Source organism: Oryx dammah, unplaced genomic scaffold (genome assembly GCF_014754425.2).
Source record: "Oryx dammah isolate SB20612 unplaced genomic scaffold, SCBI_Odam_1.1 HiC_scaffold_24, whole genome shotgun sequence".
Lineage (NCBI taxonomy): Eukaryota > Metazoa > Chordata > Mammalia > Artiodactyla > Bovidae > Oryx > Oryx dammah.
The window spans coordinates 31,941,842-32,012,443 of NW_024070208.1; the positions used below are offsets into that span (position 1 = coordinate 31,941,842).

Sequence of the window (70,602 nt, forward strand, 5' to 3'; positions counted from 1 at the left end):
GAGCCCGTGCTCTGCAACAAGAGACGCCACGGCAAGAAGCCCATGCACCGCGACTGGACAGAGGGCCCCGCTCGCTGAAACTAGAGAAAAGCCTGCTCAACAACCAAGATCCAGCACGGCCAAAAATAAATAATAAAATAAATAAATTTTAAATTATCTTAAAAAAGACCACAATGAGATATGATTTTATACCCACCGGATGGTTGGAAACAAATTGTCATTTTGCGTGGATCAACACCGTAGGGATCAGAAGTTGCACTCCGAGGTCTATTGTTAAAGGAGTGTACACACCTGCCTTGGTAGAAATGCACAGGATATTCATAGCACCACTGTTGGTGATTCAAACTACAAGAAACACCCAAATGTCCCCTACAAGAAAATGGAACAGTAGACTGTGATACATCCACCAGTGGAACACAGGTAGTGGTAGCAAGGTGAATGAAGCAACAGTTCAGTTCAGTTCAGTCACTCAGTCGTGTCTGATTCTGTGACCCCATGGACTGCAGCACTCCAGGCCTCCTGTCCATCCCCAACTCCCGTAGCTTGCTCAAACTCATGTCCATTGAGTCCGTGATGCCATCCAGCCATCTCATCCTCCGTCGTCCCCTTCTCCTCTCACCTTCAGTTTTTCCCAGCATCAGGGTCTTTTCAAATGAGTCAATTCTTTGTATCAGGTGGCCAAAGTATTGGAGTTTCAGCTTCAGCATCAGTCCTTCCAATGAACACTCAGGACTGATCTCCTTTAGGATGGACTGGTTGGATCTCCTTGCAGTCCAAGGGACGGTCAAGAGTCTTCTCCAACACCACAGTTCAAAAGCATCAATTCTTTGGCGCTCAGCTTTCTTTATAGTCCAGCTCTCACATCCATACATGACTACTGGAAAAACCATAGCTTTGACTAGTGGACCTTTGTTGGCAAAGTAATGTCTCTGCTTTTGAATATGCTATCTAGGTTGGTCATAGCTTTTCTTCCAAGGAGCAAGCATCTTTGAATTTCATGGTTGCAGTCACCATCTGCAGTGATTTTGGAGCCCCCCCAAATAAAGTCTGTCACTGTTTCCACTGTTTTCCCATCCATTTGTCATGAAGTGATGGGACCAGATTCCATGATCTTAGTTTTCTGAATGTTGAGTTTTAAGCCAACTTTTTCACTCTCCTCTTTCCCTTTCATCAAGAGTTTTAAATTAAGGGTAGCTACATGCATGCAAAACCATGGATGAGTCTTGAAAATAAGGTTGGATAAATAACTGAAATTGTGAAGGACTGCATATTGAGTGATTGCACATGTTGAAGCCCAGAAACAAGCAAACAAACCAATATATTGTTTGGGGCCACCCGTCTATGTGATACAGACATTTTTTAAAGTTTGAGAATGACAAACACAAAATTCAGGATAAAGTTAACCTAGGGTCGAGACATGGAGAGAAACACAAAAGTAGATTCAAAGGTATTTATGATTATTCCAGTTATCAAGTAGAGCATGGGTCCATGGATCTTCATTTTTATTTATTATGCTTCAAAATTTACTCTTTGTATATCTTTGGTGTATATATATCCATATATATATATGAAGTATTACAGTATTTTAAAAGAATTGGTTATAAGGGAGAAGATTGAAATTTAGCATTCTTTAAAAAAAAAAAGGTTCCAAACTGGAAGGATCTACTCTGGGAGGTCATGAACTCCTGTCGCTAAGGGTTCCAAGCAGAAGTAAAGATGATATGATAAGCACCATGGGGAGGGGGAGGGGAAGATAGGAGGAAGGAGGCGGGGGGGAGGTTCAATGTGAATAAGAGGCTAAAATAAACCTCTTAATTCTGTTTCAATTCTATCTTCCTTCGACTATATTTCTGTCTAGTTCTAGATAAAATTGTGGGCAGAAAGTTTTAGTTGCTCAGTTGTGTCCGACTCTTTGCAACCCCATGGACTGTAGCCCACCAGGTTCCTCTGTCCATGGGGATTCTCCAGGCAAGAATACTGGAGTGGGTTGCCATGCCCTTCTCCATGTGGGCAGAAAGCTGAGCCTCAAAACTAGAGAAGTATGTGTTATAAACTTTATGTTATTTCTGCTCTTCTTTTTCCCACGCATATTGATATTTGTTTTTTTACCTGGCTTCCCTCCACTAAACTTTAGTTGTCTTTGGATTCATGAAATAGCCAAAGACATTAGCTAAGAGAATAAATGCCAGTCAGCATTTCAGCCTGAGTTGAGTTTAATATATTGGTGAGGAGGGGCTATGTTATTGTATATATTTGGAGTGGAGTGGAAGATACTGCTAGAGTATAAGAGATTAACTTTTCTTGATGTAGAATTCTTTTGAGGAGACTTAAGTAATTATTTTTTTAATGTTTTTCATCTGAAACATTTTTAATATTAAAACATAAATAATTTATAATGCTTTAGATACACTGCTTTACACATTAAGAAAACCTTACTTTAGAAAAATGGAAAATCAGGACGCCTTGGTCTGCATCTCAGAGAGTGTTCCAGAACCGACGGTGGAATGGGTGTTCTGCGATTCACAGAGTGACAGGTATGACGTGAGAACAGCTCTTGTGACTTTCTTTAATATAGTTGACATCATACTGTATGTACAAGTTATCACCATGTTAACAAGAAACACGGCCTTTTAAAGCATGATTGGTGTGGACTTCCCAGGGGGAGAGTGGGGGGGCGTGTCTTAGTGAGGGGGCCTTTGGAGCCCCTCACTGGTCATGTCACTGACCTGTAGGACACTCCCCGCATATCACAAGACATGAATAAACGCCCTTTAAGTTACAGGGTTGTTGAGTCTCTAACTTAAAGTTACAGGGTTATTGACTCTGTTGGGGGAAAAAGAAAGGTCCAGGGCTTCCCTGGTGGCTCAGTAGTAAAGAACCATCTGCCAGTGCGGAAGAAACGGGTTCGATCCCTGATCAAGCACCTAAGCCCAGGCGCCACAATATTGAACCTGTGCTCTAGAGCTTGGGCGCCACAACTACTGAGCCCACGTGCAGCAACCGGCAGAAGCCCGCATGCCCTAGAACCCGTGCTCGGCAAGAGAAGCCACCGCAATGAGAAGCTGGGGTACCCTCACTAGAGAGTAGCCCCCACTCACCACAACTACAGAGAACGCCCACACCGCAGCACAGATCCAGCACAGCCAAATAAATAAATAAAGTCATAAATGGTTGTTTAACTGTTGTTGTTTTTTAAAGCTCCAGACTTTTGAATTTTTTTACTTTTTACTTTTATCTTATTTGGCTGCACTGGGTCTTAGTCGTGGCATTCAGGACCTAGTTCCCTGACCAGGGAAGGATCCCTGGCCCCCTGCATTGGATGCATGGAGTCTTAGTCACTGGGTCCCCAGGGAAGTCCCAGGTCCAGGTTTTAGTGAATAATCCCCTATAGGTAAAAAAATCCCCTGTGAATGAATGTTTAATTTGTGCTTATTCCATGTATTCTGGAAGAGCAGATATGATTGTTTGAAGATGTAGAATCTGCCTGGGTCTGAACCCTTCTGTACTTATACCTGTGTGGCCTTGAACGAGTTACTTAACCCCTTCCCACCTCATTAGAAGCGTGGGGCTGGTAGTGGTCTGTACCTTATATGATCACTCTGATGAGGAAATGAATCGGTACACGTGAAACGCACAGAACAATGCCTGGTAGATACTAAGTACCTTATAAATGTGTTATACCTAAGTGTTCACAAAGTAAGGATTCATGCTGTTTGAACTAATAAAATGTACTAAACAACTTTAATTTAAAAATGGGACTAAAGAGAAGGGGAAAAAAAAAAAACAGGTTGCCAAATGAGAAAACTGGGATCCCACATTTTGAAGGAAAAAGAGATTACCTATAGATATAAATGTGTGAACAGGGAAGAAAAAGATTAGAAAGCTACACACAGCAAAATAGTAACAGTTGGTCATCTCATGGCGGTGGGAATATGGGCAAATTAAAATTCTTTTCTATGGGTTTTTCTGGATTTTCCAAAATTTCTATAATAAGCAATTATTGTTGTCTTAAAGATTAATTATTATTGGGACTTCCCTGACAGTCCAGTGGTTTAGACTCTGATCTTCCAATGCAGGGGACTCAGGTTACATCCTGGTCAGGGGTCTAAGATTTCCCTTACCACTTGGCCAAAAAAAAAAAAAAAATTATTCTTGTAATTTAAAAAGAATTATTGTTATCATTTTTAAAACTCAAGGAATAATGTGCAAACAAAGAATTTATGTGACTGAAGTGATAAAGAGGAGAAAAGTGACTATACACAGAAGATGTGTGTAGTCTGTGTATAGTCACAGAAAGCTGTGACTATTCCAAAAGCTGTACCTGCTTTGGGAAAGGTGATAGTTAGGAAGGTGGGAGAGGGCTTCTGTTGTGACTCTTTGCAACCCCATGGACTGTAGCCCGACAGGCTCCTCTGTCCTTGGGGATTCTCCAGGCAAGGATACTGGAGTGGGTTCCTGTGCCCTCCAGGGGATTTTATCAAACCTGAGTCACCTGCACTGCAGGCAGATTCTTTAGCACTGAGCCACTGGGGAAGCCCAAATCCCCAGGTGGGGCGGCTCCTCCCAGGTGACAGCACCCTCTCCTCTGTGAGCTGTGGGGACCCTGGGCACTTCTGCAACCCTGGCCTCTCTCCCTCTCACTGCTCATCCTCTTCAGAGCTTCAAAGACCCTACACCTTGTTGCTGTATTAAAACCTAATTGTGCTTTTCCTTTTCTCCACTTTCTTCCCCACCCCTTTTCTGTCTTTTCTCAATTCTTCCATTCGTTTCCTCTGTTTAACAACAACCAAGAGGTCACCAGACACGAAATCTTTTTTAAAATAAATTTTTATTGTAGTATAGTTGCATTACTGTGTTGTATTAGTTTCTAAAGCGCAGCAAAATGAATCTGACCTACATGTACAAGTACCCCCTCACTTTTGGATTTCCTCGCCGTTCAGGTCACCTCAGAGCTTAAGCAGAGCTCCCTGAGCTATACAATATGTTCTCATTTGTTGTTGTTTAGTCGCTAAGTTGTGTTCAACTCTTTTGGGATCCCATGGACTGTACCCCGCCCGGCTCTTCTGTCCATGGGATTTCCTGGGCAAGAATACTGGAGTGGGAAGCCATTCCCTTCTCCAGGGGATCTTCCCGAGCCAGAGACTGAACCCTTGTCTCCTGCATTTTCAGGCGGATTCTTTACCTCTAAGCCTCCAGGGAAGCCCGTGTTCTCATTAGTTTTCTGTTTTATACATGCTGTTACCTATTTTACCATGCTGTTTTCTATTTTATACATACTATCAATAGTGTATATATGTCAATCCCAGTTTTCCAGTCCCCCCCCCCCCCCCCCCCCCGGCTTTTCCCCTTTAGTATCCATACTTTTCTCAAAACCTTTTGAACTCTTTTATTATGTGATTCCTTCCAGCGTTATTCTAATTAGGTGAGGTGATGAATAACTAACTAGTTCCCTTAAGAATTCCGTGGGTGGTGCGGGCACCTTCAGTATGAATTGGTTTGCCTTGTGACCTGCTCCTATCTTTATTTTCTTATCAGGCTCTTAAACTCTACAACCTTTTATCTGGTTCTTCTCCTAAATACTCGCTTGTCATTTTAAAAGGTGTTTAAGTCAACTGACATTTCTTTTTTAATTGCAGCTGTAAAGGGGAGAGTCCAGCTGTCGTCACAAAGGAGGAGAGCGTCCTCCATGAGTTATTTGGAACAGATATCAGGTGCTGTGCAAGAAATGAGCTGGGCAGGGAATGTACCAAGCTCTTCACTATAGGTAAGACCGTCATATCGTGTCCATTTTCTGTGACTGTTCCTTGGAGACAGTCTGGGACTAATCATCACCCCTTAGGTCCTCATGCAATTTCAAAAATGCTATAGTTCCTTCAGGCCATTTTCAGTATAATATTATGGATTCTTTCTGTGCTCATTTCTTCATAAGAGACTACTTAATCTCTAAAAGATCCTTTTATTCTGGATAGTTTGTAATATTTAAGATGCCATTAAAATCTTTTTTTAAAATTTTATTTATTTTATTTTTGGCTGTGCTGGGTCTTTGTTGGTGCACAGGCTTTTCTCTAGTTGCGGCAGATGGGGGGCTACTCTCTAGTTGGGGTGCACGAACCCCTCACTGTGGCAGCTTCTGCTGTTACAGAGCACAGGCTCTAGGGCGTGTGGCTTCAGTACTTGCTGCACATGGGCTTAGTAGTTGCGGCTCCCAGGCTCTAGAGCAGAAGCTCAGTAGTTGTGACCCATGGACTTGGTTGCTCCACGGCATGTGGGATCTTCCCGTGTCTCAGGCAGATTCTTTACCACTGAGCCCCCAGGGAAGCCCTGAGATACCATTAAAACCTTTATTCTGCAGAATGTTCAGGATATATTGTGTGGGGCAGGGGGGAATCACTTTTCTTCTTACCTGGGATTTTTTCATCTTCTAGATTTAAACCAGACTCCTCAGACCACACCGCCACAATTATTTCTTAAAGTAGGGGAACCTTTATGGATAAGGTGCAAAGCCATTCACGTAAACCATGGATTTGGGCTCAGCTGGGAATTAGAGAATAAAGCACTGGAAGAGGTGAGAAGATGAGCTTGTATTCTGAAATGCAGAAAAATGAACCAAGAATCCAGGTGGAAATCACTCCATTCAAACTCTGTTTTATATTAAAATCTAGGGCAGCTACTTTGAGATGAGTACCTATTCCACAAACAGAACTATGATACGGATTCTGTTTGCTTTTGTATCATCAGTGGGAAGAAACGACACTGGCTATTACACTTGTTCCTCTTCAGAGCATCCCAGTAAATCAGCTTTGGTCACCATCCTAGGTAATGCAGCTGCGCACATAATCTGTACTCGTGTTTTTATTTGTTTTAGTGTGGAGTGTAAGGTAGGTGCTGCAAATTCTGCTTTCAGTATAAGGTTAGTATCAAAAAGATGAGAGAGAAATTGAATTAGGATAGCTTTGTGAAATCAATACAAGCTGCCCCCTCCCTTCCTTTTCCGGTTAAACCGAGCCTGAGCCTGCTTGAATGCCACTGTTTTTGCACTCATCACATTGTAATGTGACCCTCTGTTTGTGGATTTTTGTCTTCCAATAGGATGGAAGGTTCCTAAGGACAGGAATAATTCCGTCTATCCTTGTAGTCCCAGACGTGGCTGAGAGCCAGACTTAGAATGCACCATTAATAAGCACTTGTTCTAAGAACTACCTGAGAACTGCCCCTCAAGGGCAGAGAGCAGTGGCTGAGAAAACCCAACAAATACTTGTTTGGTCACTTGGTTGTGTCCAGCTCTTTTGGGACCCCATGGATTGTAGTCTGCCAGGCTCTTCTGTCCAGGAGAGTCTCCAGGCAAGAATACTGGAGTGGGCAGCCACTTCCTTTTCCAGGGGATATTCCTGACCCAGGGATTGAACCCGTGTCTCCTGCATTGGCAGGTGGGTTCTTTACCACTGAACCTTGAGGAAATGGAAATTTGGGTGGGCTGTGTAGGATCTGACAATAACCCTGCTGTAAGTAATCTCAGAGACAGCAATAAATTTTTTTTTTTTAAGTGATCTCAGAGTAGGTGGCAGCCTTTAGCCACTTACTTTGAAAATGCTGAGAAATAAAAAGATTCTCTTATCAAACTAACAAGGAAGTATTCCCCAGGGAAACTTTGTGAGTGTCACTGGCTAGACTGTTCTTTTATTTGTGACCTGAAATTATTTTATGTAGGATAAGTCACGAGGAGGCCGTTCTGACTGAGGGATTGTAGGTGGGTCCCTCTGTGTCCATGGTTCACCAGGTCTGGGGGAGTCCTCCAACCCCTTGAAGTTGTATGCAAAATCAATAGATGTCTTTATACATTTCTCTGGGAAAAGCATCAATTATTCACATCTAATTCCGAGCGGAATCAGAAGGTGATGTGCTCAGGCTTCTAACTGGGGACAGGACTCATGTGTTTCTTGTTGGGCTATCAAATCTCAGTTTTCTTGCTTAAAACTGATGAATAAAAATTTATCTTCTCAATATATTTCCATATGAATCTTATTATCTAATTTAGAAATGCATTCTTTTTTTTTTTTTTTTTTACAGAAAAGGGATTTATAAACGTTTCCAAATCAAATGAAGATTATGAAATTGACCAGTATGAAGAGTTTTGTTTTTCTGTCAGGTTTAAAGCATACCCACAAATCAGATGTACGTGGACCTTCTCTCGAAAATCATTTCCTTGTGAGCAAAGTGGCCTGGATGATGGGTACAGGTGAGTCCAGGAGGCGTTGTCATTCTTCGCCAGACCCTTCTGGTTACCCTGGAGTTAATGTGCTATCATGGTGATATGGAAGACAAGCAAAGCAGCGGACTTGAGGGCACAATGACAGCTCTTTAATCAGTTCAAAGAGTGTAACCTACTCACGAAAAACAGAAAGAACCATTATCAGTTTGAGTCCGGCATTTTCTGAGTCACCCGATAGTTACTTCCTATTTGAGGCTATGTGCTACTGGTACACCAAGTCTCTCTCAGCCCCTTGGCAGACGGCTGAGGAAGTAAAACCCCTGAAAAACTGAAAACACTACCTATATGTATATTGATTTGAGTTTTCAAAAAACAAACACAGACATAGCCCAAGGATAAACGCTGAAGGAAAATCTCATTTTTCCTAAGGGTTTGTCCAGCGGCACTCAAGTTTCTCTTAGGGGAGAAATTCTTTAGTCCCTCTTTGGAAAATAAAAATCAACATGTTTTTGATTGATAGTTGAAGGATAGTTAATTTGCAATGTTATGTTAGTTTCAGGTGTACAGCACAATGATTCATTTATACACATTTTTTTGTTGTTGTATAGTCACTATAGTCATGTCTGACTCTTTTGCAACCCATAGACTGTAACCCGCCAGGCTCCTCTGCCCATGGGGTTCTCCAGGCAAGAATACTGGAGTGGGTTGCCATTTCCTTCTCCAGGGGCTCTTACCGACCCAGGGACTGAACCTGAGTCTCCTTCAATAGCAGGCGGATTCTTTACCACTGGGGAGCCACCAGGGAAGCCTCTTATACATACATATATATTCTGTTTCAGCTTCTTTCCCCTTATAGATTATTACAAGATATTGAGTGCAGTTCCCCGTGCTATACAGTAGGTCCTGTTGTTAACCTATTTTACATATAGTAGTGGGTATATGTTAATCTCAAACTCCGAATTTATCTTTCTCCCTCAAAAAAACAGCTCTTCCTTGTATATCCTATGGGCTCTAATGCTTCTTATCTCTTAAAACTAATTCCTAGTAACAATGGTTTCAGGATAGACTATGAGCTGAGAGGCACCTGTCATGTCTTTAGCAAGTCGATGGGCTTATGGTAAACCACTGATTCTCAACATGAGTCCTTAAACCAACTGTATAGTAATCATCTGGGTGGATACTAAAACATGTGGATTCCTTGCTCCCATTTCAGACACGATGAACCAAAATTGGGGCACAGTGCCCCAAGGCTACATTTTTCAAAATACTGCACAGTTGATTCTTGGTCCAATTTTTATCACAATATACTGATTCTGCAGTGGTTTTCACCTTCAAAATATATTTTTCTTGACATTACAGCTGACTTGCAGGACACTTGGAGCACAGCTGAACATTGTTTCAAGGTGCCATGTCAGGGCTTGGATTAATCTCCTTTGCTAGTTGCTAGCTGTTGAGTTTAGATGCTGAAAGTTCAGTCACAAAAGAAACTATGGTCAGAAGTTGGTTCTCTGGGGTGCACCTGTTACCTTTGCTCTTTAATAACTATACTTGAGTAATCGCAGAGGCATATTGCACCCAGAGTCCATGTGTTTAATGAGAACCTCTGGTGATTCTGTCACAGGTCTGGTCCTGGACTGTGCAGTTCGGATCTATCAGCCACACGTGGCTGTTGGGAGCTTGACATTTGGTGCCAGTGGGGATGCACTGTGACTGGACTGTAACATGCACAGCAGGTTTTGAGGACTTAGTATGAGAAATAGGCTGTGAAATAGCTCAATAATTTTTATCTTGATTATATGTTAAGATGCTAGTATTTTAGATATACTAAGTTTAATAAATCCATCATTACTGTTTACTCCTTTTCATTTTTTTAAGTAGCTAACTGGAAACTTTAAAATTATGCATGTGGCTTGCATTATATTCCTGTTGGATGACACAGGTCTAGGAGATGAGTCAGAGCTAAGCTCTTTTCATCTTTTTAAAAAGTGTTTTATTTATTTAATTTTGGTTGTGCTGGGTCTTTGTTGCTGTGCACAGGCTTTCTCTAGTTGCAGAGAGTAGTGGCTACTCTTGGTTGAGATGCTCAGGCTTCCTATTGAGGTGGCGTCTCTTGTTGAAGAGCCGTGGGCTCTAGGGCATGCCACATCAGTTGCCCCATGGCATGTGGAATCTTTCCCAGACGAGGGATTGAACCCATGTCCTCTTCATTGGCAGGAGGATTCTTAACCACTAGACCACCAGGGAAATACAAGCTCTTTTCATCTTGATTCTTCTCTGTTTCCTGATAACCATGCTATTCCATACCCCAAAGTGATTTGTAGCTGATCCTTGTTTGATTTTTTATTTTTTAAAAATAACTTTTGGTTTAGAAATCAGTTAATTTTTTAAAATTTCTTACTTATTTCTTTATTCAGCTGTGCCAGGTGTTAGCTGAGGCATGTTCCATGACCAGGGATTGAACCCAGGCCCCCTGCCTTGGAGTCTTAGCCACTGGACTACCAGGAAATTCCCTTGTGTACATTTTAAAAAGCACTCTATAATGCAGAGTTGCATGGAACTGTCTATCTTGCCCAAACCTCCTAATGTTCAAAGCATTCATTTTTAAAGTAATTAAGAAGGCAGCCTTTGGATGGACTCACAGTCCCTTAACTCAGGGCTTCTCAACAACAGACTGTTGACATCTTGGGCTGGGTAATTCGCCACTCGGTGCTGGGGGCGGTGGTGGTGGAGTCTTTCTTCTGTGTGGTGGGATATTCTGCCGAGTCCCAGGTCTCCACCCCATGGATGTCAGTAGCACCACTAACTCCACTTGTGACAGCCTAAAATATCTGCGGACATTGCTGGATGTCTCCTGGTGAGGAAAAGCTCCTGTGGTTGAGAACCACTGCCTTGGAGGGGGGCATCACCCCATTGTCATACGCCCTTATTCTCAACCATCAAACTTCTGAAAGTAGAAGGCAAAGGGCCAGTCCTTCTCCTGCTAGTTGAGTTGACTACTTGTGTTTAGGATGTCCGTGCTATCCCTTTCACTGTTCTTTGTGATGTCACCCGGTGTCAGAGAAGCTCTTAGTTCTACAGGATTCTCTTGCAACCTTGATTCAAAGAGACAGATGATCAGTTCAATTTAGTTCAACAAATATTCCTTTAATACCTTCTCAGTGGGCTCGGTGCCTTCAGGGCCTACAAGTGTGAACAAGGTGATGTCTTCCCCTCAACTCCCTCAAGTTATGCAGGCACATTTAAGTGCCAGGGGCCACCTGGGAGGTCTGTTGCTATTTGTGCTGGTGACACCTGGCACCATTCTTAAGATCTGACAGACTCACTGATTAGAGGACCGTGTCTCTGATATATATGGGTCTTAGGCCAATCTAGTTAATCTGGTTTCATTCCATGATCACAGCCTGGATCCCTGACCCCAAGCAGTTATCTTCAAGAGGCAGCTAAATGGATAAATTAGGGAAGATCCTGATGCCTAGAGTGATTGTACCTCTCACCCCTAGTTACCGGGTGATACAGTTAGCCTCTTGTGTGTTGAATCCCACTGTTGATAGGTGCTGTCATTTTTCTGTCTTTTTAGAAAGGCATTGTACAATGCCTTGTGCTATTGTACAAGGCAACAGCTATTTAGTAAATAGTCAACAGCTATTTAGTAAATGGATGAATTCATCATCATCTCCCAGAAATCAACTCAAAATGTGCACTCACCACTACACTTAACACTCAGTATTTATTTTATTTAAAAAGTTCTTGAAGAGCTACAATATTAATTGATGAAAATGATAATGTGAGTGTGATGGCCCACTTGATTCACAATGCCAGGTGAGACAGAGCCTCCTTCATCATGAAAAAGACACTCAAAATGTTGAATAAAAGATGAACGACCAAAAAAATTGAACACAAGTGCTCTCAATATCTTCTGCTCTGTGCATGAGGCTCTGTGTTGTAATCAGGGGTGCAGGCTAAATTCTGAGTTCTTTTCCATTTTTTATTATAAAAAGTTCCCAATTTACTAGTGAACTCAGGGTATAATAGAGTCAGCATCCTTTACCCACCACTCAGTTTCAACTATTTAGTCAAACTGAATTTTGTTGATGAAGTACAGAATTTTCATCTTGTGGCAGGAGAGGACTTTAGAAGCAAAGTGCCACCAGTTTTTCTGTGTAACCGAAAGGTCTCGTAATAACAGTACTCCTGAAAAAGCTTTGGTGTGGTCGTGTGTGTGCCAGAAATCTAGCAGCTTCCCCCACCTTCACAGCTTCGTTTCTCCAATTTACTTCCTCAAATATTGCACAGAGTTTATTAGGGTTTGCCTTTATGTTTACGTTTTATGAAATTGTAACTTTCCAGCAGCCCTGATAACCAGGTCTTGGGAAAAGGTTCTAGGATATTTCGTCTGTTCGTTTGCTTAATTTCCTATCTCTGTAGACTTATAAACAAATCTGCCTTAGATTTTCCTAATTTTGCAGTTAAATACACACACACACACACACACACACACCCCACCCAAAACAACTTATTAGGATGTTATAATTATTTAAATAGTCTCTTCTGAGAGACTCTCCTTAGGCATGCCAGATTCTTGTATTTTCTTTTTTCCTGAAATATATAATTTTCCAATTCTACCAGTCTGAGTTCTGCCCACAACAGGCATTAACTGAGCGCTTCCTGGTACCAGCGGTATGGTAGAGTGTGGGTTCTGAGTGGTGAGCCACGGTCCTTCTCGGGACAAACAGAAAAGCCAGCTCTCAAGTCAATAGATGATATGTGATTGCAGGACTGCACTGAGCTTCTTTGGAAGGACTGTTTTGGTTCCCTGAAGGAGATGAGCCCTGAGTGTAACAAACACAAGAAGATGTTTGCTTGTAGTGAACAGTGGGAATTTCCAAGTCCTGCCCACTCAGTTGTAAGGTATTGACCAGGTCATGAAGCCTCACTGAGAACAAAAGAAACTTCTTTGAGCCCTTGCGATGTGCCGGTGTGCAAAATCCTTTATACAGATCATCTCATTTGATCCTCATCATTCCATTTTACAAAATATGGAAACAGGCTATGTTACTTACCCCAGACCTAGGGCAAAGTCATCCCTTATTTTCTGAAATTGCCTTAAAAAGAAAAAAGATATAACACCCGCAATTCCACCACCAGGGTTTATATTTCAGACTTTGTCTATGTAACTGCCATGATAGAAACAGAAGTATAGGTGTTTGTATAAACATGAAATTAATTGTGCCATTTGTCACCCGATTTTTCCGTTTAAAATACCATCTCTTGCTATGTTAATAAGTGTATTATTATTTACATGATCATTTTTATGGCTACACGGTATTCCACTTTTCAGAAGATTTTATTTTGACTAACAACTCCCTGATGGGCATTTACTTAAGTTTTTCTTTTTTTAATTTGTGTCTTTGTTTTAATGTGACTTTCTGACAAGGTATACCCCGGAGTAAAGCTTCTAAATGTCTTTTTTTATTCAAAATGATTCCCAGACTTAATAACCCTCATAGTAATGATGATCTAATGCGTTTATCACGTTTACTATGTGCTAAGCACAATCATTGGAGAAGGAAATGGTAACCCACTCCAGTACTCTTGCCTGGGAAATCCCACGGACAGAGGAGCCTGGTGGACTGCAGTCCATGAGGTCGCAAAGAGGCAGATACAACTTAGCGACTGAACAACAACTAGACACTATTATAAGCAGTTTATGCAAAACTGTTTTAATAAAAATTTAACAAAAGCTACTCTAACAACCATATAAGGTAGATACTATCTTCACTTTGCAGATAAGGAAATCAGAACAGAGAGTTTCAGTGACTTGTCCAAGGTCACACCACTGGATGATAGCGGTGGGCATTAGTCTCTCAGTCATGCCCGACTCTTTGTGGCCCCATGGATTAGAGCCCACCAGCCTCCTCTGTCCATGGAAATACCTGTGCCTTCTCAAGTCCTCCCCTCTGGCCGCTAAATGAAAACTGAAAATCACCGGCATTTTGCTAGTAACAGAGGAGAAATCCCTTCTCATTTGTACTGAGAATACATCTTAGTCACCAAAGGTGTTTCACCGTGAACTCGTTTCCTGATCTCCCATCTCCTGCCTGCTGGCCATTTTCAGATAAGTCCCAGGGAAAGAGGAAGTTTTGAAACTCCCTGGTCCTAACTGGTTAGTCCTCCTGGAGTTTCCAGGGGAGGGTCAGCACTGCAGTCATTGCCCTTGAAGGGGTCAACTGCCATAAATAGGACAACTGGACAAGTGGTTGAGGAGGACTTGAATATGCAATTTTTTGTCCGGGCTCTTTCTGTGACCAGTTTCCTACCTGGAAGAGCGAGAACGTTTCAGATCCTATCTCATCTATCCATGGCAAGTCAGGCTCCATTCAGACAGCACAAGAGACTTAGGAGGGAAACCGTTCAAAAAAAGATTTCTGGGACTTCCCTGGCAGTCCAGTGGTTAAGACTCTGCACTTCCAATGTTTGATCCCTGGTTGGGGAACTAGGATCCCACATGCCAAATGGTGCAGCCAAAAAAAAAATAAAAACAATGCAGTCACCACTTAAAAAAAAAAAAAAAAAAAAGACAAACCAGATTGCTTTGGTCTACGCAATTATCAATTGTTGTATTGGTCATTTCTTTATCAAATTGAATGATGCTTTTAGCATGGTCCCTGGCCAGCCAGACTGGCTTCTTTTTTAATCTCTTGTTCCTTTGCAGAGTCTTTGGCTGTTGTCCAGTGAGAGTTACATTTTCCCTTGTGGACGCTCACATCTTTCTCTTCTCGGACCACTTAAACCCTGCCTTCGTAAAGTCTGGGAGTCGCGTGTAGTGTTGCTTACTTTTCTCCCTAAAGTTATAATTTGGCTTTCCCCTCACCTTTCTATCATGTCCCACTGCAGCAACCATTTCCTTCTTGTTGTCCCGAAGTAGGTCAAGATAAGAAAGTCCCCTTTCTGCCTCTTCAGCCTTCTTATTAACGAGGCAAACAAAAAGCCTGTTAGATGCTCGCTCACTTGGTAGGAAATGGAATCTCCCATCACTGTCCACAGTCAGAATTACCTTTGAGCTTCCAAGTTAAGGTTGCAGAACTTTGGCGTCGGGTAAACCAGTACCCAGAAGCTGCTCTGGCGGTTGCTAGGCGGATGGTCCGACTCGGGAATCAGCTGGGATTCTGGTCTCGCCTTCATCTTCACATCTGGTCCAGCACGTGGTTCTGTTTCTGCTCCCTCCCCGTTTTCCCTGCTTTCGACAACACTCATCTTTTCACACTCTGAGCTCTCAAGTCTGACCTTTTACTTCTCTCCTACGACTTCCCACATTGCACCGTAGCTGCATATTTACTTGTCTGCCTTTGAACCCTTCAAAAAATCAGAAAATCTGATTTTTCTGACTGATTGTTGTATTCTGAATTCCTCCCACAAACAGGCTGTGCCATTGATGGGAGAATAAATGAGTGAATCCATGAATGAATGAAGGACTTGCTGGGTTACTTGAACAACTACTTCCAGACTTCCCTCCCATACACTTTCCTGCTGCATTTCACTCTCAACTGAAATACTGTTCATCACTTTCCTGTCCTGCTTAGGAGTCCACGGCATCCCCTCCCTGCTTTCTCCATCAGGTCTAAATAATTAGGTTGTTTTCCAGGGTCCTTGATCAGTTGGCCCAACTTGATCCCCTGTATGATGTACCTGGTAGGTATGACGGGTAATCCCCAATACCAGATACCTGGTAGCTATGATGGATGAGCACTCCAAGTAGATACTAGAGCCTGCTGATACCACCCAGAGATTTCTGGACAAACTCAGTGGATCTGAGCCCTCGTTGCTGTTAATTACTATGGGAGTCAAGGGCTGGTCATAGGTCCTGCCTTGGACCAACTTCAGACAGCTGTCCTTTCAGGAGATTGAGGGGTCATGGGCTCTGCCACCCGCCAAGGTTTTTCCATGTTTCTGGGAAGTCAGACTAGTCTGGAATGGATGTAACCATAGTGGCTGGAACTTTCTTGTCTCTCTTAGGAGCCCCAGCCTGGATCAGGGGCTTCTCAACCTTTAATGTGCATGTGAGTCACAAGGACACCTTAAAACGTAGACTCTCAGTCAGTAGGTGCGGGGGGGGCGGGGGGGCAGAGTTGGGACTTTGTATTTCTAACAAATTCCCAGATAATACCGAGGCTGATGCTGCCTGTTTGTAGACCACAGTTTGAGTAGCAAGTGAAGACACCACCTCCACTGAGCTTGAGAGACTGAAGTGTCTCCAGGGAGACTCTTCCCAAGCACACCATCACTCATTTCAGCATCTCCTCAAAGAATCTGGCTAAGTCTGTCTTTAACTCTTTTTCCAACAGCATATCTAAGTTTTGCAACCATAAACACCAGCCAGGACAGTATATCTTCCATGCAGAAAATGATGACGCCCAGTTCACAAAAGAGTTCACACTGAATATAAGAAGTAAGTGAAGAGGGTGGGATGAATGGAGAGAGTAGCATGGAGACATATATTACCATATTAAATTAGATGGCCGGGGGTGGGGGGGGTTGCTATATAAGGCAGGGAGCTCAAACCTGGGCTCTGTGACAATCTACAGGGGTGGGTTGGGTTGGGAGGTGCGAGGAGGTTCAAGAGGGAAGAGACGTACGTATACCTACAGCTGATTCATGCTGATGTATGGCAGAAACCAACGCAATATTGTGAAGCAGTTATCCTCCAGTTAAAAATAAATAAATCGAAATTAAAAAAAAAAACCAGAAGTGAAGTAGTCAAGAAATTTTATTTCACTCTTGTGACTCCTTAATGATGTATGAACTCAGACCAGAAAGAGCTAAGCAATGGCTTAGGGAAGGAGTGTGATGAAACTGTTTTGACCTGTGGAAGTGTTCTGAAATTGTACTTTCATATCTCCTGGCTCTGTTGATACACAGACCTCTTTGTGGGCTCATCCTTTTAAGTTAAGATGCTGAGTCCATGTCCTCTCTGAAGGTGCTTTAGTGTGTCACTTTATTGGTTTTAGTACTTTGAAAGATCATGTTAAGAAAAGGCCAAAAGTCATACTACCTGCCATTTAGTCATTTTAATAATTTTTGTTTCTTTGGTCTATGAAAAGAGGAGAGTACCTTTCATTGGACTTTTTCTGCTGATGCTTCTCCTGAAGCTAAGACTCATTTTAGGGTGACCAACTAGATAGAGTCTATACCTGCATTCTCTCCAGGAAGGGTCTAGTGATGGACAGGGTATGCTCCCCAGAGAGGTGGTAGGGCTGCCTGCACTGAAGGTGACATGACAAGGGGAAAGGACCCCCCTCTTTGAGTCCTGCCTGAGACAGCCTCCAAGAAGCACAACTGCTTACAGTGCATGGGCAGCCTATATAAACCTGACTTTGAAACCCTTTCTGAAAAGTGTACTACTCCATGAGCTTGTTTTTCCTCTTGTTTTCTACAGGGAAACCTCAAGTGCTGGCTGAGGCATCTGCAAGTCAGGCTTCTTGCTCCTCTGATGGGTACCCTATACCATCTTGGACCTGGAAGAAGTGCTCAGACAAGTCCCCCAAGTAATGAGGACCTTGGCCTCTCTTGTGTTAGAAGAATATGAAACTCTCTCTGACGTACTGACACTTTCTCGTGAATTCAGTTTAAGAAGAAACGCTAGAGCATTTCAAATGCTTACCTTCCTAGTCGATCATAATTCTCAATGATCACAGATTGTTTCTGATAACCTATAATAGATGTGTCTCTTACAGACCTCATTAGAGAAACCCTTACTTCCAATCTGATGACAGTCATGCCCCTTTGACTTCTCTGCCATTTATTTTCAGCTGCACAGAAGAAATCACAGAAGGAATCTGGAATAAAAAAGCCAACAAGAAAGTGTTTGGACAGTGGATATCGAGCAGCACGCTGAACATGAGTGAGGCCGTCAAAGGGTTCCTGGTGAAGTGTTGTGCCTACAATGCCCTTGGCACGTCCTGTGAGACAATCCTTCTGAGCTCACCAGGTAGACAGCAGTCACTATTGAAACAAGCCACTTTCAGGAATTCCCCGCTAGAAGTTAGGCCCTGTCTTTGGCTTTTATTTGGGCGAGTTTTACAAGAGAGTGCAGATTCAGTGTGTGAGATGAGAAGGCTTTTTGAGTCAGGCAGGAATCCCCACTGTATATACATGTTCTGTAGTTTAAGGGCAGAGTGACTTCTACTGATGTTACTGTAACTCATGAATTCAGGTAATGTGGGTAGAACCCCAAACTCCTGGTATAGTGGGCATCTACCCTGACAACCCTGGTGACTCAGTGGTACGGAATCTGCGTGCCAAGCAGGAGTCTCGAGTTTGATCCCTGGATCAGAAAGATCCCCTGGAGAAGGAAATGGCAACCTGGAGAACACAAGTTCTTGCCTGGAGAATCCCATGGACAGAGGAGCCTGGTGGGTTACAGTCCCTGAGGTTGCAAAGAGTCGGACGTAACTTAGCAACTGAACAACAGCAATAACAAACAGAGATCCAGATCCAGGGAGATGGATTTAGTAATTTGGAGTCTTTACCTCTTTCCCTTTCAGTTAATCTCCTTATTTGCCTTTTAGCCTGCTGTTTTATCATTTTTGGTTTGATATTTAGAGCCCTCTGAAATTAAGCAATTCTGAAACCTGGCCGCCTACACTAATGGTTTAGAATCACCAGCATCCCCAAACTAACTTCCCCACATTCATATGACAGCTTCACTGTGGGAACACAAGTTTCTTTTTTTTTTTCAAAATGAGGTATAGTTGATTTACAATGTTGTGTTAGTCTTGGGTGTACAGCAAAGTGATGCAGTTTTATATGTGCATTCTTTTTCAAATTCTTTTCCATTATAGTTTATTACAAAATACAGAATATGTTGATAGTTCCCTTTGCTGTATAGTGGGACTGTGTTGTTTGTCTACTTTATGTCTTGTAGAAAAACATTCTTGATTCAGTCACATGCGTGACTTTTCAGATTCTTTTCCATTATAGTTTATTACAAGATATTAAATATAGTCCCCTGTGCTATAGACTAGGACTGTGTTGTTTATTTTATATATGGTAGACAGATTTCTTTTTTTTTTTTTTAATCTGGCTTGACTATCCTATGGGTTTAAATAGATGTAATCGTTAAACCCCCTAGTAAATGATTTTTAAAATTGGGCTCAGAGGATTTCCCTGACCAACCAGCGGTTAAGACTCTGTGCATCAATGCAGGGGGCATGGGTTCCATCCCTGGGCAGGGGACTAAGATCCCACAAGCCACAGGGTGTGGCCAGATAAATAAAATGGGTTTAGAATCATCTAAAATTTTCTGGGAGGGAAGTGTCCTTTATATGAACATGGCCTGATTTTTCTGTGGGCTTCTGTGCGTAGAGGGCTTGTAAGCATCACAAATAACAGCCCCTCAGGCAGGACGTGAGAGGTTGTAGCAAGCCTGCCATCTCCGGATTCTCACCCACTGCTCCGGGATGCTTTTCCGTTGCAGGGCCCTTCCCTTCCATCCAGGACAACATCTCATTCTATGCGACAATTGGCCTCTGTCTTCCCTTCATTGCCGTTTTAACCATGCTGATTTGTCACAAGTACAAAAAGGTAAAACCAAAGGTTAAAAAAAAAAAAGCCGTCACTGTGTCCCGTATCTGAAGGATGCCCTGTGGCTAACTGACTCATTATTTCCTCTTGGAAGCAATTTCGTTACGAAAGCCAGCTACAGATGGTGCAGGTGACCGGCTCTCTGGATAACGAGTACTTCTACGTTGACTTCAGAGAATATGAGTACGATCTCAAATGGGAGTTTCCGAGAGAAAACTTGGAATTTGGTAAGAATCGGATGTTTCGCCTGTTTCCTTCCTGTAGGGAAATCCTCAGCGAATGCTCACTCACTCACACGTGTCTTGCAGGGAAGGTCCTGGGGTCGGGTGCTTTTGGAAAAGTGATGAATGCGACCGCCTACGGAATTAGTAAGACAGGGGTCTCCATCCAGGTCGCAGTCAAGATGCTGAAAGGTACAGAGACGCGCCAAGAGGGGAGGTGCCGCCTGCCGCCTCCTCTTTTCCATCATGGTTATGGGTACGGCTTGCCCGGCTTCAAAGCTTAAAAGGGAGTGTGTTGGGGTTGGTGTCCACTACGTCATGAATGTAAAACTCAAGTCCACCTCCTCTTCTTCTCCTCTGTCTGCTTAGGTGTTTTTCTGCTTTGGGGTTACCATTGCTACAGGCAGCTGTGTGTCTTACATGGTGACATGAACTCTGGGTAGAAGAGGGAATCGGTGCCTTCTGTATCCCCACTCATTTCTCACCCTTCCCTCCCCAACAGCCTCCGTGAGCATCATTCACTTAGCAAGAGCGCCCCCAGCTGGCTCTAAGTGATCATGACCCCTCACCCTCCACTGCCCCACCACGAACCAAGTTCATGGTGGGCATTTTTCGGTCCTCACGTAACTTGAATTTTCAGCACAAGTTGGCGCGAACGACGGTTCCCTCCACCTTTAGGTGCTCTCTTCCTTCACTTTCCATGGCGCCGTATTTTTCCGGTTTCCTCCCACCCTCTGACTGCTGCACTGTCCTTGGCTGCTCCCTCATCTTCTCATCCATCTCTCACGTGGAGTTCCTGAAGGCTTGCTCCGGGTCCCACTTTCCTTTCCACTCCTCACCCTCAAGGGCTGTTTCTACTCGCCCATGACCTCATCCCGTGTACCAGTGGTTCTCACGATTGCATCTCCCTGCTAAGCTTCAGGTTATGTCCACATGCCTGAATGTCTCGAGAGTCCCTCAAAGACAGCCTATCCAAAGTGGACTCTTCCAACCCTGGCCCTTGGGTCCTCTCCCATGGATTGGTTATAAGTACCAGTGACTGGCCACAGGCCACCCAATTGGGCCAACCAGGAACCTAGGACTGACTCATCCTAGAAACCATCCTCATTGTAACTATTCCTATCAGGCTTCTTACAGGTGCCTCTTGAGTCCATCCTCTTTTCTCTTAACCTCTGTTACTGCCTGTCTCTTCTGAATGGATGCACCAGCCTTCCAAGAAGCTACTCTATAAGCACTCTTACCTCCTTCTGGATTCTGAAGCCCAAGTGATGCTTCTGATATGCAAAGCTGATCACATAAATTTACTACTTAATCTTCCCAGTTGCTTTCATCTTGCACAGTTCACACAGCCCAGCACGATGTGGCTGCAGCTCGCCTCTCCCTTGCAGCTCTCAGTTCCTCTGGAGTGCCGTTCTCTTCCCACCTCAGGGCCTTTGCACATCCATCCTTCCCCTTCCCCTTTCACGGCATCACCGCCTGCTCCTGTAGATCTCAGCTCAGATACCACTTCCTTTGGGAAGCCATCTCTCACACCCCAGATGAGCTCAAGTTCCTTGCTAGATGCTGTAACCCAGCTCCCTGTGGGCTTTCCCCACCCCCCATAAAATTGATCACAACTATAATTACATGGCTGTTTATTTATTTAACTAGTGTGTTAGCTGCCCCAGTAGTCTGCAAGCCTCATAAGGGCAGATCTGTATATTTTGAATGCTGTCCTCTATCTCTTTCTTTTTCTTTTTTTAAATTTCACTGGAGTATAGTTGCTTTGGGGTTTCCCAGGGGTGAAAAAATCCATCTGCCAATGCAGGAGACGCAAGAGACGTGGGTTTGATCCCTGAGTCGGGAAGGTACCCTGGAGTAGGAAATGGCAACCTGCTCCAGTATTCTTACCTGGAGAATTTCATGGACAGAAGGAGCTGGTGGGCAACAGTCCATGAGGTTGCAAAACAGTCAGATACAACTAAGCGCACACATACACATAGTTGCTTTGCAACGTTGTATTAGTTTCTGCTGTACAGCAAAGTGAGTCAGTTATACATATATGTATATTTCCTCTTTTTTAGATTTCCTTCCCATTTAGGTCACCGCAGAGCATTATGTCGAGTTCCCTGTGCTCTACAGTAGGTTCTCATTAGTTATCTATTTTATACACAGTGTCAATAGTATATATATTTCAATCCCAATCTCTCAGTTCATCCTACTCCAGCACCCCTTGGTATCTATAAGCTTGTTCTCTGTGTCTGCTTTGCAAATAAATTCACCTGTACTGTTTTTCCAGGTTTCACATATAAGTGATATTATATGATATTTGTTTTTCTCTTTGTGACTTACTTCACTATTTGACTGTCTCTAGATCTGTCCATGTCTCTGCAAATGACACTGTCTCATGCCTTTTTATAATATTTTTATAATATTGTACCTCATCTTTATCCATTCCTCTGTTGATGGGCATTTAGGTTGCTTCCATGTGGTCCTCTTTCTTGATCTTGGCCCATCCAGTGACTTCAGGACTTCTTCCTCATCCTTCCCACTCTGAATTCACTTGGTTAACTCCTGTGTGCCCTCAGGTCTCAGCATAAACATTTAGTATCCCCTTCCCCACCCTCCCCAAGTCTGAGTTAGGTGTCCCTCTTGTGTGGGACAGCATGCTACATTCATTTTCCACATGGCATTTATTTTTTATTTTTATTGAAGTATAATTGATTTATAGTGTTGTATTAGTTTCTGCTATACAGCAAAGTGATTCAGTTATACATATGTATACATTATCTTTTATATTCTTTTCCATGATGGTTTATCACAGGATATTGAATTTAGTTCCCTCTGCTATACAGGAGGACCTTGTTGCTTATCCATCCTACAGATAATAATTTGCATCTGCTAACCTCAAACTCCCAGGCCACCTCTCCCCCCACGCCCCTCCTCCTTGGCAACCACAAGTCTGTTCTTTACGTCTGTGAGTCTGCTTCTGTTTCATAAATAGATTCGCTTGTGCCATGTGGCATTTACAACACTATGTTGTAGTTCATTTACTTGTCTCCCCTTTCAAGGAGGCTCTAAGCTCCAGGAAGACAGGGGCTGTGTCTTTCTACTATTTATTCCCCCAAGTCCTGGCACATTGCCTAGTAGGCATTCAATAAATACTTGTTGAATGAATGCATCTAGCCAGTAGGCATTCAATAAATACTTGTTGAATGAATGAATGAAAGTCAGGTGGTGGTATACGAAAGTACTTTGAAAAAGTTAGGGTCGTTGTAAAGTATGTTCTTTGAGTCATGAGGAACAGGACATGGACACCTGAAAGGCACGAATCCTTGTACAATGTGAGGCAGTGGGAGATGGGACGCAGAGTGGGTCCCGATGCACTCAGAGAAGGATGTCACTCCTAGGCCAAGAGGTTGGAAATCCGGATGCTTCTGAGAGCTTACACAAGTCAAAGTAGATGTACCGGAACTCTGGAAAAGCCACATAAAGGCTAGCATCTTCCAGGATGAAACAATGACACCCAGAAATAGCCAATCAAATCTCCCCTGAATGTAAAGAAACGGAGGGGTGGGTGCCTGGTGGGTAAGATCCTGAGACCCTGCCCTGGCCTCTAGGGCTCCAGCACCCTCCCAGCAGTGAAAGGTGTCCTGACTACCTGGGCACATTGGCCTCAATGACAGGAGATCTTTAAATTCACCAATAAGTACCTCCATGCCACATTTCTAAGCCAGATGCCAAGTAAAATTTGCTAAACTATCTAGCCTTTCTCCAGGGGAAGTAGTAAATACATTCTAGCCTAGTCAGCAGTGATGGTCCTCATTATCAAGTAAGGAGTTTCTTGAGAACTTGGTCGGTGAGAATTGGTCCTCTTGGACATTCTCACCAGGCTTCCCAGATGGCTCAGCGGTAAAGAATCTGCCTGCCAATGTAGGAGATATGGGTTGGCGGGTTCAATCCCTGGGTGAGGAAAAACCCCAAAAAAGGAAATAGCAACCTGCTCCAGGGTGCTTGGCTGGAAAATCCCATGGATAGAGTAACCTGGAGAGCTACAGTCCATAGGATCACAAAGAGTCGGAACCAACTTAGCAACTGAACACTCAGGCAGCATGCATGACCTCCTGACCATTGGATTCCTGACAAATTTAAGGTTCTAGATCTCAGGATCACAGGCTGGAACCCTCGCTAACATTCCCATCTTGTCACTCTATGACTTCAACAAACCAAGAGTCAAAAAAAAAAAAAAAGCATGCTTCTCCCTTCAGCATATTCATTAACTTCTACTGTGGAGGAAAGTCATGTGTTATTATTTTTTTCTTTTCTTATTTAAGGGTCAATTCTAAAGGTTTTTATGTTGTAGGTAGAGGAAAGTCCAGTAGAAAAAGCACATTATTTGATTCAACTTTCATGCTGCAATCTTTGAAATTCTGCCTTAAAACATAGTATATTAACTATTCAAAATGTATGTATTATTGAATGTATTTTAAAACTGTTATGCAAATCTTCTCTGAACAGAGGAAGATTTTAATTTATCAAATAATCTAAAATACCTATTTTACTTCCATTTTTCATCTGTGATGCCCTGCCATTGACAGAGAAAGCAGACAGCTCGGAGAGAGAGGCTCTCATGTCTGAACTCAAAATGATGACCCACCTGGGCAGCCATGAGAATATCGTGAATCTCCTGGGGGCGTGCACTCTGTCAGGTAACCGGTTCCCACTCAGATCACCTAGAAGAAAACATTTTAGCCTGGAGACAAAGATGGTGTTTATTCTCCTGTTTCTCTCCTTTTCGCAGTCACAGTGTGGGCCCCCAAACCCGAGTGGGATTAGACATATAGTGCTTCAGGGTTAGATGCATCAGTGTAGACAATGCCAGTCTTCACTGGGTAATGTCATGGAAGTCTAACTTACTTAAAAGGAGTTCCCTGGCTATCCCGTGATTAGGGGGCTTCCCTGGGTAAAGAATCCGCCTGCAGTGGAGGAGACACGGGTTCTATCCCTTGGTCAAGAAGATCCCCTGGAACAGGAAATGGCAACCCACTCTAGTATTCTTGCCTGGAGAATCCCATGGACAGAGAAGCCTGGCAGGCTAGAATCCATGGGGTCGCAAAGAGTCGGACACGACTTAGGCACTGAACCACCACGACCAGCAGTGGTTAGGATGCGGCATTTTCACTGCTGTGTCCAGGGTTCAATTCCTGGTCAGGGAACTAAGACTCTGCAAGCTTCGTGGCGTGACATGGCAAAAAAGTTAAAAAAAAAAAAAAAGTCGCAAGCACATTTTGTGTGTCTCTCTCTATCTGCCCAGGAGGTGCTTCTCCCTGGCTGTAGAGCTTGGCCACTGCCCCTACTGGGCTGCTTACATAAGGTGCAGCCATGGAGGGCCTTCAAACTCTATTCTTCGAGAATCCAGTGGAGCCCATGCTCTGATTCTCTCCCTTCTGCCTGGAAGTGCCCGAACCCTGTGCCCAAGCGTCACTCCTTTGGGGTTAGCAGCCAGAAATAAGGAGAAAATGGATTTAAGAGGTGTGTGCGTGCTAAGTCGCTTTAGTCAGGTCTGACTCTTTGCAGCCCCGTGCACTGCAGCCCACCAGGCTCCTCTGTCCATGGGATCTCCAGGCAAGAATACTGGAGTGGGTTGCTGTGCCATCCTCTAGGGGATCTTCCTGACCCAGGGATCAAACCCACATCTCTTGCTTTCTCCTGCATTAGCAGGCAGATTCTTTACCACTAGCAGCACCTCGGAAGCCCTTGAAGAGGTGACTGGGGATATATTTCTCCCTCCTCAGGCAAACCACAAATCAGCATATATTTACCAAGTGGTCCCAGTGCAGGCAGCATATTATTATCCATTGTAAACTGGAGAATCCTGGGTGCCAGTGGTTATTGGCTGAGCCAAAGTGGAAGGCAAGAAGAGACAGCTTTCCTAAGAGTCTGGACAAAAAACTGAAATTGACTTTAAAGTCCAAGATGAGATAGGTTCAGAGAGAATTGTCCTCCCACCTCTCCCCACCAAGTTCTCATAGAGTGGGGTTTCTGCTACACAGATGTCTGAAAAAACTATTCGGTGTTTATATACCTGGAATTAAAACCGTCACTATTTCAGGACCAATTTACTTGATTTTTGAATACTGTTGCTACGGCGACCTTCTCAACTATCTAAGAAGTAAAAGAGAAAAATTTCACAGGACGTGGACGGAGATTTTCAAGGAACATAATTTCAGTTTTTATCCCACTTTCCAATCACACCCTAATTCCAGGTAAGAGACTTATAATAATATATTACAGAACAGACAAAGTATGATGGTTAAATGCACCCCACCAGCCAGTTTCTAAGGGCCACTGTCCAGCACAGCGTGGTCTGTGTGTTTTAAGACCTAGGAAGGTCATTTATGTTTGCCATAGTTTCCCTGCTGATTTGAACAATGAGGTTTCCCCTGTCCTACAGTACAGGCCCTGTAGCTGAACCAGTGATTTCAGCCCACTTTCCCCTAATCACATCCTAGACACATATTCAGTTTTAGGAAAGGTGTGTAATTCAATCTGTCAGGCCTCCTGGTTGACATATGGATATTGGTAGGAAGAAAGAGTGCCTCTCCCAAAACCCCTGTTATATTCCTAGAAAGTAGTGCAAGTCCTAGGAGTATTGCACAAAAGAGCTCTAAAGTCATAAAATGGATTTTGAAAAATTAGGATGGATTGATTGGCATAATGATGGGAGCAAAATAAAGTCGGGGTGATGTTCATCTCTGTGCTCTGCCATCCGTGGGCTCCTGAGTGGTTCGTGGTCCCCACAGGCTGTAGGTTTGGCAGAATGCTCATCCTCATCCTTAGACATTTCTTGCTGATTACTTGAACGTTGTAGCTCAATAATAGCCTTCTCAGAGTGAATTCACAGGTGCTCTGATAGAATGGTCCTCAATCTCTAGTGCATTTCTATTTCCCTCCTACATGAAAGCTGTCCTGTTTTCTAGAGGTGGATTTGTTAAAGACTTTTAACTTTATGGGGGGATGTATGGAGGGTGCATTTGAGATTCCTTGTTTTTTTGGCATGTATGTTTCTGCACATGCCTCTGGCCTTCTAGCGCTGAGACAGACTAATATCCTGAAGCCGGGGACCCCATGGAGACCCCAGGTATGTCTTTGTGCAGCTGCCCTTAATGATTCACAACAATATTCCCTTCTATGCTCGTTTCTCAGTTCATATTCTTAGACCAAGAGAATTCTGTAATGTCATCTGTGTTCTGTGACCAACAGCCTTTGGTTAGTGACAACTGTGTTGGTCAACTCAGCACCTTCGATTCATTCCAGTCACTGGATATTAAAAACACGAAGCAATTACTTTTGGAATATTTGTGGTCTGAAATCATTAAGCCATTTTGTAAAGATATGGACATTGTAATTAGAGTAAACTCTTAGGCTGGAAAAGTGGAATCATTGTATATCATGCATACAGAATTCCTCAGTGAAGAGTTCTACATTATACATAACAGAGATTCTCAGTGTTACTACTTATTAATTTCACAGGGAAAGGAAATGAGCTTCACAAAGGCCAACTTGGAAAAGAAAAAAAACCCGATGATGAAACACTTAAAGTTCTCTATAGAAGATTTGCATGACATGGACTTTTATAGGGAAAGTCACACTCCTTATTAGCTTCGTTATTTCAGCAAATCATATTTATCTCATCCAGCCTAATTTCTCTTTTATGAAATGTGACTTTGACACCCAGCTTGTAGGCTTGTGGGAAGAACTGAGTGAGGTCCTCTTTGAACCAGAATATTCCAAACAGAGAATGGGAATCACTCTTAACCTAGTTTGATGGACAAGCTCAATTACACAGATGTTTTTAATGTCCACACACAAGAAAAGGACATGTTGATGCTATGCTTTTAATTTAAAACCCCATTTGTAATTGGAATTCATTTATTTGATGAATTGTATATTTTAAAATAAAATCTCTACTCAGAAGAACATAAATAATGATATAACTTTTCTTTTTTTTAAATAGTATGCCGGGTTCAAGAGAAGTTCAAATACACCCGGACTCAGATCCTATCTCAGGGTTCAGTGGGAATTCATTTCAGTCTGAAGGTAATATTTTATTCTAAACAGTGCTTCCAAATAGAAACAGATGCAAAAGTTCTGTGTTTACTATTATATTTTTTAAAGGTGCGAAAATGCAAAAGCATGTTTTTCTTTGCTAATATCATCTATAGACTTCAGTAATGCATATTTGCTTAAAGGTAGTGAAAAACCATCAATGTATGTATTATGAATTTTATGTCAGTGTTTCAGCTAATAAACATAAGGGCTGTTTTATTTGATCAGTCAGGTTATTCTTTTTAAAAGTCATAAATTAATTAGAGCCACTTATTTCCTAGTAAGTGGAAGCAAGGATGAGTTCTGGAGTCAGATGGAAGTCAGGTTAAGCCCCGGGTTCCCCCGCTTTCTGGCTGGATGACTTTGAACAGCTGAGCCACAGTTTTCTCACTTGTAAAAGGGGGCTAATCAAACTTTCTTCATTGGACTCTTAGCAGAATTGACTAGAAGAACATTAAATGCACAAACAGTTCATAATATGTGGTAGATAATTAGTCATTCTTTTCCCAAAGTGGGAAAACTACCCAGCTCAAAAGAAGGGCATCTGAGACTTCCCTGGCGGTCCAGAGGTTAAGACTTTGTGCTTCCAATGCAGGGGGCCTGAGTTCAATCCCTGGTCGGAGAACTAAGATCCCCCAAGCCATGTGGTGCCGCCAAAAAAAAAAAAAAAGAGAGAGAGAGAGAAGAGCATCTGAGACCTCTGATTCATCACCCAAGAGCTGGAGAATTCACTCCTCTAATCAAAGAGACTGTTTAGGTGACTCTGCCTAGGCTGCATGTATGCGGATGCGTGCATGCTCAGTCGGGTTTCACTCTCTGCGACCCCGTGGACTCTAGCCCCCCAGGCTCTTCTGTCCACAGAATTATCCTGCTAAGGATACTGGAATGGGTTGCCACTTCATCTTCTAGGGGATCTGGAAGTCCTAGATGCTTTTCTTTTGCACTAGGTATTTTTGCCACATTGGGAAAAGAAAGACCAATTATCAGTTCATTTTATGAACTGTTTGTGCATTTAATGTTCTTCCAGTCAATCCTTCTAAGAGTCCAATGAGGGAGGTTTGATTAGCCTCCTTTTACACATGAGAAAATTGTGGCTCAGCTGTTCAAAGTCATTCAGCCAAAAAGTGAGGATCAAACTGATGTGTCCTCTATTGGCAGGAGGATTCTTCACCACTGAGCTGCCTGGGAAGCCTCCTAGGCTTCATAGTACTCTGCATAAATAGGTTAACCCTGGTGCCACCAGAAAAATGATATAACAGCTGCATTTGTACACGAGGTGCTCACAGAGATTTATAAAGTAACTTTTTTTTTTGAAGTATGGCTGATGTACAATATTATATAAGTTACAATATATGTTGTACAGATGTACAATATGGTGCTTCACAATTTTTAAAGGTTCTGCTCCATTTATATTCATTATATAATATCAGCTATATTTCTTGTGTTGTGCAATTTATCCTTGTAGCTTATTTTATACATAATAGTTTGTACTTTTAAATCCCCTCCCCCTATTGTGCCCTTCCCCCCTTCCATAAGGTAGCTTCTTTGCATTTTGGCAAAAATGAGGACCAGTTCTATTTTACAGATGAAATTGAATACGAAAACCAAAAAAGGCTGGAGGAAGAAGAAGACCTGAATGTACTGACCTTTGAAGATCTACTTTGCTTTGCATATCAAGTGGCCAAAGGAATGGAATTTCTGGAATTTAAGTCGGTAAGCTCCTTTTTAAAGGCAAAACTCACAACAACAAAAAGATAATTTGGAAGAAGAGGTGCTGGTTGGTTTTGTTTTTTTTTTTTCTTGTTTATTTTAACTTGCAGCCCTTCAAGTCTGTCTTTCCCTCCTGTTCACTGTTGGAGTCACCTAAAATGTTACCGGGGCTCTTGGCTAATTATAGTATAAAGGTCCAGGATCCCTTATTCCATGATGGCTATCCCAAGCCTCTCAGGCTGCCCAAAGTCCCCGAAACTTCCAGACAGGAGGTCCTCAGGAATCCCACCTCAATGCCACTTATAGTCGTGGCCAAGACAGTCACTGAAGGTTGTTCAGCTTGTGTCCTGCATTTGACCCAGGGGATGAGTGGAGGTTCAGATCCTGGGGGCCTTGTTGGCCAGGCCGGCCACCCATGTCTGCTATGAGAGCCTGCTAATCCACTGGGGCTGCTACAGACACCTCAGAGCCTCCTCATTCCAGGGACTCTACCCTAATTTTGCACTCTTTCTATAGTAGTCTTGCAGCCCTGCCCTTTCTCTGACATGTCAAATATCTGCTGCCTGTAAGCCGACCTGTAAGCCACTTGTCTGGCTACTTCCTCTCCTGTTTCTTACCATCTTACTTTCTCTTTATTTCTCCAACTTCTTCCTCCCCCACTACCTTTTCCTTTTGTGTCTCCTAGTCTCCTTTGCACTCGCCTCTTTTCTCCCTGAATTTGAAGAGAATAATTTCAACTTTTTTCTTTCTTTCTTTCTTTAATAATGTGCTGTCTCAGGGACTTCCCTGGTGGTCCAGTGGTTAAGACTCCACACTTCCACCACAGGGGATTCAGGTTCGATCCCTGGTCAGGGAACTAATCCCACATGCCAGGTGGAGTGGCCAAAAAATTTCATAAATAAATAAATGAAAATTTAAAAAATTTGCTGTCTCTAATATAATGTATTACGTCGACTATATCCCAGGTTTAAGAAAAAGATGAACCTGGAATAAATCAGTAGCTTTGAAGGACAGGAAAAATTTCTATTCTCAAGAACAACCAAACTATGAAACAGGTTGAAATAAACAAGAAACATGTAAGATCTACATGAAGAAATGTGTGAAACTCGCTTAAAGAGCAAAAAGGGAGACCTGAATAATGAGTTCTGTTTGTTCATAGAGGATTCTATGTTTAAAAGTCAGTTCTCTCCAGATTAATTCTAGTTAACCCCAATTAGAACCCTAAGATTTTTTTTTTCTTTTGTGGATGTTGAAAGTATTGGGTTGGCCCAAAAGTTCGTTCAGGTTTTTTCCATAGGACGTAAAGGAAAAATCCAAATAGACTTTTTGGCCAACCCAATAAATATATGTTGATGTCCCTGCTTTGCTTTTCCAACGTTGGGCATCCCTGCTCTATAGTTAAAATAATCGCTGTCTCCTAATCCTTCCCTACCCCTCATCCCGGGACATATTCCTCTCCTGTCTTCACAGCGTGCTGCTGAGTCAGTCCCTTTCTCACGTCTGCATCTGCAATAGCGCTTTCACCAGTTTCTTTACACACGCTGATGGCATCTCCCTAGATGGTCCAGCCCGGTTGCTGGACCTGTTGTGGGACCCGGTTGCCTGTTGTTAGGTAAATATTCAAACTACTCACAATTGGAGGTCAAGGGGCACTGCCTTTTACCCCCCTGGGCTTGTTTTAATAAGAATGTTTGCAGCATATCTGCTTTTTTGGAACTCTCTACCCTGTTTTCCCTCTAGGCAGGTCCCTCTGAGTCACTCTCTTCCCTTTGTTTCCTCCCTACTTCTCTGGCTGCCCCTTGGTTTCCTCCGCGGCTGCGTGAATCCATCCTGCATTGCCTGCTGACCGGTGCCAGGCACCATGACAGGTGCCAAGATACAGAGGCAGGTCTTATCTCTGATGGGGAGAAAAAGAAAGCAGAGATGCTACTAGACTGAGATAAATACTATGTTCAGTTAAGTTCTGGGAACCCAGGGGAGAGACAGGCATGTCAGACCCAAGGATGGAGAGGCCGTGCAGAAAAGATTCTCTGAACAGAGTTCATGCTGGGGCTGGCAGAGATTTTATTTTGTAATATTTTGGAGAAAAAAAAATTAATTTTTTAGTAGTTGTGGCTCCCAGGCTCTAGAGTACAGGCTCAATAGTTGTGACACTGGGGCTTAGTTGCTCCCAGATCAGGGATTGAACCTGTGTCCCCTGCATTGGCAGGTGGATTCTTTTTTTCTTTCTTTTTTTTTTTTTTTTTACTTATTTGAGTGTGCCAGGTCTTGGTTGTGATAAGCAGCATCTTTGATGCAGCGTGCAAGATATTTAGTTGCAGCATGTGGGATCTAGTTCCCTGACCAGGGCTCGAACATGGGTCCCCTGCCTTGGGGACCCTTTTAGCCACTGGACAACCAGGAAAGTCCTGGCAGGCAGATTCTTTACCATTGAGCCACCAGGGAAGCCCAGGGCTGCTTCTCATTCCATTTCAGTCAACCTTTTCAAACTTCTAGTATTTTTCCTGAATTTTAAAAAATATATTATGCCATTTTATTGTCCAAGCTATTTTCCATTCCAGTCAGGAGAAACATGCTTGTCTCTGCCAGAAGCTCCTGCACCCCTTTTGGAGCCCAGCAGAGGCCGGGCTGCTGTGTCTCTCATTTACAGCCAGACGTGCACCTGGTTTGCTTGACCTGCTTTCTCAGAATCTGGCCCCTTGGCCTCTGGGAATGTTCCCCAAGGAGCACCAGTGGCTGCAGCCACAACAGCTGACTTGTGCAAACACTGTGTGATGTGCAAACCCATTGTGATGATTGCTCAGGACTCAGTAAAGATAAGATGCTTAGTTGCATCAGTTGTGTCCGACTCTGTGTGGACCCCATAGACAGCAGCCCACCAGGCTCCTCTGTCCCTGGGATTCTCCAGGCAAGAAAACTGGAGTGGGTTGCCATTTCCTCCTCCAAAGTATCTTCCCAGCCTGAGGATTGAACCCACGTCTCCCGCAGCTCTTGCACTGCAGGCAGATTCTTTACCATCTGAGCCATCAGGGAAGCCCTCTGTAACTCCTACTGAACTTGAAATGATAGGAAAGATTGTCCTCTGTGAAAACATACAACCCGGTAAATCATACTCCCATCTCGTTCTTTCTAGTGTCTTCACAGAGACCTGGCAGCCAGGAATGTCCTGGTGACCCACGGGAAAGTGGCGAAGATCGCTGATTTTGGGCTGGCTCGGGATATTATGAGTGATTCCAACTACGTCATCAGGGGAAATGTGAGATTCCTGTTTCTTATGTAGTTTTATCCTGTTTTGGGGGGAGTTTTATTTTACTTAATATAATTTTATTCTTTTTTATTGAAATATGATGGAAAAGAATATGAAAAAGAATGTATATATACGCATATGTATATGCCTAACTGAACCACTTTGCTGTACTATATTGAAATATAGTAGAATTATAATGTTGTGTTACTGTACAGCAAAGTGACTCAGTTATGCATATATATGTGTATACATACATTCTTTTTCATATTCTTTTCCATCATGGTTTATCACAAGTATAGTTCCCTGTGCTCTACATTTTGTTTTGTCATTGCTAATCTAAATATCTGCACTCACAGTAGTGCGTTTGTGATTTATGATAACTTCCGAAAACTTCCCCCAGCAGTCTACTTCCTTATGCTTCGAAGGTTTTTCTGCAGCATCAGGGACTATTCCATCTGTAACAAAAGTTGAACAAAATGGCATCACCCCTATCAATTAGGGCCTTAGAGGGCAGTCCACATTAAAAAAAAAAAAATCTTGTTACTTGTACTCATTTCATTTCCTTTAGCTATAAAGTGACAATTGTGTTATACTTTCGATCATGAGAATAGGTAATCATTACAAGACAGCATTTACAATACATATAAATTAAACATTAAATGTACATTTTAAAAAGGAACAGTGTTTAAATCAAATGTTAGTTGCCGAATATTTGACATCCTGTTACTGTTATGCAAGGATATCTAAGACATCACTGATGTTTGCGTTTGTATGCTCACTCGTGTCTGATTGCGACCCCCATGAACTGAGGCCCACCCACCAGGCTCTTCTGTCCATGGGATTTTCCAGGCAAGGATGCTGGAGTGGGTTCCCATTTCCTCTCCCAGGGGATCTTCCCAACACAGGGACTGAACCCTCAGGTGGTTCAATTCTCCTGCAGGCAGGTTCTTTACCACAGACTCACCTGGGAAGCCAAAACATTACTGAATCTGCTTGTTAAAAAACTGAGGACAGGTATGTTACTTATAAGAGAACTCCTAAAAGTACTCCTAAAAGATGATGAAATTGTGTATAGCTGAACGAATATGGTTTTTAAGAATTACAATACCTGGATTTCAGCTCCTCTTCTTTCTGGCTATTCATTTTTATGATTTCTATCTGCTTTATTGTCCCTACTCTTGAAGTAAGAATAATGACAACAAATGCTGGTATTGTGGTTACCGGGTGCTAAGTGCTATGCTAAGTATTCTGGGTATTGACTCAGTCCTCAAAGTACCCGTTTGTGGTTGAGGAGACGGGCACAGAAACGTCACTTGCTGAATATCGCACAGCACACGGGTTAGATCGTGAATGGTCTAAGCCACAGTCTGTGCACAACCACAGTGATTCAGTGTTTCCCATGAGGATTACTCATTTACCTCGTAGCACTGTGGGAATAAACTAACAAAACCAACAGGGAAGAAAGGGTCTGTGGAGGGTAAACATACAATAAAGGTTACAAATCAAATTAAACTGTGTTCCCACTAGAATCAGACACTCAGCTGAGTTTGGATCTGTGCCTCCCTTATTGTACCTGCAGTCATAAATAGGATGAACTAATGGCTTTGAAGTCGTCACCCTCCTAGCTGGTGGTTTCTTAAGCAGGAAAGCCAATTCCATTTGGAACCACAATTAATTCCTTTAATGAATCAAAAGAACCAGACTGGCCAGCTTGATTCTCCCAGCTCATCCTTTTGAAAAGGATTTAAAACAGGGTTTCTTTCTCGAGCTTTGATTTTACTTGGCAGATTAAACGTGCTCAGTGAAGTGTTCTCAATCCATGAAACGGAGAACGCTTCAAAACTCTCAGCCCCAGGAACCTATCTGTCCCTGTGTCTTGATTCTAATCTGAGGCTACATGCATTTGAAACTCTGCTTTCAAGCTACTGGGAGTGACTGAAGCCACAGACGCCACCTGGTGTCATTTCTGGAAGCCATGTTGTGTGCTTCCTCACCACATTCCTGTGGATGCGATTTCCACTAAAGTTCTTCCAAGAAATGCTTTGACAAAATATCCCACTAACTCACCAGCATCCACTTACCTATGGGGAAGTGACTGCTCCTCACTGGGGGGAGGGGGAGGGGAGGGAGGCGGGGATGAGGGAGGGAAAGTCTACTGGAAACTTACCAAACCCAAATGCAAGCTTGAGTTTTAAAGAAATAAAAAGTTTGTTTGTCTAAGGCTAATGTGTTACAGTATTAATTTGACAGTGAGAAACATCCCCTTGGAAAATAAGATTTTCTCAGGGAGGCAGTAAGAGTGCCCTTAGGGAGAGAAGAGCTTCCCTGGTGGCTCAGACGGTAAAGCATCTGCCTGCAATGCGGGAGACCCAGGTTCGATTCCTGGGTCAGGAAGATCCCCTGGAGAAGGAAATGGCAATTCACTTCAGCACTCTTGCCTGGAAAATCCCATGGACGGAGGAACTTGATAGGCTACAGTCCATGGGGTCTCCAAAGAGTCGGACACGACTGAGCGACTTCACTTTCACTTTTACTTAGGGAGAGAATGGACTTCCATGCTGGAGATGTAGGTTGGATCCCTGGGTCAGGAAGATCCCCTGGAGGCAGGCATGGCAAAACCCATTCCAGCATTCTTGCCTGGAGAGTCCCGTGGACAGAGAAGCCTGGCGGGCTACAGTCCATGGGGTTGCAAACAGTCAGACAGGCCAGAGTGACTAACACTAGGGAGAAAACAAAGGTGATCATCTCACTAACTGGAGGAAAGAAGGGATGTTTATTCGTGGAAAATTCACCATCGACCTCTGCTTGGGTTTTATGCAGGCCCGTCTGCCTGTGAAGTGGATGGCTCCTGAAAGCTTGTTTGAGGGTATCTACACAATTAAAAGCGATGTCTGGTCGTACGGAATATTACTCTGGGAAATATTCTCGCTTGGTAAGACTCGCAGTTCCCTGGGCTTCTGCATTCTGTGCCCTCTGTACCCCTCCCCTACTCCTATTTCAAAGGGTGGAGGAAACGCCCCTTCCCAGAGCACCCCCAGTCTTACTTCTGTTGCAGCCTGAGCCCCTTTATGTTTATCGCTGGTGTCTGTCTGTCTGTCCTATAACCTGCTCTCAAGCAGGAACATGCCTTCTGCCAGGAGCCCAGCACCTCGCAGTCCTGGTCCAGGAAGCGAGGATCCGTGTGTTTGCTGATTGAATAAATGATAAAGAAATGAAGGGTGAGCGGGTGGTCATATGCCCTCCTGTTTTTCCAGGTGTCAATCCTTACCCCGGGATTCCGGCTGATGCTAACTTCTACAAACTCATCCAGAGTGGGTTCAAGATGGACCAGCCATTTTATGCCACAGAAGAAATGTAAGTACAGGTTGGACTGAAAAGTGGCTGAAATCAGTGCCCTCTCCCTAAGTGCACTGTTACTGCCTCCCTGAGAAAATCTTATTTCCCAAGGGGACGTTTCTCACTGTCAAATTAATACTGTAACACATTAGTCTGTACAATTTCTGATTGTACAGGTTGGACTGAAAAGTGGCTGAAATCAGAAATCAGAAATGAAATCAGACAATTTCTGATTTCTGACAATGAAATCAGAAATCTGTCTAGTTCCCAGCGCATGAGAAAAAAAAAGTAAAACTCCTTAGCATGAAGTTCCCGTGGTTCCTTTAAAAAAAGAAAAAGAAATTCTTCCTTTTGGTTTCAGGAATTTCTGAACACAATTGAACCTTTTTCTGGGTTTCAGTTTTTACTTGAGGGACCCTTCTGAATTCTGATCCACACTGTATTGTCCAAAGGCATCATCTAGTTTGTCCTTTCTGATACGAGTTCTAAGTCTAGGACAGTACTTGCCTTAGGACAAATGCCATAAACACGTTGCTTCGCAGTAGTAAATGGTGCTTTAAGTGGAAAGTCACCCATTTTGCTTCATTCAGATTTCCTGTCTTGCTCCTATTCTGTTGTCTTTGCAGATACTTTATAATGCAATCCTGCTGGGCTTTTGACTCCAGGAAACGGCCATCCTTCCCTAACCTGACTTCATTTTTAGGGTGTCAGCTGGCAGATGCAGAAGAAGCGGTAGGTAGCAGTACAGTATTTCATAAAACATCCTTAGGAAGGAAAGAACTCCACCACTCAGAACTCTCATGGCTGATTTGCTAAGCACTAAATTTAGTTACCAAGCTGCCTTCCTCATCACAATTGGTCTTGATCACTCCTTAAAAGTTATATGGGGTTAGATATGCTTGTGGACAAGTGTTTTAAGGGGAAAATATTTAAAAAGGCTTTTCCTGAAAATTTCGATCAATTGATTAAGAAGTTAAGTGCTTTTATGTGACCAGTGCAGAGGACGAGACCAGAAAATAGAACGTAATCCCTGTCTCCAGACGGCACTGAGCTTTCCTAACTCGACAGCAAGCCTTCACATGGAATAATTGTACAACTCAATCAGGTAATAAAGAACACAGGCCTGGAGTTCTGGGAGCCTGGGCTTCCCAGGTGGCTCAGTGGTAAAGAATCTGCCTGCCAATGCAGGAGACACAGGTTCCAGCCCTGAGTCGGGAAGATCACCTAGAGCAGGAAATGGCAACCCACTGCAGTATTCTTGCCTGGGAAATCCTATGGACAGAGGAGCCTGGCGGGCTATAGTCCATGGGGTCGCAAAAGAGTCAGACACAACTTAGCAACTAAACAACAATTTAGCCCAAAGACAGACAAGGTCATGTGTGCACTTTTCAGTTGGTCGGCTAGGACCAGTTCATCAAAAGCTTAACTATGGTACATGAGTACCGTGAAACCCTAGGCTGCCATTAAAAAGATGAGAAGTGCCCATGTGTAGTAAACAGTGAAAAGATGTAACACATATAACATAGGAAGGACATATTAGTAATTTTTAACAAGGATCTACAACAGAATCTGCTGTCCGAGCCTCCTGAGACAAAATTGTGTTTGAACAGCTATCTACTGTAATGGTGATTTCAGCTTTTTTTTCGTCCATGTATCTGTCTATATCACTCAGAAGGCAAAAGGAGAAAGGGGTAAGGGGTGGCAAAGGATGAGATGGTTAGATAGCATCACCAACTCAATGGACATGAGTCTAAGCAAACTCCTGGAGGTAATGAAAGACAGGGAAGCCTGGTGTGCTGCAGTCCATGGGTTCACAAAGAGTCGGACACAACTTAGCGACTGACCAACGATTGCTTAGTTTATCTGTATGAATGTGTATTAACGTTACAGTGAGACAAAAAAGTGGAGCTGTTTTCATTTGAACAAAAATTTTAAAGTCACTAAACTCTCAAGTGAAAACCAAGAAATCTGTTCTCCGTATTTATTTTATAAAGAACAGATCTCTTTGGGGGACTTTCTCTTTTTAAAAAAATTTATTTGATTTGAAATATAGCTGATTTACAACACTGGGTTAATTTCTGCTGTGCAGCAAGGTGATTGAGGTATACATATATATGCATTCTTCATTTTCTTTTCCATTTTGGCTTAATCATAGATATTGAATATAGTGCCCTGTTCTGTACAGGTAGGACCTTGTTGTTTATCTATTCTTTATACAAATGGCCTTTCTCTTTTATGGTTTTTCTGCACAGCGTTAGCATTTCTAGATTGAGATTCTATATCTAAGAGAAGAAGCAATAATGAAATAAAATATTTGACTATGACTTGATTTCTCCCTTAATAAAAGGACCACATTTGCTTTGTCCATTAATATGTAGACTATTCTCTATGATCTATATGTAATGAAAGCAAGTAACAATTTGCAATGTAGGCATGTGACTCGGCAGTCTTAGTTGTTAGGTAGTGATATATGTCCATCTCTTTCCCACACACAGATGTATCAGAACATGGATGGCCGTGTTTCAGAGCGTCCTTCTGTTTACCAAAACAGGCGACCTTACAGCAGAGAGGTGAACTTGGGGCTACCCTCTCCTCAGGTTCACACTGAAGATTCCTAGAGAAACGATTTAGTCTTAAGGACCTCATCCCCTCTGCCTACCTTAAATAGGTTGTATAGATTACCAAAATAAGATTAATTTCATCACTAAGTGAAAATATATTCTCAACTGCTGCTTTGCTGGACTTTTCTCTAGAAGCTCTCTGTATTTACTCTTGTTTCCAAAGGGACTTTTGTAAAATCCAGTCATCCTTTGCACAAGGCAAGAAGAGCTGTAACGTTACTGAAGCATCTACCTTCATCCAAAGGCCTTCCCAGGCTGGCTTGAGTGAAAATTGTCTACCTGAAGTATAGTATACTCTTGTAAATACAGAAGACAAAAGCATTTTGCTAAGGAAAAGCTAATATGATTTTTTAAATCTGTTTTAAAATAATATGTAACTTTTTCAGCTATTTAGTGATATATTTTATGAATGGAAATAAAATTTCTACTATAGAAATGTTCATTATTGAGTTGTTTACATGGCAGATTTAGAGTGAGACTTAATGGAAGTCATGAACCTCCTGAAACCCTGTGAGATATGTTGCTTGTGCCTGTGTGTTTTTTTCCTTTGAAGAAGGCTGATTCCTTCATCAGATTTTTGAAAGGCTCCATGACTCCTGCCCCTAGACTGGGTGAGGAAGAGCTGATGGTCATGAGCTTTACCAAAAAAGGTGTCATACACTGTAGACTTCCAGAGCCTACTTGCTTTTAGAAATAAAAACACAAAACAACATTATGCTGAGATTCACTCATGATGTTACATGGAGTTGTGATTATACAATTAACACTATTTACTCATTTTCACATGATGACATTTGAAGTTTTTAGGGGTTGGGTGGGGTTATGGCTTCACAGATAAAACCATAACTCCTCCTTAATAACATAGCTTTTGTATGTACCAACTATGATATTGAAAAGGCAGTCTTTTCTTAGGGAGGATGGCATTTATTTTATCTTTTAAACTTATTTTGTTGAAGTACAGTTGCTTTACAATGCAGTGTTAATTTCTGCCATACAGCAAAGTGATTCAGTTATTTATTTACTTATTCTTTTTCATTGTGGTTCATCACAGTTTCCTGTGTTCTACAGCTAGACCTTGTTTATCCATATTCTCTATGTAATAGTTTGCCTCTGCTAATCCCAAATTCCTAATCCAATGAAGGATGGCATTTCAAAACCTCTTAGAAGAGGGGGTGAGGGAGGGAAATACTGGGAGCTTGTGGTTAGCAGATGCAAACCAGTATAACAGGATTGACAAGCAACAAGATCCTGCTGTATAGCACAGCACTATATTCAACATCCTGTGATAAACCATAATAGAAAAGAATATGAAAAAGAATATATATATATATGACTTTTCACTTGGCTCTACAACAGAAATTAACACAATATTTTAAATCAAGTAGACTTCAATAAAATTTAAAAAAATAAATAACCTCTTTTTTTTCTTCTTTTTTTAAATTCCATATATATGTGTTAGTATGCTGTATTGGTGTTTTCTGGCTTGCTTCACTCTGTATAATCGGCTCCAGTTTCATCCACCTCATTAGAACTGATTCAAATATATTCTTTTTAATGGCTGAGTAGTACTCCATTGTGAATATGTACCACAGCTTTCTTATCCATTCATCTGCTGATGGACATCTAGGTTGCTTCCATGTCCTGGCTATTATAAACAGTGTTGCAATGAACGTTGGGGTACACATGTCTCTTTCAGTTCTGGTTTCCTCAGCGTGTATGCCCAGCAGTGGGATTGCTGGGTCATAAGAAGTTCTATTTCCAGTTTTTTAAGGAATCTCCACACTGTTCTCCATAGTGGCTGTACTAGTTTGCATCCCCACCAACAGTGTAAGAGGGTTCCCTTTTCTCCATACCTTCTCCAGCATTTATTGCTTGTAGACTTTTGGATCACAGCCATTCTGACCAGTGTGAAATGGTACCTCATTGTGGTCTTGATTTGCATTTCTCTGATAATGAGTGATGTTGAGCATCTTTTCATGTGTTTGTTAGCCATCTGTATGTCTTCTTTGGAGAAATGTCTGTTTGGTTCTTTGGCCCATTTTTTGATTGGGTCGTTTGTTTTTCTGGAATTGAGCTGCAGGAGTTGCTTGTATATTTTTGAGATTAATTATTTGTCAGTTGCTGCATTTGCTATTATTTTCTCCCATTCCGAAGGCTGTCTTTTCACATTGCTTATAGTTTCCTTTGTTGTGCAGAAGCTTTTAGTTTTAATTAGATCCCATTTGTTTATTTTTGCTTTTATTTCCAATATTCGGGGAGGTGGGTCATAGAGGATCCTGCTGTGATTTATGTCGGAGAGTGTTTTGCCTATGTTCTCCTCTAGGAATTTTATAGTTTCTGGTCTTACGTTTAGATCTTTAATTCATTTTGAGTTTATTTTTGTGTATGGTGTTAGAAAGTGATCTAGTTTCATTCTTTTACAAGTGGTTGACCAGTTTTCCCAGCACCACTTGTTAAAGAGACTGTGTTTAATCCATTGTATATTTGTATATTTTTGCCTCCTTTATCGAAGATAAGGTGTCAATAGGTGTGTGGATTTATCTCTGGGCTTTCTATTTTGTTCCATTGACCCATATTTCTATCTTTGTGCCAGTACCATACTGTCTTGATGACTGTGGCTTTGAAGTATAGCCTGAAGTCAGGCAGGTTGATTCCTCCAGTTCCAGTCTTCCTTCTCAAGACTGCTTTGGCTATTCGAGGTTTTTTGCATTTCCATACAAATTGCAAAATTATTTGTTCTAGCTCTGTGAAAAATACTGCTGGTAGCTTGATAGGAATTGCATTGAATCTGTAGATTGCTTTGGGTAGTATACTCATTTTCACTATATTGATTCTGCTGATCCATGAACATGGTATATTTCTCCAGGAAAAAAGGAAAAAAGAAAAACGAATTAAAAGAAATGAGGACAATCTCAGAGACCTCTGGGACAATGTTAAATGCCCCAAGATTCGAATTATAGGAGTCTCAGAAGGAGAAGACAAAAAGAAAGACCATGAGAAAACACTTGATGAGATAATAGTTGAAAACTTCCCTAAAATAGGGAAGGAAATAATCACCCAAGTCCAAGAAACCCAGAGAGTCCCAAACAGAATAAACCCAAGGCGAAACACCCCAAGACACATATTAATCAAATTAACAAAGATCAAACACAAAGAACAAATATTAAAAGCAGCAAGGGAAAAACAACAAATAAAACATAAGGGGATTCCCATAAGGATAACAGCTGATATTTCAATAGAAACTCTTCAGGCCAGGAGGGAATGGCAAGACATACTTAAAGTGATGAAAGAAAATAACCTACAGCCCAGATTACTGTACCGGGCAAGGATCTCATTCAAATATGAGGGAGAAATAAAAAGCTTTACAGACAAGCAAAAGCTGAGAGAATTCAGCACCACCAAACCAGCTCTCCAACGAGATCACACTAATCAATAATTACCTTAAACGTAAATGGGTTGAATGCCCCAACCAAAAGACAAAGACTGGCTGAATGGATAAAAAAAAATAAATAACCTCTTAAGGGAAAATGAAATTAGATTGTTTTTAAACCCAGCTCTTAGCACAAAGTCAGTTTTCGTTTGGGTCAAGTTTTGTCCTGGACATGACTACACATTTTAAAAAGTGTCAGGATACAGTTAATGATCCCAGAGTTTGGGGCCGGGGTGTCGCTCCCTTCTGATCAGCCCCTGCCTCCCAGCCCTTGTAGTAGTCTTGCCAGTAGGTGGCACCCTGGCACTACTGTTTTCATCACCGCAGCCTGGCCGCCAGTACTCCAGCCTGCCTCCGAAAGAGCAAATTTTAAGAAGCAGAATTAAAGAAAAAGCCAACCAGCTGATTAGAGGGAAGAATAACCCTCTATGCAGATGACTTCGTTTATTCACCTACTGTGGGAATGATGGTCCATTTTATGTGGATTATTTACACCAGTAGTGGAGCAGCCTGGGGTCAGGCTGTCTCCTGGGACCTGGAATTTACCACTGCCTTCTACACCTTGCATTCATCTGCCCCAAGATGTACTTCTGACCATATTCTTGGAGCACCTGCTCTGCTTCGTGTTGTCTGAGCCTGGACTGGCTTCCTGTCCTGAAAACAAAGGCTCTGTTTCTTAGAGATTTCCAGGAGGAAGAGAAATACCCCAAGGGGCTGGTCTGTAGCAAGAAGATGACTAGGTGACCTCATTACCACCTCAGCCCTCCTCCCACCCCCTTGTGTTCCTTCCTGATCTTTCTTCTCACTCTTCAGCTCTTCATGAAGGACCACTGGCTCCATAGCATTTGTCTGAACTCACCTGCCACGCCCACTATCCTTTTCATCAGAATAAGTGACTTTTCAGAATTAAAATTTGTTTTCCCAGATGGCTCAGTGGTAAAGAACCTGCCTGTCAAAGCAGGTGACATAGAAGAGACTGGTTCGATCCCTGGGTCGGGAAGATACACTGGAGGAGGAAATGGCAGCCCGTTCCAGTACTCTTGCATGGAGAGTCCCATGGACAGAGGAGCCTGGCAGGCTACGGCCCAGGAAGTCACAAAGAGGCAAACACATCTTAGCAACAACAACTGTCTGTACCACCCTCAGGAACACGAAAAAAAAAAAAAAAAAAAAGAGGGGCAGTTATCATCTGGAAAAGCATATATTTTTTAGCTCCTCGAGACCCAACATGTATTAAAATTCCAGTTATCTTAAAGAGGCAGAAAAGTCTCTGATGATCTTTTTCTGTAGTAAAATATACATAATATAAAATTTACCACTTGAGCCACTTTTTAAACTGATGTATAGTTGATTTACAATGCCTTAGTTTCAGGTGTGCAAGAAAGTGATTCAGCTACATACATATGTATATGTATATATATTCTTTTTTGAATTTATTTTTTATTTTATATTAGAGTATGGTTGATTAGCAATGTTGTATTAATTTGAGGTTAGCTACAGATATGATATTCTTCAGATTCTTTTCTATCATAGGTTATTACAAAATATTAAATATAGTTCCCAGTGCTATAAGTAGGTCCTGATTTCTTTATTTTATATATAGTAGTGTATATACCTTTTAGCCATCTTTCAGTGTACAGCTGAGTGGTATTAATTACATTCACATTGCTGAGCAACCATTCTCACCATCATTTCCAGAACTTTTTCATCTTTTCAGACCAAAGCTGTCCCCCTTAGACACTGACTCCCTATTCTCTGTCCCCCCCAACCCCCAGCCCCTGGCAGCATGTCCTGCTTTCTGCTCTTCTGAATCTGGCTACTCTGGGAACTTTATATAAATGGCATCATGCAGTATATGTCTTTCGGTAACATAATGTCCTCAAGGTTCACTCTGATAAATTCTGTATATTATACTGATTTGTCCATAACACTATTCCAGAGCTGTGTTGAAGGCGTCACATGGATTTTCTCATTTAACAAACTGGCTGGTAGGAGCTTGTTCCGTGACAGTTTAACAGTGAAACCAAAGCTTAAGTTTGAGAAGGTTAAGTCACTTAGTTGGCTCCACCGAGATACTAGCTGCAGACCTGACCCATCCCCCATGCCTGCCACTTCCTCACGGCCTCAGTGACCATTCTGGGCTCCTTCAGCCAGAACTTCATGTTGCTTCAGCTCAGCCAATGGAAGGAGTCTGGTAAGAGGAGGATCACAGGAACTCCAACTCCCAATTTGCCTCAAATTTTAAAAGTAGGTTCAGGAAAGCAATTTGCCTTTCTGGTGTATTCTGTTGAGAAAATGTCTGCCTATCCAAAAAAATTTTTTTGGAAGAAAAAAAAAAAATCATCTCCCTTAAGCTCTGCTCAAGAAAACATAAGGGTTGTCACTGAAGGGAACAGATGCTTGAAACAGTTCAACTAAAAAAAAAAAAAGAAAGAAAAATTTGACTGTTTAAGAATTTTCTCCATGGACTGCTAAAAGTCTCTTACCTTAAAAGAAAAATTATAATAAAGTCAGATACAATAATACATTCAACCCAGGACATGAGAATCATATCTTACAGGTTAAATGGAAATTATGAAGCTACATCTTTCTATAAATTAAGTTTAGAAAATAACAGCTTTGGAATGCTCCTGATGGTCTAGTGGTTAAGACTTCACCTGCCAATGCAGAGGTTGCCTGTTTAATCCCTGGTTGGGGAGCTAAGATCCTACATGTCTTGAGGCCAAAAAAAACAAATCATAAAACAGAAGAAATACTGTGACAAATTTAACAAAGTGTTTCAAAATGGTCCATATTTTAAAAATCTTGAGAAATAAATCAACAATGTAAAATTTAAAAAGAAAATAACTGCTTTATCAATATATAATTCAAATAACATATAATTCCCTTACATATACTGTACAGTTCAGTAACTTAACTTTTTGCTAGGGTGAGAATGGCCTGACCTCTGACCACTTTACATTTCTTCAATTTGACTGGAGGAGTCAGACAGGATTAACAGAGCCCAGGGTCCTTCGGTGGCCTGGCTGGCCAGGTTCCATATTAGGAATTTGGTTGGATTTTTGTGGGTTTTGTGCTCAGTCGTGCCCAGCTCTTTGTGACCCCATGGACTACAGCCTGCCAGGCTCCTCTGTCCATGGGATTCCCCAGGCAAGGATACTGGAGTGGGTTGCCATGCCCTCCTCCAGAGGATCTCTTGTGTCTCCTACATCTGCATTGGCAGGTGGATTCTTCACCACTGCACCACCTGGGAAGTCGGTTGCTTCAGTGTCAGGGACTGTTTAATACCTTAACCTTAAGGCTTCCTATGTTAGTGGGCTGTTTGGAGTTCCATTGTTATACAACAGATAACACCAAATAAAAGGTTAGGCTCCTGGTCTCTGCCCCAAATGCAAGGCCCATCCCACTATGCATATCAGCATTTCCATGAGCTAAGAAGTTTCCACTTGCAAATTCAGATGTCTATCTCTCCCACTGCTTCAGAGGAGCTGAGAGCCGCCAGGCTCCAGGCCCAGGCTGCTAGTGCCTGGGGCTTGGTGGGGAGGAAGGACCCTTTGTGTGCAGAATAACAGGCGGAGGAAGGTAAGGGTCATGCATAGGGAGGGGAACCCTTTCTCCCTTGCCTTCTGCTCTGTCTTCAGTTCTCCACTCTTCTGCTCACTCTGGGGACCAGGAAGGGGATAAGACTTTCGACGGTTGCAAGGGACTGGGGGGGCGGTTGCTGGACAGACCTTACCCTCCCTTCCCGACAGTCGGCTTTGAGGGCGCTGGGGGAGGGAGGTCGGAAAGAAATTCACACTGGCTGTCAGCCTGTCTGCAGGGAACCTGCGGGGACAGGAAAGGGCTATGTTGGCTCTGGTGGCAGAAGGGGCAGCAGAGGATGTCCTGTGGCTGGTCCTCTGCAGACTTCGTGCAGTCAACATTGTATCAGCCGACACCTCTGTAGTGTGATGTTAACAGGAACACTGCTAAGTTAACTGGCTTTATCTTTGCAAAAATCCCATCAGGCAAATACTTGTATTATCTCTACTTTACAGACAAAGAAACTGAGGTTCAGAAAAGTTTAATAACTTGATGAATGCCAACTAGTAGGGGGCAGAGCCTGGATCCAAGCTCTCCTGGGACCAGGCCCTCCACACTGGGCTGCCTGCCTGAAACTTCACACATGATACAGGATCCAGTGTGTGTTCACATATCTATGCAACGTATATGATAGGCAATACATATCATATATATCGCCTTCCCTGGTGGTTCAGTGGTAAAGAACCCGCCTGCCAATGCATGAGACATGGGTTCAATCCCTGGGTCAGGAGGATTCTGGAGAAGGAATTGGCAACCCACTCAAGGAAGGGAAATGTCATGGACAGAGGAGCCTGGCAGGCTACAGTCTGTGAGATCGCAAAGAGTTGAACACAACTTAGCCATCCCACCACACACACACACACATGCATATGATTGTTGTTTAGTCACTAAGTCACCTCTGACTCTTTGCGACCCCATGGACCATAGCCTGTCAGGCTCCTCTGTTCATGGGATTCTCCAGGCAAGAATACTGGAGTGGGTTGCCATTTCCATATCCAGGGGAGCTTCCCAACCCAGGGATCAAACCTGGGTCTCTTACATTGCATGTGATCTCCTGTATCATTGTGGGTTGATTCTTTACCAACTGAGCTACCAGGGAAGCCGTGTGTGTGTGTGTGTTGCTATATATATTTATCTTCCTCCGTATTTGAAGACATGGCCTGTAATGATGGTACTTCTGGCACCAGACTTACCCTCTTTGAAAAGCAAAGTTCCTTGACTTCTTTGCTGTCAGTCCTTCAGTCATGAAACAAATACAGTAAGCAGGCAGGCTAAAATGTTAATGGCACCAGAAGGCTAACTGGCTTGAATGCTGAGGCTGAATACGGCCTCTGCCTGCTTGGTTGGTGGGAAGAGTTTCGCTGGACATGTTTCCCCCTCTGCAAGATCTCTGCTCCCTGGATTAGACCTTAAGCCTGTGTTTGTTGATTGCACAAGAACTCTGGATCTCTGCTTTTCCCAGAGGCATTTAAAACATGCCAAGCTGGTGTTGCAAAAAAAAAAAAAAAAAAAACCAAGCCTGTGCATTCAGCAAATATAATTTGACGAGCAGAGACGTGTCAGTCACTCACCCAGAGGAGAGCCCAGTCCTGCCACCGCCACTGGAGCACAAGCCATGGACATTGAGAAGGTCAACTCCATGGACTTTGGAGAATTTGTGGATGTGTTCGGAAATGTCATCGAGAGATGTCCTCTGATCGCAGCCGCAGTTTGGTCCAAGCGCCCGTTCTCTGGCTTGGGAGATTTAGAGAAGCACTTTTTTGCCTTTATTGATGGTCTTCCACTATCAGGTAAGGCTTTGGGGTTGGACGCTGAGAGTCTCCACAGCGGGATTTCAGGTGTGCTTATCAAAAAGATAGGGGAGGGAATTCCCTGATGGTCCAGTGGTTAAGACTCAGGTTTCACTGCCAAGGGCCTGGGTTTGAACCCTGACTGGGGAGCTAAGATCCCACAAGCCATCAGTTCAGTTCAGTTCAGTTCAGTCACTCAGGCATGTCTGACTCTTTGCGACCCCATGGACTACAGCACACCAGGCTTCCCTGTCCATCACCAACTCCTGGAGCTTACTCAGACTCATGTCCCACAAGCCATAGTGTGGCCAAAAAAGATTTCTTTTAAAAAGGGGGGAGGGGAGGTCTTGTGGCTGTTTTTGATTTTTAAACACAATTTTTAAAGGTTACTTTCCATTTAGTTACTAATTACAAAATATTGGTGGTATTCTCCGTCTTGTATGATATATTCCCGAGCCGATCTTAGACCCAATTGTCTCAGCCTCTCCTCCCCAATCCATCATGCCCCTCCCGCCTCCCCTCCCCTCCCCACTGGTAACCTCTAGTTTTCTCATCTGTGAGTCTACTTCTTTTTTGTTATCAAACTGTTTTGAGATATTTGAGCCTAGTCACTTATCCCTGGTATACACATTTACTTGTTTTTGCTGTAAGGCTTTGTGAGTTTCTTCAGACTTTTGCAAAAGAGAGTCAAACCCTTGCAGTGTTAAGTGGCCAGTAGAGTGAAAGAAGGTTCATTGGCTCAGGTGAACTGGCTGTTAAACATTAAAGCTCTGGGGTCACCAGGAAAGAGGAGGCAGCCACCTCCTCTGGCCTCAAAGCTGCTCAGGGACCAAAGGTCAGGCTAGTGTCCCCCCCCTCACCTCAGCCCTGCGTTGGCTTTGGGAATGTCCCTTATGCAAGAGAGGAGACTGCTCCATATCGGACTATCTGAGGAGCCTGGGGGGAAGAGGGAATGGCTGACGTTTTACCAGAAAGGGCCGGTTTGGACTAGGCGGCTGAGGAAAGTAAAGTCCCTCAGGTCAGCAGCTCCCTGTGGGTGTGAGGTAGAGGGGGAACGACAAGTCTGAATAAATCCCTCTGGAGAAAGGGGTAGAAAATGCCGATTTCCTTTGGGTGGAGAGAGAAAAGGAGGCCCTTGGGGGTGTAAGATGGGGAGAGGAGGGAAGTTTGGGGCCAGGCAAATCCCGGGTGAGTCAGAAGGACACACGGCCTCCCAGGGGTTCACAGGCCAAAGGCCAGTGGCCGAGGCTGCCTCCCGGGCTGTCCTCAAGGTCCCTGGAGAAGCCTGGACTGGCTGAGGGGACCTCGAGGGGAGAGGCTATCTTCACAGAGGGGCTTCCACAGGGAGCTGGGCTGTGGGCGAGGCGCTCTTCTGCACAACAGTCCTGGCCTGTGAGCCCAGCGCTCCGACACCCACCCGGCCCGGCAAGGTTTCCAGAGGTCAAAGGGAGCCTCCCAAACAAGGGGCTCCTTTATTTCATTTTAGGTACATTCAGGAAGAGGGGAGGATGAGGGATTAAACCAAGCTGACAGGAATGTGGAGGCCCTGACTTCCCAGTGGTCCAGTGGTGAAGACTCTGAGCTCCCAGTGCAGGGGGCCCCTGGTTTGATCCCTGATCAGGGAACTAGATCCCACACCTGCTGCAAGTAGGAATGTAGGGGCCCTGTTGACCCTCACCCACTGCCTGTCCAAAGCTGAACCCGCAGCCCCCACACCCTCCGCCGCAGCCCAACTGGCTGCAAACGTGAGGCTGCAAACTGTATCTGGGCCAGTGTCAGACTCCCATCCCACCCCGTGGGATCAGATTCCAGAACACTGGAACATGATCAAGATTTGCCACGGGAATGAACGAAATGGTTCCTAAGGGGATGTTGGAAGATGGTGGAGCCTGGCATTACCCTTCCCCACACACTTTAACTGGGGTGACTTTCGAAGCAGGTCAGTGGGACAAAACCACTGGAGGGAGTTGGAGCCACCTGGGCGTTTGCTTGCTTCTGCACTCCAGGCAGTTCTTTGAGGGACCTCCCTGCTGGTAGAGCTTGCTTCTCAGCCCTGTGCTGGTGGCCACACTTGCCTGGGGCAGCTGGGAGTGCAGCCCTCTCTAATCACCTTCCTCCTATCTAATCATCTTCATGGCATTAAGCAAGCAGAGTTAGTGGTGGAAATAATGATGACAACCCCTAAAATGCATTTTCCCCTTACTATTGCTGTCTTTCAAGCACCTTTCCCAACATTTGGCGTTTACTAACTCCCTTAATCCTCATAATAATCCTATAAAATAAGGATTATCATTAGTATCCCCATTTTACAGATAAGAAAACTGAGACAAACCCTGATAACCCAACAGCTTTTGAAGAATTTTCTGGAAATTCAAAGGCAAAATCTAGAAACAGTTTCTAGGGACTTCATCTATTCATTCACTGATTTATTCAATAATGTTAATGCTTGATGTGGGATTTTATTTTTATTATTTTTTTATCTTTTTTTTTTTTTCTTGGCTACATTTCTTGACTTGCAGGATCTCAATTCCCAGATCAGGGATTGAACCCCAGGCAGCAGCATTGAAAATCCAGAATCCCACCAGGGAACTTGCTGGGTTTTATTTTTTTAAGTTTTTTTTTTTTTTTTTTTAATGTGGACCATTTTAAAAGTCTTTATTGAATTTGTTACTATATTGCTTCTGTTGTTTGTGTTCTGGCTTTCTGGCCAAGAGGCATACAGGATTCTAGCTCCCCAACCAGGGATCAAACCCACACCCCATGCGTTGGAAGGTGAAGTCCCCACCATTGACTGCCAGGGAAGTCCCCTCCCTAGTTTTTAAAATAATCAAGTAAAAGTCTAGCTTTTATTCTTAAATGTTTGCTCACAACCCCATAGACTATAGCCCCCCAAGCTCCTCTGTCCGTGAAATTCCCCAGGCAAGAATACTAGAGTGGGTTGCCATTCCCTGGATCTTCCTGACCCAGAAATTGAACCCATTTCTTCCTGAATTGCAGGCAGATTCTTTCTGCTGAGCCATTGGTGACAACTTACTCCTTAGATAGTAAACAACAAACTGGGTGTAACAGAATCTTTGAATCCTAAAACTAAAAGGGACCTTATAGAGATGTTCAGGTTATGATGATCTATCTGGTCAAGGATTTGTTTTAGATAATCTGAGAAAACCCTCTACCATTTAAAGAAAACTGAAAATTCTGTTTCAAGAGTAAGCCAAGGTTGACTATTCGTTTACTATGGTGATTACTGACCAGTAGATGGCAGTATAGGACTAATATTTCGCTCCAAAACTAATTGGCAAAATACCTTTTCAAGCCAATCAGTTCCTGATTCCCAAGCCAGAGGAATGGCAACAATAAACGGAAGAATGTTCACACCTGCGCGCACGCGCGCGCACACACACACACACACACACACACACACACACACACAGGGCCAGTAATGAGCAAATTCAATAGTGATTTGTATTAAACATCAAAGAGCAATAAACATGTCAAAACAGTTAATCATGCATCTTTCTGTGGTATTTCAGAATAGCAATAATGCCATGATTCATTACTTAATACTTATTTCAGAAGATAGTTGTTGAAAGCATCAAAGAGTTGGATACCAATAACTTCCTTCAATGCAGGCTATAAGGTATTTATATGAGGCTATTATGATGTGTTCGTTCAGTCAAAGAATATACAGCACTTTCTCCTCAGAGTGTCAGTCAATAAACACTTGCTAAGTGCCTACTCTTCCCTGGGGAATTGTCCCCCGCCCTGGAGATAGAGCCATGAACAAGACAAGTCCCTGCCTTCAATGAGCAGACATTCCAGTGAAGAGATGCAGGATTAACATACATAAAAAGGATCATTTCAATTCTAGAAACTATGAGAAGAACATTTGTATTAGGATAGAACATATGTAATAAAAGAGGTCTTTCTTAAGAAGTGACAAGAAAGACCAGGCGGTTGGAGAATGGTGGAGAGTGGAGGGATGTGAGGAGAGGGGTCAGGTGGAGGGCCTGCAGTAGCAGTAAAATCGAGAGGTGATGGTCAGGTGGACTAGGGTTGGAGCAGGAGAGATGAAGGCTGGATTTTCAGGACGAATTTTAGAGTTAGAGCCAACAGGTGTTTTTGATAGATTTGTGGCAGGAAGGCAGGTCAGAAACAAAGAGAAATGAAGGATTGTTGTGTTGTTTAACTTGTTTCTGACTCTGTGACCCAACGGACTGTAGCCCGCCAGGCTCCTCTGTCCATGGGATTCTCCAGCCAAGAAGACTGGAGAGGTTGCTATTTCCTTCTCCAGGGGATCTTTCCAACCCAGGGATCAAACCTGCGTCTCCTGTGGCTCTGGCGTTGGCAGGCAGATTCTTTACCACCGAGTCACCTGGGAAGCCCAAAATGAAGGATAACACCTGTGTTTTCTATATGAGTGGCTGAGTGGGTGGTGATCTGTTTTCTGCAACGAGGACGAGTTCAGCACTGAGAGGACAGGGTGGAGAATGGGAGCTTGGCAAGGCTGAGATACCAAATAACCATCCAGAGGACAATGTTGAGTGTTCAGTTGGCTCATAACAAAGGAACTCAGGGGGAAGCTGAGGACTAGACTAGACCCAGGTGTCATGAAATAATCGATGGCATTTGAAGCTAGGGAGCTAGATGAGAACGCTTAGGGCATCCATGTGAATCAGAAAGGAGGAGGTGTGAGGACTGAGTCCGGGAGCACTTGTGTCGCTGCTCTGGGCCAGGGATGAGAATAAGCGATAATGGGAATCTTCCAAGGAGAGAGGGCTGACCACGTGACATGCTGCCAAGAGGCTGAGAGAGAAGAGGCCAGAGCACTGGCCGTCGGCTTGAGCAAGCTGTCGTCGCCTGTGACCTGAGGAGTGCACCAGGCAGGCCGGTGGGGCTGGAAGTGTGATGGGGTGAGCCTGGGAGGTGGGGAGAGGAAGTGGAGATGCCCAGGAGACAGTCCCCAGGAGCAGCTGTGCTGTGAGGAGGAGCAGAGACGCAGGGAGGAACCAGAGGACCACAGGCAATCAAGAGAGGACGCTCGTTTTCTTTAGGGGTTGAGTGCTTCTAGGGCCGGTTTGTGTGTTGATGAAGTGGCAGTGATGGTGGGCGGGCGGGGGGATTGATGGTTGAAATCGTAGCCTTTGACGTGGAAGGAGGCGCTGGCTCCCAGAACACACGTGGAGAGAGAGGCTGGGCCAGGCCATGCATGGGACAGGAGGGCGGGCACACCAGCTGGGACAGTGTGGAGATGCTGGAGGACGTTGATGGGCTTCCAGGCCAACCGCCTGCTCTTCAGCAGCCGCCACTGTCTGCTAATAAGATGAGGACTGTCGGCTCCACGCCAGGAACTCTTCAAGGGGCAGAGATTCTTGGTCAGTGCCTGTCCACACCTGCATCTCCAGACCATCCCATGCCAATGGCAGAGGCGGTGCTGTCTCAGATGTTAGGAGAGGCTGAAGGACAGACAGTACTGAAAGGCCTGAAGTGAGACACCCAGCCAGGTTTGGGCACTCCAGGTAGGGGGACTGCAGGGCTGAGGTGGGGAGGTGGGGAATACCCAGGCATGGTCTCCAGCCTCCTATTGGGGCTTAAGGCCACTGGGGATGCAGCGCTGGAGGAGGGACAGAGCTGTCCGGCAGGAAGGATTGGAAGGGGCGTATCAGTGGTTTGGGGCAATAAAGATGGAGTCCTCGGCTCAACGGGCTCAGGTTCTATTTCTCCAGAGCGAGCATTCCCTGTCTGCCTCCTCGCACCATCTTCTTTTACCTACATTTGAGGGCTCTGTGTGTGTAAATCCTCTTTTCTGATCTCTTTTCTTCTCTTTGCTCTGCGCTTCTCTCATCCCCCTTGTCTCCCACCACCAGCGGAAAACATGCTCCGTACTGGGCAAACATTAACCCCAGGTGATGTTTTCAAGAGAGGGAAGAGCCCAACAGAGTGAGAAGCCAGGTGTCAGGGCCAGAAAGAGGCAGGTCTGGGATGCGGGCGGCCACCCACAGGACCCGGGTTCTGCTTGGGGCCACGCCACCGGGGGACAGACCCAACCCCCAGCCAGGTCCTCCTAGCAATAACCTTGTTCCCTGCGCTGGAGCCAGGCCTCCGCAGAGTAAGAAATGGGGGGAAGGTGGTGTGGGGGGGACGCTGAGGAGTTCAGTGAGAAGGCGGGATCTTGGCCCCCTTACCTCCTCACCCTTTTGAAAATCTGAATAAACAAGGAGGGGTGCAGGGCAGGCCTGCGGTCAGGGCCTGTGAGCCTCCCAGACCCCCGCTGCCCACGCCCATTTGGGGGGGTCCAGACTGGGTGGATGTGGAGCGGATTCAGGGGGCACCCAGCCTCAGGCTTGGGCAGCCTCCACAGCACAGCCGCCCTGCAGCCCAGGGCTGGGGGCGCCCAGGTAGGGACTTTATCACCTACGTTTTCACATCACCCGGATGCGCTGGACGCGGGGACCAAGTGCCCCAGCTTTGCAAGGCCCAGGAGAGATATTTTAAAATGGGGGGTATTGCCAAAATGGGATTACTGGTGACCTGAGTTTCATTTTAAACTACCTTTAATTTTGAAGGGGCAGCCAGTGCTCCAAAGCCAGTGGTTTGGAGTCCAGGAGCCCCACGCATGCAGCTTCCTGGCTCAATGACCTTGGGCAGGTCACCTACTCCTTTCTGAGTCTCTGATGAAGCCTCTCTTCAACGCAGAAGTTCCCACCACCCCAGTTCTCCCACCTCTTAGGGCACAGGTCCACAAGTCAACAATCCCGGTCATCCTTTAACTGGGCAGAAACTATAAGATTTAAGCAGGGGGAGTTTATACTCTAATTAAAGGAAGAGTCAGTCAGTGATCCCCCTTTCCAGAGGAGCCCCACACCTGTCCTCAGCCCTAGGGACAGAAGCTTCCAGCCGCAGGGCAGCCCAGTTACACTGAGTTTACTAGGGCAGGTAATGTGGCTATTTATTGAAAAACTGCTAGCATCAGGTGTGGTTTGGGTAAATGAATTGTCTCCAATCCTTGCCACTCCTCAGCAAGCTAGGTGTCATCAGCCCCATTGTTCCCATCGGGTTCCCTGTTTAGCATATCTGAAATCTTGCCCAGCCCCACGGATTCTAAATCTCCCTTTAGAGAACTAAGTAAAATGATTGGCTAGGGCTCAGGAAACCCCTCCTGGATTAGGACTTGAAATCGCTGGACTCACACCACGGGTGGCCAATTTCAGGCCAGTGTTCAGAGATGAGGAGAAGCTGCCTTCCCAGGAAAGGTTGTTCTCCAAGAATTGTTTTGAGATCTACCGTGGGAGAAGGGAAACGAGCCTCAGACACGGTGGGTGGTGAGTGGTGCTGTTTTCCTAAAAGGAGGAAGCCACTTTCGTTCAAAGGGCCGTAGGATTCAGGTGGAAATGGGTTTCTTTGCAGTTAATCATCTGCAAAGCTCTTTGCACGCCTGATTCCAGAAGCGCAGAGCTCACACTTAGGGTCACAAAACCCTGGGCATTTATTTGCCAAGCTCCAAGGATGTTATCCCTGGGTATCCTCCCCGCCCTTCTCCTTTCCAGAGCGAAACCCATTCCGTGGCTTTTTCAGGAAGTCTTCAGGCCCTTGTGTCCGGCCCTCTCCGACATCAAAGCCCCCCTGAGAGCAAAGGACTTTGAAAAGATACGAAACGCTCGGGTTCCCTTATCGCGTTCTCGCTCCCTCCCGAGCAAGTCGTAAATTCCGAGCCTCCGCGGCCGCTCCCCGCCGCTCTGCTGGCCCCAAGGTCTCAAAGGACAGACTTGTCACTTCCCGCCCCGCCCCCGGGGCCCCGGCCGAGGCCGCGTGAAGCGGGGTTGGCGGGGCGCAGGGTTCAGGACGAGCTGGAGGGGGCGGGTGCGCTGGGCGCCCCGAGCTGCCCCTCATCATGTCCCGGGACCCTGCTTTTCTCCAAAGCCCTTCGGGGCGCGATAACGCGCTCCCACCGCCTTGTGTCTGTGCTTCTCCGCAGGCCAGGAGGGCGTCCTGCGCTGCCACCCGGAGCTGGCGGGCCGCCAGCTGCAGTGCGGCCGGCTCACCGCCGAGTCGCAGCGGGAGCAGAGCGCCGCAGGCCTGCAGAACCTGGGCGCGGCCGAGCGGCTCCGGTTCACCGAGCTCACCGCGCAGTACCGCACGCGCTTCGGCTTCCCTTTCGTGCTCGCCGTGCGCCTCAGCGACCCGGCGGCCGCGCCCCGCGAGCTGGCGCGCCGGCTGCGGTGCCCGCCGGCGCAGGAGCTGCGCACCGCCTTGGGCGAGGTGAAGAAGATCTGCCACCTGCGTCTCGCCGACCTGCTCGGGGAGCAGCCGTAGCGGCCACGCCAGCAGAGGACCCCGGGACGCAAGTCGGGACGCGCCAGGGCCGCGGGCGCGCGCGATGCGCTTAGAACGGAGTCCACCCCCACGCACGGAGGCCGGGGCGAATCGAGACAGTCGCACGAATAACGAGCCCTTCTGTACCCCTCCCCACACGCGCACCCTTTGCCAAAATATCTGTTGATAGTTTCGGGCTTTGCCACCGATGTATCCAGCTCACTGCTCCAATTCTTCACTCCCGCTGCGGCCCGTTGACACCACCAGCCTATGCGGATTCCAAAGCGCTCATCCAGCTCGTTTGGGCCCCGCACCCTCTCCTGCTATACCCCCAGCCGCAAAACAAAACGGACAGAAAAGGAATCGTTTATTCTCTAGCGGTTTGTCTGTTCTTTTTTTTTTTTTTCTTCTCCCACCTTAGTTGCTAAGCCGACACTTACATGAGAGTGGAAGGAGTCTCTCTGAAACTTGGACAAACACAGGAGCTTGAGCTGGAACTGACAAAGCAGCCTACGGGGATGGAGGGCGGGAGAGAGCCCCGCGGGGGCCGGCGTTGCGGAGGCACCCGGTGGGGGACGGCAGAAAAGGCTAGGAGTGGGGCTTCTCCAAGCTGGATGGGCCTGAAGGTCCGGGGCCCTGTAGAACTGATAAAGCGGGAAACGGAGGAAAATCGGTTCTGGCCAGAGGAGGCCGGACCTGGGGTTCCAGAGCCCCAGAGAACTGGTGTCTAGTGTGTCCGCTCACACAGCAGGAGCCCACCACCTTTCTCTCTCTCTCTCTCTCTCAGTCATACCCATCAGAAGGTCCAACAAACCCCAACAAGCGCTCCTTAGGCTTCTGATGGCAGAGGAGAAACAAGCCATGCCATCCTCCTCACCGCAGAGGGAGTAAGACAGGAAGGCGGAACTGGAACTGGCCCTTCTGAAGACACGAACCTCCATTAGTGAGCAGCCGGGGTCTGCAGGGCAACAAGAACAATAGAATCTTTCCATAAAAAGCAGTACAGCAGCACCCTTGGTTGGGGGCTAAATTCCACGGAGAGAAGCCACTGTGGTGGCACGGGAATTTTAATCCAGGAACCCAGCGCCCCTTTGCCAACTTACAGGTGTTGCCTGCTAGTGGTGAGGGTGAAGGCCGGAGGCTGGGGAGGGCGGTAGGTAGGGAAGCCAGGAGGTGAGCCAAGGCCCCACCGTTGCTGTAGACCAGGGTCTCCCCTGCCATGGGCTGGCAGCGGGGCCAGGGGAGTCCCCAGAGCCTTCTCTGGATGTGGGAACACCAGGTGTCTATTACAAAGGACCTGGGTGCAAAGGTAGGGCCCCTGGGCCTGGGGCTAGACGCCTGCCTCCCTCTTGCTGGGGTAACCTCGGGGCTTTCCTGACCCAAGCGAGAAACCTGCTGTTTGGCAAAGAAGATTTTCTGGCCCTGGATACAAGGACCGAGGGCTGGGCCTGAGACTGAGTATGATAAACTATATTGAAGGCACCCTACCCAATCGTAGGGTGAGCCCACCTCTTAGACAGAGGGACCCCATATAAATATGCTCAGGCTAGGACAAGCGGGAATCCCCAGGGCCAGATCCGAAGCCCTGTTTTTAGAGGTGAGGAGCTGCATTTTGCAGGGCTCAGGCACCATCTGGTGTCTACTATTACACAGTTAACATTTTGAGGGCTTAAAGCTTGTCCGCAAAATTGTTTGTTTCTTCAGGAGGAGATACGGGGTGGGGGAAGGCGCTGAACCCACCCCTTCAAAAGAGCTGGGGGAGAAAGGGGAGAGCCTCTACCTAAGCCCTGAGCGCTGGCAGAGGACGGGGGGGGGGTGGGCGGCGGCGCGCGGGGAAGACCCTGGACACCCCACACCCACCTCCATCCTCCTGCGGGTGGCTCTCCAGAGGCTGCCAAGGTCTGGCAGGGCAGTTTTCTTCTGCCACATCTTGGCTCAGATAGTGATGTCCTGGGCTTGGGCATGTTTTCTAGTTTCTGTGCTCCTGGTGCGCAGGACGCGGGAAATGAACCAACCGGACAGTGGAGACATGCGGACTTGGACTCGGGCTTCAGCAAAGGCACCAGCCAGGACCTCTGGGTGGCCTGGAGATGTCGGGAGAGGGGGTGCAGAAGTGGTGGTGCAGTTTCCGGGGTGAATAGTTAATATCCATACTTACTAATTTATTTTTTAAAAAAAGCACAACGGCAACTCTTAAGAAAAGTCGGAGAGCAAAGAGCTGATTTCAGTTTCAGTAACTCTTCAACCCCTCCACACACACTGCCTTCCGAGATAGGGGTGCTGCTTTGCCCACTGTCACTCCCTCTTGAAATGTTCAAGACCAGCCGGCAAGCAGAGGCCCCAGAAGAACGCTCCCGCTGGGGACTGCCGAGCCCAGGTCCCACTCATCTATGTGATGGGAAACTGAATGGGTGGTCTCTTTCCGTCACCCATACAGATACGACCTTTTGGGGTCGTGTGTCCAAAAGAGGTACTGGGACACTGCTGGGGAAGTAGAGGATGAGGAGAAAGACAGGCAATTTCTTTGCATTCCTTTTACTCATTTTGAATTTGACACATTTCCAGGGGTCAGCCACAGGATGTGAGTTCCCATTCAAAAAATAAAGATGAGCTCTTTTACAGAAAGTAATTTACTGTGGGATAGATGGATACTTTTGCTGGCAATTGAAGAAACATCTGGATGGAGTTCAATTCAATAAACTTATACACTGCAATTAGCAGGTGCCCCTGAAAGGGAGAAATATAATAAATAGGACTTGGAAAGCAGAATTGTCACAACAGCTCAATCTGATTGTTTTGAAACTATTTGGTTCATCGGGTGGGGATGGGGAGTTTGGCTTCCCCCCGTGACGCCAGTCGCCAGTCAGTTTGGGGTTGGGGAGGCGGTTTCCAGGGTGGCACGAAGCCTTAGTAATTATTAACATTTGCACAGAGTGCTCCTGGTTACAAAGAATGCACCTATATATAGCTCATTTAATGTTAGTGACCGGAACAGCTAGCTGTGTGACCTTGGGAAGGTCACCCAACCTCTCTGGGCCTCAGAATGCTCCTTTGTAAAATGCAAAGGCTACAGACATGAAGTCCTTTGTCCCACCCCCACCCCCCAACTCCCTAACCCCCACCAGAGTTCCCTGGTGACTTAGACGGTAAAGCGTCTGCCTACAATGCCGGAGACCCAGGTTCAATCCCTGGGTTGGGAAGATCTCCTGGAGAAGGAAATGGCAGCCCACTCCAGTATTCTTGCCTGAAAAATCCCATGGACAGAGGAGCCTAGTAGGCTACAGTCCATGGGGTCTCAAAGAGTCGGACACAACTGAGCGACTTCACTTTCGACTTTCCTCTCTAGAAAGTAGCTTCCAATGGGCCCTAAAGTAACCCAAGGAGAGCTGCACCCTTACCTGAGCCCCTTCCCTCTGCCACATACAGCCTACTCTGTAGGGCTTCCTGGGAACATATTTTCATATGACAAACAAAGGTCATCACCTTAGGCACGAGACATCGGTAAGGGAACAAGCGGTAACTCCACGCAAAGCCGTGTGATAGCATTTAGGTGTTGCTGGCCCGGGGGCTGGGTCTTCTCCACAGTGAGCGCTCCCTCTCAGACTTTTAATTCTTGCTCTGTGCTCACGCATCACACAGAATTAGACCAAGTCGTACAAAATCCACAGACTGATTCTAGCAGGGTGGGTGGGGAGGGCTGGCGGGGGAAGAAAATGGGCAACCACCATTTATCCCCATAATTTGCAGCCAGTGGGCAAAACCAGATTTCTGCACCCAAATATCAGCTCTTCGTCCGAGGCTTTTTCTTTTCCTAGCTCTCCTTGAGCGGAGGGGGAAAAAAATTATTTCTTGCCCTTGGATGAGAAAGTTCACTGTTTTATCCACTCTCCTGCACCCTGAGTGTTAAACGTCTAGCCCACCGATGACCTCCCACAATTTCAGGAACTCTCCCGCAGGTAGGCAGGACCGGAGACTCAGTTTGCTTGGGGGGAACATTCTTGACTCCCTTGGGTGGGGACGAGCCTGTGAATGAAGCCGGGCAGCTGTGGGCAGCTGCGGCCCCTCCCTGCTGTTCAGGATGAACACGTTGTGCTCCTTTGTGGCCTGATGGAACTGAGCAGGCAGTGGACTCTAGGGAGACCCTACAGAGAGGACACTGTGACTGATCTCTCTCCCAGAGATGTTAGCGGAGCGGCAGGGCAGGATTTCTTCTCAAACCACCCCTTATAGAGCCTTCCTTTATGTGAGGGGATTGCTGACCTCGTGCCGTTGTTGGCCCCCAAACTCTCCAACTCCAAACTACACAGCGACCGAGTAGTTTTTCCCACAGCAGTGTAGACTGCCAAGCTGAATGGTTTTATCAGACAACACTCTTCCTTGTTGCTCTTCCTTATTTCTCCTGGGAATTCAGTTCAGTGTAGGTTGAAGGCTTCCTGTGCAGGGCAAGAGAGGGAGTTTGCAAGGGCAGCGTTCTTTGGATCATTTCCTTGATCTGAAAGGGTTTCAGAGAGTAGATTCGCTTGCTAAGGTAGAACAGACAGCCTGCCCTACCTCGGTGTCAAGGGTCACAGGTGCCCCAGTTCCAGGAGCCACAAATACAGGGAAAAGCAAGGTCCCCCCCACCCCCAGGCTGGAGGAAACACTGGGGACCTTTGAGCAGAGAGGCAGCCCTGTCAATGATCTGTGGATTCAAGGAGTGTCTCATCTCCCTGGAAGAGTGGCCCGCCCCTTCCGGTGCCTCCTGCTCCCCACCCAGCTCTGTGCCCCTGCCCTTGCCAGCAGCCAGGATCCTGGAAGCCCGGACCCTCTTGGAGGAATGTGGAGTGGCCCCGACACTGTCAGTAACAAAGAGACGTCCCTTTGATAACCTAAGTGGAGCCTGCCCCCAGTCTTCTGGACCCTTTTATTTACCTGGGTCTCTTTCTTCCCACCCTTTCCTGCCCTAAGCAGCCTACTCAAGCTCTGTGGGGTCACAGCCTCAGGCCCAGCCCCACCCCAGCCCCAAACTTCCCTATGACTTGGAGACCCAGGTACTGGTAGGCTGGGCCAGAGCCTTGAAGAGTGAAGGCTGGGGACAACCATTGAGGGTGAATCTCAGCTCAAGCCAAGAGGCTCTAAGAAAGGCACCAGGCACCTTGGTCTCTGCTGGAGGCCTGTCCCACGTGGCACCTGCACTCCCCCAGGGCCACACACCTGCACCCAGAGGCCAGAGGAGCTACCTCCCCTCCCCCACCCAGAGCAGGCTTCCAGAGGTCAGGAACCCGACAAAGGGCTCTCAGAGGGTAAGCCATGGTGATGAAAAGACACCAGGGTCTCTTCCCATCAGCCACCTTGCACCCGTCTCTGATTGCTCCCAACAGCCTGCCCCTGCAGGAACACAGATGGGCCCCCTCTTGGCTGAGGGAGCAACCCAGACATGAGGGGATATTTCCACTCCAAGGAGCTTGTCCAAGGACATCATTATTGCTTCCTTTCCCCTCACCCCCAGCCCAGGGCCCAGAACCATGGAGGGGCCATGCTACTGCCATGAGGGCCCATTTCTTCATGAAGGACACAAGCCAGTGTCCTCTCTCTAGCCGTCACACCCCACACCCGAAGTGAGCATGGGCCTCTCTGAGATCTGGCGTGACCCCTGGGGCCAGATCAACCCAGGCCGCTCCCAAAGCATTTGGGCAGGCAGGCCAGGGCCCTTTCTCCAGGGCAGAGCGGAGACACAGCTGGAAAACCGGGACAATTAGCCAGCGGCCGGCGGCCATAAAAACGCAGGAAGCGGCCACCGCAGGGTGGAGGGGGCTGGCTGTCCCCAATAAAGCGATTGTCCCAAAGAATGCCCACATTCCGAAGACTTGGGCGCAAGCCTGGGCCTCGGCTTCCAGAGCTGGAGGCTTGGGAGGGGGCTGTGGGGGCGGGGCGGGGGGGAGGCGGAAAGAGGGATTGTGTCTCCCAGGAAGAGGAGGAAGATGTTTGCTAGATCAAACGTCTGCAATGCTCCCACCACTTAACCTCCCACATCCCGGCCTCATCCAGGTCCACAGACTCCCCCCAACCCCACCCCGTGATCCCCCTCCTGACTCAGTGACTTGGATTCTGTAACGGGCTTTGTAATTTGTTTCCTATTTGATTTCTCAAGAGGTCCAGTGACACTTAGTTCTCCGGGCCAGGCCCGGGGAGATCCACAAGGATGATCTGCTTCAGCCTTCACCAGTTGATTGCCCAGTTTGTTACCACCCGCCCCCTCCATTTTAACCTCTTTCCTTAGGAAACACAGAGGACAGGAGGGACCAGCAAGGAGGAGATCCGAAGCCCTGATCCTGCTGGGGGCCTGGCCTCTCGGAACTCTGCGGCTGGCCGGCTGTCCTCTGTAAAGTGGAGAAGATGACAAGACCCGCTCTATTCCCGATCTGGGGAGATGTGAAGATCTAGGAGATAAAGGACACTGGAAGGAGCTCCAGAGATCACACGAGGAAGTGACAAGCACCAGAGACCACTCGGCGGCGAGAACCAAGGGTGGATCTGCAGGAGAGCCATGCGCCCCGCTGGTTCCCGGAGCACTCAAAGCCACCCAGCCGGCCTGCCCAGCCCACTGCCCGGGCCGCTGCGATCCTCAGAGCCCAGTCTGGCAGCGCCGTCTGGACTCGGAGCAGACAGAGGTAGACTGGCAGCCGCAGGCCCCACTCCCCGCGGTCGCTGCACCTGCCTGAGCGAATCTGGTTGCCCTGAGCTCCTGTCCTCCAACTTGTCCTGGCGGGTCCCGAGCCAGGCCACACAGTATAGGTCCCCACGGCCGCCACTTCCAGCCCTTGACACAGTGCTTCCAAATCCAAGACCCTTCCCCACTTGGGGCTTTTCAGAAACAATCATCAGTGATGGCTCAGGGGTCTCTTCCCATCCCCTGGAGATGAAAAACTATTTTCTCTGGAGAAATGTTTTACTTTGCAAATGAGAGTGGTTTTAAGTCATTGGTAAGTTGTATGACACATACATACCTAGGTAGACATTAGCAGAAATCCTAGAGTCCTTTTTCCTTGATTTTAAACCACGTATTTAAGTATATAAACATATAAGTGTAACGATTAGTTTTCACAGACAACAAACACACCAGGACCCACCTAAAGAAACACCAGAACTCTAGCAAACCTTCCTGCTCCCCTCCATTACCGCCCTCCCACCAGCCTGACTACTACCACTCTCTGCTTGGTTTGCACTCAAGATTTCTGAATTTGGAGTGTAAATGCTTTTTCAAAAAAATTAATAGCTTTAATTTGAGTCCCAAATGTGAGATGAACTCAGAGATGCGACCTGCAACTAGGGTCTTAATTTATCTCGTGTGGGGGGCCAGCTGTTTCCCTAGGGAAGAAAACAAATGATCAGCGGTGACAGTTGTTTGGGGGGCACAGTCGGCCTGGCCCGGGGCGCAGAGGGGAAAGGAACAGGCTTATTTCTCCCGGCTCCACCCGTCACCTCCCAGGCTGGCCAGAAACTCTGTCATCAAAGCAATGGCTTCCCTTTTTGTCTTTGGGATGGAAGGAGCTTCTTCTAGACAACCCCTCCCTTCCCTGCAAATGCAAAAACGCGACTCCTCAGTTCCTAAACCTCGATTCCCACCAAGATAGCTCTCCCCACCTCTCCACCCCCTTTTGCAAGTCTCTTGATTTCATTCTTTGAACCCGTGATTGGAGGTTAAAGTGCACCAAGGTTGGAAGGAGGAAGCTCTTAACAATAAAGGTTTGAATATTTAGCTGTGATGGGTCGCAGCCCTCTCGAGAGCTCCCCCCCCCCCAGTCTTTTAAAATGCAAATCGTGTTTCTAGGGGTTGTGCGCCGGGTGCGCGCTGCGCCTCGACGTCTCCAGCCATTGGTGTCTGTGTCATTACTAAGAGAGTCTTGTAAACACTCGTTAATCACGTAAGGCCGCCGGCCTGGGGCTCCGCACGCCAGCCGGTGGCGGGTCTTCCCCGCCTCTGCAGCCTGGTGGAAAGGAGGTGGGAGGAAAGAAGGAAGAGAGAGCGGGAGGGAGGGAGGGAGGGAGGAGGCAGGCCCGAGGCAGGGACCGCCTTAGAGGCAGACGCGCCGCGAGGAGCCGGCGGAGCTTCGCGGGCCAGGGCGCAGCCATCCGCCGTTCCGGTGCCCCCTCTTCCCCTTCGCCAGCGCGGCGCCCCCCGGCAGCCTCAAGCATCAGTCCCGGGGCAGCATGGTGAGGTTCGCCGTCGGGCCCTCGCCACCATGTACGTGAGCTACCTCCTGGACAAGGACGTGAGCATGTATCCCAGCTCCGTGCGCCACTCCGGCAGCCTCAACCTGGCCCCGCAGAACTTCGTCAGCCCCCCGCAGTACCCGGACTACGGCGGATACCATGTGGCGGCCGCGGCCGCCGCCGCCGCCAACCTGGACAGCGCGCAGTCCCCGGGGCCGTCCTGGCCGGCCGCATACGGCGCCCCGCTCCGCGAGGACTGGAACGGCTACGCGCCGGGGGGCGCGGCGGCCGCCGCCAACGCCGTAGCGCACGGCCTCAACGGGGGCTCCCCGGCCGCCGCCATGGGCTACAGCGGGCCCGCCGATTACCACCCGCACCATCACCCGCACCACCACGCGCACCACCCGGCCGCCGCGCCCTCCTGCGCCTCCGGCTTGCTGCAAACGCTCAACCCCGGCCCCCCCGGGCCGGTCGCCACCGCCGCCGCCGAGCAGCTGTCGCCGGGCGGACAGCGGCGGAACCTCTGCGAGTGGATGCGGAAGCCCGCGCAGCCAGCGCTGGGCAGCCAAGGTGAGCCGGGGGAAGGCGCGGTCCCCGCGCGTCCGGGGACTCCGCGCAAGGGGGACGGGGCGGGGCGACCGCGTCTGGGGGCTCTGGACCCTCCCCCCCGGGGGTTGCTGCTCTGGCCCCTGCGTGGGGGCTGGCGGGATCGGGAGTGGAAGTCCTAGTCTCACGAGTCGCGTTCAGTGTAAGGCAAAGGGGAGGCTCCCTCCTTCCCACCGCCCTTCCCTCGTAAGGTCGGGTCCTCAGACCCTCGGGAGACTCCCGGGAACGTGGCGCAGCGCGGCTGCAGCACAGTGATCGCGTCCGCCCGGCTTGCTACCGCCCGCCCTCGCTCGGTGCGCGGCTCCCGGGCAGCTCCCCAGGGCCGGGCTCTAGCGGGACGCCGTCCTTCCCTTTCCCGGCCACTCGGGAAGAGCTTGGGCTGGGGCGGGGGGCGGGAGGGCGGCGCGGTCGCGCGAGGGACCAGGTTTAGCCTTTGGGGCCAAAGGTAAGGATCGGAGCTGCCACGCTGGGGAAACCGGGCGAAGCTGCCGAAGCTGAAAGAAGTTGTTGGTCCCGGGAACTAAGTGGGGAAGAGGTGCGGCGCGAGGGTGGGGGGAACACCCGGGTCTTCAGACCTTTGATCTGCGCAGGGGTCATTTCAATCAAAAGCCGGAGGGCTGGGACTGGACGCCCCGGGAGTCCCCTCGTGTCTGCAGAGGGAGAAGGGGAGGCAGGGGTAGTGCGCGCTCAGCCGCTGCTCCAGCCAGAGATCGTTTCTCCGGAACCTTACTTCACGGGGTCTGGTGTGGGTGTGTGTGTGTGCGCGCATATTCGTTTAACGAGCTTGCCCCAGAGACGTCTCTGCAGCGATCGCGGGTTGGAGGGAATGAGCAGGCTCGTGGGCCCCGGGTCTGCCCCATCTGGCGTCTGTGTCCAGTGGGGAAGGAGCTCCAGTAGGTGTGGTGGGAGAGTCCTGCTGGCTCCGCTTTGCTCCGTGAAGTCTTTCCCAGCCTTCTGCACTTCCGCTTTTTCCTCTTCCCTCCTTTCAGGCCCAGCCCGGCCCGCATGCAGGCTATGGCCACTTTGCAGCGGTTTTATAGCCGATTACAGTCGCATAAATCAGAGCAGCCGTTGGGGGCTGTCTCCTGGGATCGGTGTTTTGCGTCACTGCGCACAAGCCGGGACCCATCACCGGGGGAACTGCGGCGGTCCGGGGAGGAGGCCTCGGGGCCGACCTGGAGGGTCGGCTGGGTCCCTTCTCCCGAGAGGAGGCGCGCTCGCCTGGACAGACAGCGCGGCCGAGGAAGGCCCTTGGCGATCCTGAACCTGCCTGGGGCGCCGGCCCGCGGTGCCGGGCCGGGACCCTTGGTGCGTCCCGGGAGAATGCGCGCTGAGCAGGCCCGGGCGAGGGGAGAGGGAGGCGTGCCACCGGAGCCTGGGCCGCGGGGTCAGCGGAGGAGAGGCCGCTGTGAAGTCCCGCGCCAAGGTGGCAAGGCCGCTGTCGGCGCCGGGCGCCCTTGTGATGTTAATGTGGGGCGGCCCGCCGGCCGGAGCCCGACTCCTCTGCGGAGCCTCATCCGTCAAGGGGTGAGTGGGGAGGGGGGCCGGGTGGGACCCGACCCAGTCCGCTTTGATATACACCTTCCCATCCCTGCCATTGTCTCTTTTAGGGCCCGGAAAGAGGGTGGTGACTTTCGCAGTCAATAATGAATTCTGACAAGTCCCTCTCATCTCTCCCATACTCCAGCCCCCTCCTTGGTTCCCAGGGGGTGCGGGGCATCTCCAAGGTCCTCGGGGCGCGAGCTGCAGAGCACTCTGGGGCCTGGTCGCGCTGCCCCGTCCTCTCCGGATACTGAAAAGACAGCCCCCAGGCAGAGCCGTTCCCGAGGGCCCCAAGGCGAGTCCCGCTCCTGGAGAGTCCGGCTCGGAGGACTCCCCTGCGCCTGGCTCTCCGGCCCGGGGAGGTGTCCTTTGTGGCTCCCACCTGGCTCCCGTACACCATCTGCGTGGTGATCTAGTCTGATCCTCAGTTTGCCCCTCGGTACGCAGGGGCCACCACCGCGGGCGGGCTGGGGGAGGTAGCGCAGGTTCCCGGGACGTGTCAGCTGCCTTTCCTTTCCCGGCGGGCGCAGGGTCGGGGCCACCGCGCGCATTCAAATGCGTCCGCCGCCGTGTTGATGTTAATGCGCCTGGCGGGGAGGGGGGATGAAGGCCGGCCCGCCATTTGCTCAGTAGTGGTAATTCAAACAGAACGCGGTTGTTATTAAGGCATTGAAAGGGCTTTTCTTTGATAAGATCGCCTTGTCCTGCATTGTTTGAGGCTGTGTTCTCCTTTCAGCGGCTCCGGGGAGCTCCCTCTGATCCGGCCTGTATCTTCCCAGGGCGCTTTTGTTGTGGTTTGCAAAGGGTTTTACCTGAACAAAGTCGGCCTGCGGGGCATTAAACACCTCAGAGCAACTCCCCAGACCCTTTAGATCTTCCTGCAGCCCCGGGGCACCGGGCGATTGAACCTGTTCTTTTGGGGGAGAAGACCCCGACCTGAGGCCGAGCGAGAACAGCTCCTGAGTTGAGGGGTTCTGCCGAGGGTCGACCCGGGACAGACTCGGTGGAGACGCGGGGCTCCGGCCTGCTCTGACTGCAGTCGCACTATTTGTCAAGGCCCTTCAGTAAAACAATCAATGCCAGGTTTAATATGTTGACTCAATCCAATGAGTAGTAGATCACTGGTCAGGATAGCTCTGGCAGGGTTTGCAGCAGAAATAAATGGAGGATTAAAAAGAAAAGTGTGCCAACCCAGTTTCGCCCAGGTATAGAGTGTCCCCAGAGAGAGGAATTAGCGGGCTGCCAGACCCCTGCTCAGAATTCCGCCGGATACGCTGGTGAGCCGGGGTGTGAGGGGGGGCGTGTGCGGTTTCTAGTGACCTCAGGGGATAGCTGTCAGCTGCTGCACCCCCTTCCCACTTCTAATAAAACAAACAGAAAGGGAATCCGCCCCCCACCCACATACCCACAATCCCAGCTGTTTTTCACTGTGAGCTTTTTTTTTTTTTAACCTCTGATGGGCCTGAAAATCTGAATATTCCCAGGACTGTTTTCCTTTTGGGCCTCATCAGCTCAGGTGCTGTATCTGCTTTACAAAACCCCTGATGGGGTTCTGCTATCACCTGTATGAATTTTTCAGTTCAGTCGCTCAGTCATGTCAGACTCTTTGCTACCTGTATGAATTTTAAGTTTCTCTTTAATTTTCAAAAACCACTTACTTCCAAGACTAGGTTAGTTGTCCTGAATAGCGACCCCCCCCCACCCGCCCCACATACACCCTCTGGAGGGGGTCATGTCAGACTCAGCAGGAACCAGCCAAACCGCGGCCCCCCAGGGCGATGGAGGAAGAGAAATGGTTCCTGGGTTAGGGAGATTTGTCATTACCCATGACTGATGGGCTGCCCTGCAGTTCTCGGGGCTAACTTCGCCTTCCTTTACAGTGAAAACCAGGACGAAAGACAAATACCGGGTCGTGTACACGGACCACCAGCGTCTGGAGCTGGAGAAGGAGTTTCACTACAGTCGCTACATCACCATCCGGAGGAAAGCTGAATTGGCCGCCACACTGGGGCTCTCAGAGAGGCAGGTGGGAACCCTCCAGGGCCCCGTCACTGCCTGGGAGGGTCCAGTGGGGAGGGTTAGAAGCCAGGCCCCAGGATCCACCTAGTTCTGTGGGCAGATTAAGCAAGAGGATCGAGAGACTTTTCCTTCTAGATGCTTTTTAAAAAGGCTTCTTCCATGTCTACTTGTCTTTTTAAAAAATATATGTATATTGTGATTTTTTTTTTTCTATTTCGGGGGACCTGGGAGGTAACACACACACACACACACACACACACACACACACACACACTGAGTGTAATTTAATGCAGAATCCGATTTGGGTCAATAAAGACTTACTCTCTTGGTACTCAGCTCTTTATTGGGGGAAAAATTAATGTAGGATACCAGCCTTTGTGCGGAAAAACTATGGAGGGGTGAGGCTTAGCTCCTGAATGCTCTAGATTGTCAAATTCACAGCCAGGAAACCCCCTCATTAAATAAAACTCATTCTCAGCCCCAAGGCAAGGACTATTACATTTCCGTTTAGCTTTGAGAGGCCAAAGGCTGTCATTCTGAAGTACATCTAGCCCTAGCCTCCTTGCTTGGTATAGAAAGGACCTGGCAGTTTCTGTCTTCCTTGGTTCTGAGACTCTGAACTTTTCCAGTAAAGTTGTAGATAAAGCTTGCTCTGGAAAGCAACCTGAGGAACAAAGAGGGAGAGAGAGGCCCTTCCCACTTGAGACTGCATTGAGCTTGGGAGAAGCTCCAGCACTGGGCTGTTACATGGGCTGTCCCGTGAAAAGCTGGGTGAAGGGCTGGTGTCCTTTGGCTGCAGAGGGGACCTCTTTGGCTGGAGAAGGAGGCATTGGATCTAGTGTCAAATACCGTCCCTTTATGCTTTCGTTATCTTCTTCACCGCCTTCTGTTTTTCTCCACCTTTTTCATTTCCAGGTTAAAATTTGGTTTCAGAACCGCAGAGCAAAGGAAAGGAAAATCAACAAGAAGAAGTTGCAACAGCAGCAGCAACAGCCGCCCCCGCCTTCTGGGCCACAGCCTCCACAGCCACAGCCAGGTCCGCTGAGAAGCGTCCCGGAGCCCCTGAGCCCCGTGTCTTCCCTGCAAAGTTCGGTGCCTGGGGTCCTGGGGCCAGCTGGGGGGGGTGTTAAACCCTACTGTCACCCAGTGACCCGCAGCGGCCTGCAGGAGCAATTCCAGGCTGAGCCACAAGGAGCATGGACTCTGCTAGAACCCTCAGGAAAGACCCCCTCCCCTCTCACCCACAGATGTTTACCAGCTGACCTAGCCCTCAGAGCAGAAACCAACGGGGGCCTGGGGGAAAGACGACTGTGGTTGGGGGCCTCAAGGATGACATTCTCCTAGATTTTGACTTTTTCCGTTCTGACTCTCTGCCAAGCGAGGAGACGGGAAAAGACACCCGGGCTTCCTTTAGTACCGGCGGACACGCTGCCTGGACTGGCGGAACAGACCAGCCTTTCAGCCCCCTGCTCCTCAGCTCTTGGCCTCCCAGATCTGCGGGATACGTCTCTGGTCGGAGCTGAGGCGGGAAAGGGGCTCAGGGGACTGCCAGGGATGGAACCAAGATGGTTAGGTCTACTGACTGCTCTCCAAGGTCCCCCTGGCCCTTCTCACCTCTAGGGCAGGCAAGATTTAAGCTGCAGAAGTCAGAGGCAGCTGAGATGGAGACCCGGGCCCACTGAAGCATGCAGAACCCCCAGGTCTTTGTCTTTCTTCTCTTCCCTTCCCAGCGCAGGAAAGGCTTGGCTGGTGTATGCGCGTGGTCTGTGGTAGTGTGAGAGGGTGGTTGCTGGACTCCAGGCCTGACAAGGAGGGGGGTGGCCCTGGACAGGGCCTTGTTTAGAATGCCTGTCACCAGAGCCTCTCTGGGCTGAATGTATGTCAGTGCTATAAATGCCAGAGCCAACCTGGACTTCCTGTGATTTTCACAATCTTGGGGCTGATGAAAAAGGGGGAGTTTCTGTTGTTGCTGCTGTTTGGGTTGTTGGTCTGTGTAACATCCAAGCCAGCATTTTAAAAGCCTTCTGGATCCATGGGAAGTGATATGGTGAAGGGAAATGGGGGTGGGGGTGGGGGTGGGGGTGGGTGGGGGTGGTATTTGAACACAATTGAATTTTT

General features: G+C 46.8%; 3 protein-coding genes across 3 annotated transcripts; all 3 read left to right on the plus strand.

The window, feature by feature from the left end:
• Positions 1–2,223: 2,223 nt before the first annotated feature.
• Positions 2,224–39,452, plus strand: FLT3 (fms related receptor tyrosine kinase 3). Its single transcript, XM_040266738.1, has 20 exons — positions 2,224–2,534; positions 5,637–5,764; positions 6,426–6,565; positions 6,663–6,816; positions 8,068–8,236; positions 16,552–16,655; positions 17,643–17,751; positions 18,016–18,194; positions 19,683–19,789; positions 19,884–20,016; positions 20,098–20,202; positions 24,588–24,698; positions 26,102–26,255; positions 28,007–28,089; positions 29,684–29,811; positions 32,942–33,064; positions 35,876–35,987; positions 36,310–36,409; positions 37,018–37,123; positions 38,887–39,452. Exons 1-20 carry the CDS (start codon positions 2,446–2,448, stop codon positions 39,007–39,009), a joined length of 2,457 nt encoding a protein of 818 aa, XP_040122672.1. The 5' UTR covers positions 2,224–2,445; the 3' UTR covers positions 39,010–39,452.
• Positions 39,453–47,133: 7,681 nt separating this feature from the next.
• On the plus strand, positions 47,134–56,502 carry URAD (ureidoimidazoline (2-oxo-4-hydroxy-4-carboxy-5-) decarboxylase). The gene is made up of 2 exons (XM_040266739.1): positions 47,134–47,814; positions 55,787–56,502. The coding sequence occupies exons 1-2, from the start codon at positions 47,640–47,642 to the stop codon at positions 56,122–56,124; spliced, it is 513 nt and encodes a 170-aa protein (XP_040122673.1). The 5' UTR covers positions 47,134–47,639; the 3' UTR covers positions 56,125–56,502.
• Positions 56,503–64,346: 7,844 nt separating this feature from the next.
• On the plus strand, positions 64,347–70,396 carry CDX2 (caudal type homeobox 2). The gene is given in 4 exon segments (XM_040266740.1): positions 64,347–64,887; positions 68,346–68,491; positions 69,400–69,600; positions 69,602–70,396. Coding segments are annotated over 4 exon segments (921 nt in total). The 3' UTR covers positions 69,635–70,396.
• Positions 70,397–70,602: the final 206 nt, after the last annotated feature.

Bases quoted from the DNA above. Each gene is read 5' to 3' on its own strand.
- URAD (XM_040266739.1), top strand. From the start codon at position 47,640: ATGGACATTGAGAAGGTCAACTCCATGGACTTTGGAGAATTTGTGGAT. The intron at 47,815-55,786 runs GTAAGGCTTTGG...GCTTCTCCGCAG, and splicing joins TGATGGTCTTCCACTATCAG to GCCAGGAGGGCGTCCTGCGC.
- FLT3 (XM_040266738.1), top strand. From the start codon at position 2,446: ATGGAAAATCAGGACGCCTTGGTCTGCATCTCAGAGAGTGTTCCAGAA. The intron at 19,790-19,883 runs GTAAAACCAAAG...TCCTCTTGGAAG, and splicing joins TTTGTCACAAGTACAAAAAG to CAATTTCGTTACGAAAGCCA. The intron at 33,065-35,875 runs GTGAGATTCCTG...GGTTTTATGCAG, and splicing joins ACTACGTCATCAGGGGAAAT to GCCCGTCTGCCTGTGAAGTG.